This window comes from Carassius gibelio, chromosome B21 (genome assembly GCF_023724105.1).
Source record: "Carassius gibelio isolate Cgi1373 ecotype wild population from Czech Republic chromosome B21, carGib1.2-hapl.c, whole genome shotgun sequence".
Taxonomy (NCBI): Eukaryota; Metazoa; Chordata; class Actinopteri; order Cypriniformes; family Cyprinidae; genus Carassius; species Carassius gibelio.
This window is the reverse complement of record NC_068416.1, coordinates 26,418,258-26,479,205: the sequence shown is the minus strand read 5'-3', so window position 1 is coordinate 26,479,205 and position 60,948 is coordinate 26,418,258. Positions and strand designations below refer to the sequence as shown.

At 36.5% G+C, this 60,948-nt stretch overlaps 3 protein-coding genes across 4 annotated transcripts; 1 reads left to right on the top strand and 2 right to left on the bottom strand.

Moving 5' to 3' along the window:
- Positions 1-3,038: 3,038 nt before the first annotated feature.
- Positions 3,039-7,599, bottom strand: LOC127985514 (uncharacterized). The gene is made up of 6 exons (XM_052587535.1): positions 6,365-7,599; positions 4,983-6,179; positions 4,625-4,732; positions 4,077-4,217; positions 3,781-3,888; positions 3,039-3,568 (listed from the first exon to the last, which is right to left on the bottom strand). Exons 1-6 carry the CDS (start codon positions 6,384-6,386, stop codon positions 3,525-3,527), a joined length of 1,620 nt encoding a protein of 539 aa, XP_052443495.1. The 5' UTR covers positions 6,387-7,599; the 3' UTR covers positions 3,039-3,524.
- A 3,320-nt stretch (positions 7,600-10,919) lies between these two features.
- hmgcrb (3-hydroxy-3-methylglutaryl-CoA reductase b) lies at positions 10,920-22,517 on the top strand. Its single transcript, XM_052587532.1, has 19 exons — positions 10,920-11,032; positions 11,780-11,966; positions 12,169-12,280; positions 12,634-12,721; positions 12,803-12,887; positions 13,444-13,549; positions 13,651-13,757; positions 13,847-13,966; positions 14,388-14,512; positions 14,594-14,927; positions 15,504-15,698; positions 15,780-15,938; positions 16,744-16,901; positions 17,012-17,117; positions 17,685-17,855; positions 19,767-19,907; positions 20,102-20,260; positions 20,336-20,490; positions 21,673-22,517. The coding sequence occupies exons 2-19, from the start codon at positions 11,796-11,798 to the stop codon at positions 21,722-21,724; spliced, it is 2,544 nt and encodes an 847-aa protein (XP_052443492.1). The 5' UTR covers positions 10,920-11,032; positions 11,780-11,795; the 3' UTR covers positions 21,725-22,517.
- A 463-nt stretch (positions 22,518-22,980) lies between these two features.
- Positions 22,981-50,315, bottom strand: LOC127985513 (ceramide transfer protein). Of its 2 annotated transcripts, none has more exons than XM_052587533.1 (18): positions 50,207-50,315; positions 49,900-50,065; positions 48,544-48,678; positions 38,184-38,300; positions 33,421-33,528; positions 33,182-33,320; positions 32,812-32,895; positions 31,982-32,139; positions 30,684-30,776; positions 30,513-30,599; positions 29,504-29,596; positions 28,033-28,128; positions 27,817-27,949; positions 26,914-26,984; positions 26,691-26,819; positions 26,467-26,596; positions 26,210-26,344; positions 22,981-25,258 (listed from the first exon to the last, which is right to left on the bottom strand). In XM_052587533.1, exons 2-17 carry the CDS (start codon positions 50,041-50,043, stop codon positions 26,217-26,219), a joined length of 1,845 nt encoding a protein of 614 aa, XP_052443493.1. In that variant the 5' UTR covers positions 50,044-50,065; positions 50,207-50,315; the 3' UTR covers positions 22,981-25,258; positions 26,210-26,216. The 2 variants fall into 2 exon arrangements, with proteins under 2 accessions (XP_052443493.1, XP_052443494.1); XM_052587534.1 differs by having other exon boundaries at positions 22,981-25,209; positions 25,246-25,258; positions 49,900-50,301.
- Between the last annotated feature and the right edge of the window lie 10,633 nt (positions 50,316-60,948).

Sequence of the window (60,948 nt, the reverse complement as noted above, 5' to 3'; positions counted from 1 at the left end):
GTCTAAGAGTGTATAGGGGTGGCAAGGGCAAAACAACAACAACAAATAAAATTACCTTAAATAACCTTTTACATTACATATTTAAGGGTACGCAGGAAGCAAATATTTCTTGCCATTTCCTTTATTTGTGTAATTTGATATACAGCTTAATTTTACTAGTATTTCTATTACTTTTATTAAATAAATAAAAATCAAAATGAGCACTTTTACAGCTGCATTTTTAGGATTAACAGCAATAATAAGTTGAACAGCTTTCCTGTAGCTCAGTCATTAGGAAAAGAAGTTCGTAAGCTAACATGTTTATTGAAAATAAGCATAACTGTAACACAACAACAAACACGCAGGCAATATATTTAGATAATTTAATAATATGTAACTATTCTTAGGACACAATGATGACTAGAGGTTGTTTTGTTTTGTCTTTTTTTTTTGTGCTGGAAAAGGTTAAGGGGTGGGTGGATAAGCATTAATTTAAATAAGTAATAAAAACATTTTATATATGTAAATGCATATCCTTAGTATTAATTTGGCTATTTCTGAGAAGAATGCATGCTTCTATTAAATGATTGTTTAACTTTCTTTTTGATCAGTTCTTCGGTCTTGTCTCTGCACCTTCTCTTTACGTTAAAGCTGTGGGTTTTAGTTACTTTGTAAACAGAAATATATATTTTTTTAAATTAAAAATATAAAAACATTTATATAAAATATATACATAAAAAATTACTTTTCAGTTTCTAAGCTGTTTTACAGATAAATCACAGGACAGCATTGGCAAAGGTTTCTGTCCAAATGTGGGCATATCAATGCAGCACCATAGCACAGCTATTGGTAATATTTTCTTATTTCTTAGGCTCCACTTTTGACTGCCTTGATGTAGGCTACCTTCCTTTTGTAATGTGCACATGACAGATGTACCTAGACAAAACAAAAACTAGATATTGGACACACACCAGAACAAACACACAAACACATTTCTACTTACCGTTCAGGGGGAATGGGAGTTTTGGGGACCCCAGAGATCTGTTGTATTAACAGTAACTGGTAATGCAATATACATTATAAAAGTATCTACCCAAGAGTTACAAATAAAACAAAATTACATCTCATTTCTGCATTTCCAGCAAAATTACAAAATAGACAATTCTATGTTTTACAATATTGCCCTGGTCACACGGAGCAGATATTTATTCTGATGACTTTTGTGAAACTGATCACGCTGTAGCTTTATGAGTAGTCTAACAAAATGATTCCCTGTCCAAATTGTGATACAATGACAAATCAACATTTAAATTTCAACTTTTACAAAATGTAGTTTTTAATAATGTCTGAAAATATATCAGTGAATAACCTGATACAAGTAAACATGCTTTATGTCTAAAAGGTGCCATAGAATGGAAAACTGTATTTACCTTGGTACAGTTGAATAATTACTGAGTTCTGTACATGGAAATGACATACAGTGAGCCTCAAACACCATTGTTTCTACGTTCTTATGTAAATATCGTGCAAGCAAAAGACCACTGAAGGAAAGAGGCCAACAGAACACCACTGTGACGTTACAGTCCAAAAGACAAGTCCAAAAACGCTTATAACAGACGGATTTGGCAACACAGAGGCTACGTCAGGGCCCTCACTCACAACTGTCTCTCAAGCTTCATTCACATGGCCAGCGTCTCGTAGAGATCATGCTCATGCCACGGACTCTAAACATTCTTGCAAAATCTCTCAAAATTGGTATCTACTGATACCGGCTCAAACATATAAGGATAAATGCATAATCTCACCATGGGTCACTCTGGACACTGTTTGCTGTGTGAGCCACTGAAATGAGCCGCTTGGTCAAACAGCCAATCAGAGCACAGCTCAACATTATTATTCATGACCCTTCCAAATAAGGTAAAAACAGACCATTTCATTCTAGTGACAAATCCCTGGGCTGTAATTGGACATGTAAAACTGTTTCTGGAGAATTGTTGCTCTTACCTAAGCCACATTCTATTTAGACATCAGAGAGCAATTTAAAATGTTGTATCAATGCATTCTATGGCATCTTTAAGTTTTCACTCTGCAGCAAATGTTTATATGTAGGCCTATTTACAGTATATATATATATATATATATATATATATATATATATATATATATACAGCCATCTAGAGGTTACACCATGATATTGCAGATGATAAATGGTACATGATTTTGAGGTTAACGTTCAGTAAAATCCCCTTAAAATAATACAAATATTGAAGAAAAAATATTATTAAGCTAAAATCACAAAAGCCCAAATATTCATTCTCATATACTTCTGTCTTCATTAATTTGCATGTTCATCTATAAGTGTTTATAGGCTGTTTGATCCCAAAATCCCCTAACGTGTCTAAATAACATTTATACAACTATACATGATTTACCATCTGTAAAACTTTTAGAATATGGTAAACGTTTACCTTCTCTCCGAGTCTTTCTGATTTAAGATTATTCAGTAAACTCAGCTCCTTTTCTATCATCGTCAGTTTTTTATTTTCCAGCTTTTGCCCTTTCTTTGGCTTTTCTTAATAAACGTTTTGTTTGACAAAAGACTGTTTATAGAGTTCTGAGTATTTTATGTATCAGACAAGATTTGCTGTTAACAGGTTTTGAGTATTAAACTACTTCGGCCTGGCACTGCACTGTGGCCCTCGTTGTGCCGAATTTCACCCGCCGACCACGTGCACGCTCATGACTTAATGCATGGCACAGTTAGAAAATACCAGAAGCAGCAGAGAGATAGCATGCACTTTCAGAGCACATTTCAATGTTTTTTTTTTTTTTTTTACTTACCCAACGAATTCCCATATGATATAACAAGTTGTCATGTTTAGTAATGTCTATTTTGTACTTTTACTTTCTTAATCTTATTATAGGTGCTGTGTCTTAACTTTCTGTATTTTTATTTCACGTCATTGTTAATGCAGTTGTGTTTACAGCTGGTTTATTAAAAGAAAAAATGCATTACTGCGGTTTACAATCTGCAATAAAAATAGCAAGTTTACAATAGATTGAAACAAAAAAAAATTATTAGTGTTTAATAAATCTATGCCATTATTTATTTACACATAGCATGTTTATAGTACATTATCCTACAAAACTTTACAGGCTTTATAAAAAAGATCACATTATTGCTCAGTTTAGCTCAAAGTTTAAAACCTTCAAGGGAGTACTTTAGACACGGTTTCATATTTGACAATGATGTAAACAGATACACGGGCATGTGATCAGATGATACGATAAATCAAGGAATTAAAATTTTCATTTTGTGTTCAATATCCTCTATACCAGATTTTTTATGAAAAACCCAGATCAACAAACCTGTTACTAATACACATAAAACATTCGGAGAAAATATCAAAAACCATATCAAAATATTCTTACTAATACAGTTACTAAAGCACAAATATGCTATATACATATATATATGTCTCACAGAGCATGAAACACATGCACTGCTATCATGTGGGAGTACATGAAGCGTTTCCCATTACATGTCAACTCAGTTCTGAGGGATATTGGCACTTTTCACTCAAGAAAACTGAATGGAGAGAGAAAAAGAGAAAAAAAAATCACATACTTTTGCATAACTATAGTTTTATCAGAGTACAGGTCACTCAATTTAACTCTTTCTCCGCAAGCATTTTCTTTTTACTTGTCCCCCTCCCTCCAACACCCCCATGAAATGAGTAACAGGCCTAAAAACCTTTTATGTAATAAACATTTTATACGTTTCCATAAAATAATTCTTACCATTAAGTGAATCTACAGTAATTCCTTGCTGTTTTGGTCTCACAAGTTCCAGTCCTTCACACTCAAAGTATCCAGAGTTTTCTTGAGGTTTGAGTGTGTCTTCAGACACTACGATTGAAAAGAACATCATATTCAAAACTAAAAACTATTTGGAATCCAACTTTTAAGCCACAAAATGTCTGAATGCCATCATACAAAAAATGAAAGCAAATGTTATTCATTGTAAAGTAAGATGCACAAACACACTTAACAAGCAAAACAGCGAAAGGTTACTTGCTTGTATGTGAAATACTTACTGTCGGGTCGATGTTGAAGGCTGTTCTGTCTCACAGGTTTCAGTCCTTCACCTTGAAGTAATCTGCTGGTTTGTGAATCTGTTATTCTACTTTCCATCTCACATTCTCTTTCTCTCTGAGGTTTGACTTTGTTTTCGCACACTGAAAAAACACATGACATGTTGAGTTCAAATACAGGACTTTGAAGGATAAGCATTCTCAACAGCAGCCTGCGCTTGTGTGTGTTTTTTTTTTTTTAATAGAGCAACCAAATATCTTGTTATTTCTATGATCTGGTCATTTATAATTTTTAATTATGTATTTGTCATTTGATTTGCATAATTAGTAATTTAATCATTTTATTATTATTGTTAATTTATGTAATTCTATATTTCATTGCTCTTGTCATGCTTGGTTTAATAGTTTTATCATATGACTGTAGTTTCAAAGTGTGTGTCTAAGTAAATAAAAATGCTGACATCCATAACAAAGGAAGGTTTTATCAAAGAAGTTGACACAATGTAAGTCCAGGGGACCAGTTTTCTACAAATCCATGAAATAATACTTACTAAAATCTGGATCTAATTTCTTGCTGTCTTGCCTCATAAGTTTCAGTCCTTCAGACTCAAGTGATCCAGTGTCTTCTTCAGATTTGGGTTTGTCTTCAGATACTATGACTAAACAGAACATGTTATTCATAATTTAAAAAAACAAAATAAAAGTGAAAGGCCACGTATTGCAAAGAAAGGTGTCCACTTTACGAGCAAAACATTTGACAGAAAGAGGTTTGCAGGGTTTAAAATACTACTTTAGCAGATGTAGTACTGAAGATGAATTGTATTATATCAGAATTGTGTGTTTGTGGATGATGTTGACATGAATCTTGAATGTGACTGAATGTGGTCATTCCTTTGGTGAAACTCTTACCACAAGAGGGAGTAACATCTGTAGAGATGTGTTCAACATGTTGTGATCCAGAGGCCTGCAGCAGTTTTCTCTCTCTCTCATCCAGCTCCACTTCTCTTCTATCTGAAGTATTTTGTCTGTCATGCTCTTCTTGCGCAGGAGCCTGTAGGCCTTCTTCTTTTTGCTCTTGTAATCTGTTAGGCTCTAACTGTATTTTTGTGGGCAGGATCATCTCTCTCTCTCTCACGTTGAAAGCAGTCAGTTCTACATCTAACTTCCTCTTATAATACCTGAGGGCATACAGCTCCTCCTTCAGTTCATTTTTTGTCTTTTTGAGAACATCCATCTGTTGACTTAAATATTTCTCTCTGCTTTGGGAATAATCTAATTCCTTTTTTAACTGATTCGCTCCGGCTTTCTGAGCATCCAGTTCTTTACGCAGATCTTGTAGTTCTCTCATGTTTTCAGAATTCTGTTTTTCCATTTCTGTAACTTGTGTTCTCAGACTTTCCTCAGTTGTTTTCATTTCTGCCAGATTTCTTCTCAGTATACTCTCCCGCTCCTCATATTTAGCATCAAATTCTATCTTAAAGTAAGCTTCAGCTTTGACTAGCAAGTCAAAATCCTTTGTAAAAAACCTCCCCTTTCTCTGTTTTATCATTGTCTTAGTAGCGTCATGGAATAGCTTTAGAACATTTTCCTCATTGTTCTTTAAAATGTGGAACTTTTTCCTGCACTTTCTCACACATCGGTTGCTGTCTATATCACTGTACCTGTATTCATGCATAAATAAGACCATACTGTAGTCTAATGCCTCCTGGCCAAACACTTCACTGAGAGCTCGTAAAATGTAATGCTCTTTACCAGAGTTACGCACATCTCCAAGCACTAAAAGAAAAGCATGAGGCCCAGGAAAGACCAGTGAGTAACAAAACTCCATGTCTCTCTTCATAGATCTGACTCTGTTTCTGAAGGCCAGGTAAGTTTTCAAGTGTTCTAGCTCATAAGCAGGAGTTTTTACTACAGAGACATGTTGTCCGCTAACACACGCCTCTCTAAACTCACATGTCCCATATTTAGTGCCATCCATTCTATCTGCTGATCTAAGAATAATATCACAAGCTTCATTAATCAGAACCTCATCACTTCCAAACACAATGAATCTAAACCTTGTAATGGAGTCGGTGGATAGTTTTGCTGCATTTGAAAATGTTCCATCTGTTACAAAGAGAGTAAGACCAGGTAATGTTGTGATGCATTTGTGTCAGTAATCAGTGAACTGTGCAATATGTGGTGCCTTGATAGACTGATATCCAATAAATAGATTTCAGAAACTCAAAAGTCAAAATAAAATACAATAAAAAATACATGTGCAAAGTCACCAATCAAATTGAAAGTGTTACCTTTCTTCTGTCTCTGTGCCATGTTGAATGTAGAAAAGATGGTTATTAATAAATTAATATTAGTTCAATAAAAACAATAATACTGAATGAAAAAAAAAACTGAATGACCAAAATGAACACTCCATTCGGCTGATGTTAAGACAAAAGTAAGGAAAATTAAACCATGCACACACTGCAGACTGACCACAGGATGTGATGTGGTGTGAACAGACAGACGTCAAACCAAGAAAAGGGAAGCATCAAGAGAGTTTAACTTAACTGTACATCATTTTTCTGTTTTTATTCAATCATAATTCATGTGCTATGCCGTCTTCACAAAGAAATGTGACCATCTCAATGTCTTTAACGGCACAGGATGATGTTGTGAAGGATTAATTTCCCATTTTCTTTGCTTTGGTGTAATGGTGGAAATCATGTTAATCAAATGAAGTATGACTATTTCACATGCTTTTGCAACACTTCACTTCACTTTCGTAACATTGCACATCATCACTGCACATTGTTTCCTCACTCATCGCAATGTAAAACACTGTTGTGTCAAGAAAACTAATGATTTCATAGAAATTTTGAATCAAACTGAAAATTCTTGGCATATTAAAATAACCAGTGTTGGGCATGCTACTTTAAGGAACTGCTGGGTTTAATGAAAAGCTAATAATTTGAATGAAAAGCTATATAGCTATATATTTGTCATTTTAAAATAAAACACTTACCAAATGCCACCCTAAAAGAAAGCTTTGCCACCCCTGCTGCCACCCCAGTTTGCAGCAACGAATTAAAGGTTATGGCCAATTTGAAAATTTACAAGCCTGAATCTTTCTTGATTCGTGATCCCGCTCCGAACTCGCGAACTGATTCAAATGATTTGCGATCCCCAAACTGACTCAAATGATTCGCTATCCCGCTACGATCTCCCGAACTGATTCAAATGATTCGCGATCACCAAACTGACTCAAATGATTCGCGAACCCGCTCCGAACTTCCGAACTGATTCAAATGGTTTGCGATCCCCAAACTGACTCAAATGATTCGCGACCCAGCTTTGAACTCCCGAACTGACTCAAATGATTCGCCAACCCGCTCCGAACGCCCAAACTGATTCAAATGGTTTGCGATCCCCAAACTGACTCAAATGATTCGCGACCCAGCTTTGAACTCCCGAACTGACTCAAATGATTCGCCAACCCGCTCCGAACGCCCGAACTGATTCAAATGGTTTGCGATCCCCAAACTGACTCGAAAGATTCGCGAACCCGCTTTGAACTCCTGAACTGACTCAAATGATTCGCGAACCCGCCTTGAACTCCCGAACTGACTCAAATGATTCGCGAACCCGCTCCGAACGCCCGAACTGATTCAAATGGTTTGCGATCCCCAAACTGACTCGAAAGATTCGCGAACCCGCTTTGAACTCCTGAACTGACTCAAATGATTCGCGAACCCGCCTTGAACTCCCGAACTGACTCAAATGATTCGCGAACCCGCTCCGAACTCTCGAATTGATTCAAATGATTCGCGAAGCCGCTCCGAACTCTCGAACTGATTCAAATGATTCGCGATCCCCATAACTTACTCAAATGATTCGCAATCCCGCTACGAAATCCCGAACTGATTCAAATGATTCGCAATCCCCAAACTGACTCAAATGACTCGCGAATCCGCTTTGAACTCCCGAACTGACTCAAATGATACACGAAACCGCTCCGAACTCCCTAACTGATTCAAATTATTTGCGATCCCCAAACTCTAATAATTTACAAAGTATTAATATACTGTAATATTTTTGTTGCTGTTGTGGTTGTTGCTATAAAAACAGACTTAAGCCATCAATAGCCTTTAAAATAGCTTAAAATGCATTGTATAAAAAAAAATAATGAGGCAATAATGACTGGTTAATAATAACACTGTTAAAGTACATAATGTAGGCAAATACAAAATAAACAATTTATGTAGGCCTACATGTTATTACAAATGCCATGTAATTGCTGCTGTTACACTTACAGGATGATCAAATCCTTGTTTAGTCTACTTACCAAACATTTCATTCAAATATTCACTTAATCTTTCATTTCTGGACACCTTTTTGCTATAGATGACACAGGCTTTATAATTTCTTCAACAAAAAACATGCATATCACAACCCTTACAAAAATAAACCATGGTTTTATCATAGTAAAACTGCTTAATTTCCTTTTGCATGATTTCTGAATGCTTGAGACTATAAAATAAATTAGAGTCATAATAAAGTTATAGCCATAGGTAAATGTCGAGAGCTACAATTGTGATTTGTAAATAATACAATTTATTCATTTAGTTTTTTATTTGATTAAAGTTATTTTTTCACCCATATAGTAGTTTTTTTTTCCATCATCATATCTGAGGAAGGGGGGCACAACAATAAATCCTGCTTATGGGAACCCTGAAGGTGTTGTTATACACGTCTCTGGGAATGTGTGCTCTACTACACACACACACACACACACACACACACTGAAGCACGCGTGGTGTTTTCAGCTCTTCACTATATTGACACATGATGTATGCTACACATGTGCACGTCAGCATGCTATGAGAGGATTTCACCATTTCATTTGATAAAACTATCATCATTCATTCGTATCGTATACACAGACTGACAGAAATGGTCTTTATGACAACCTGTCAAAATAAAATTTCGGTATAACTTGAAGAAACTCAAACAGAAATATAGTACTATTGTACAGTAGAGTATGCTATACTTCAAGTATTAGCATACTTGATATGCTATACTTCCAATTCTCTAATAATAATAGTTAATTAAAAAACACAGAAACTCTGGTTACAACCCACCAAAATAAAAGTTTGGTCTAACTCAAAGAAATTCTGTAAGAAATTGCTTAGTAAAATACTTAAAAAAAGATATACTAAAACATTATTTTAAAGGAATATCACACAAATTTTCATAGAAGTTTTAATTTAAGTTTGCCAAAACAATACCACCATTGTTTTCAAAAACAATTTCTAAAAGTACATTTGTATTTGTGCCTATAATGTTTATTTATTTATTATTATTGTCAGCAAAACCTATGCTTCAGTGTTACGTCCATAGGGACATAAGTGATTTTGTCTTTTGATTTCATTAACCATTGGGTTTACTGTGTGTATGTGTGTAGATTGTGATCTTGTTTCTTTTACTCCTCCTACCTCTCTCTGCTTGGCAGGCAAATGAGTGCCACCTGACTCCTGTTTAGCTCATTAGCTGGAGTATAAAGGAACTTTCAATAGCTGCAGTCCAGTGTGAAAGGCTGAGGTGATCCATACTTGCAACTGCCATCTTGCAGTTCCAGTGTTGGGATTTTAAGCGCTTGTCTAAACTCTTGTCTACTTAAGTGTTTGTTGATTGCTTCAGCTATAGTGTTAAAGTGAAGTTATTGAGAGTTGCAGAGTGTCTGTCATTTTCAGTTTAACTGCTTAAGTGGAAGTGGAACATTTTTCTTGTAGGGAGGTGGATGTAATTTATTTTAGAAATTATCCTTTTTCTCCTGTGTTTGAGTTAGAGAGGAAGTCAGGGAAGTATCTCTGTCCTTTTCTTTTTGTTTGGTAGGTAAGTTAATACTGAAAACCATAGTCAGAGGAAACTTGTTTATTGTTTTGGCCTTTCCCCTCCTGAAGCCTTATATTTTTCCATTCTGTTAAATAAAATACCTCTGGTTGTTTGCTCAAACTGGTGTTACTGAGCTTTCTTGTGTATCTGCCCTGGAACTTGGAGACGGCAGTTCTCTCAGTCTCTCTCCACCGTTTATTTGTTACCCCCCTTTCACCCCTAGATCTCTGTTTTTAAAGGGGTACGTAACCTCAGGGACCATATTCATATAACATCTAAGGCTAAATCTAGCTCTTGACTGGTTGAGTTAGATGGTGATTAACACTAAACAGTAGAAAATCAGTTGAGTCTCCCCAGCTGGAAATGGCTGTTAAAATCTTGTGTTTCTTATAATAAATTGACATATTGGGAACACTGAACCTTTTATAATGCTCTTAATTACATGTTGATGCATACTGTATGCATTAGTGAGTGTGGTGGTATGGGATATGGTCACTTATTCCTTATATGTTTGTAATGTTTGATATAACTGTTTCAAATGCAAGACATGAATTGCATGAGATTAAGATTGTAAATGATAGCCTGTGTGCTTGTAGTGTGCACATATATTTATCATCAAACTGATAACTGTGACTAAATTACGTCTGCCATATGTTGCCACCCCTCAAAAATTCCTGCCCCCTTCTCGCCACCCCATCGATATTTTTCTAGATCCGCCCCTTCTGTCCGGTTATGTTCTTCTTTCATACTTTTCTTAGAATTTATACTGTTGACATGCTAAAATATTGCATCTAACTGCAGTTTTATTTCATTCAGTAATAATCATTTATCGTTAAATATATCAGAAATTAGCTGAAATGTATAATATTAGCTGAAATGTATAATATTAGAAATTAGTCTTAGTTTACCCTTAACATTAAATTAAGAAAACAACTTGATCTCATGAAGTTTTCGTTGCGCCCATTACATACACTACGATGACGTCACCGGCCTACTACAGCGAGCTATCGCGAGACCGTTGAGGGCGGATTACGTCAGTCACCGACCGTGTAACACGGACACTGATCGGAGGAGAACAGATGAGGGTATGTAAGAATATTACCGAAATTACCACTTACATTTTTAAGTTCATTCTTAAATCTCTCATCTTAGTCGATGTAATGAGTAATCTTGACATTTGTTGTTGTTATTGTTGTATATGAGGCTCAATGACAGCTGTGACTCCTTTAGCCTATGCTAAATTAGCTTAGCATGCTGTCAGCTCACCCCTTTTTGACTGAATAACTTATAACTTTTCGTTTTCTTTAATATGTTACAAAGCTAATATGATAATATTTATTTTACTGATGATCGCCTCGGTCACTATTACAGCTCAAATGATTACAAGTTTGATCATGCTAATGCTAGTGAAACATCCTAAGAGATTGTGCCATTCTCTTTTAAAATGAATGATAACGTTAGTAAGCTTTCTTTACTTTTCCTGAAGGAAGTGCTTTATTTAAGTTTAATTCCAGTAAAGGTTTCTCAAGAGACGAGATGAAACGTTTAAATACATTGAAAGTCATCACATGAAAAGTTTCATGAAGAGTGCAAAATAATAACTAACGTTAACTGAAATTTTATTTTTAAATGTTATTATTGATTAATATGTTTGAATAACATTATAAAGTATGGATTTAAAAGTTTGTACATTTTTTTTGAGGCGTTAATTATTTTACACATGTTGGGAATTAGGAAAGAACAGTAACATTTCTAGGTTTAATTAAACTCTAATTCTAAACTCTTGCAGTAATGTAGATGAGCAGGTAAGAGTGTGTGTGTTTTGTTGACAGGTGACCCTCTGAAGCCATGAAGATGCTGTCGTGTCTCTTCAGGCTCCATGGCCTGTTCGTCGCCTCTCATCCGTGGGAGGTCATCTTGGGAACGGTTGCTGTGACCATGTGTCTGATGTCCATGAACGCTTTCTCTACCACTGACCAGATCTGTGGCTGGAGCCATCAGTGTCCCAAAGTACAGGAGGTACACGCATCACATTTCAGATTATAACATCATTCACATGTCTCTTTATATATTTACAGGTTGAAATGTTTGCTGTAAACTGTATGTAGTTGAGAAGTATGATCTTTAAATGAAACATCATGTTTATACATTATAGCATTTTTATGTGTCATGTATTTTAAATTACATAAAATATTTACATGATTTTTTTGCACATTTTTAGAAAATTCTAAGCGGCGACATGAACATTTTAACCATCACGAGATGTGTAGCCATCATTTACATCTACTTCCAGTTCAGACACCTCCGTCAGCTCGGCTCCAAATACATACTGGGTGAGTTTCTTTCTCTGAAACTTATTTACTTTAGTAATCTGACATATTTCTGAGTGTAACCGCATATTTAAAGAGGAGAAAATGTTTGAAAATTGAATTTTAGAGCTTGATTAAATGGTGAAATGTGTTTCTATAGGACAGATGGTTGGAAAATACAGTACTTGATGAAGTAATACTATGAAGACCAACATATTTTTATTTTGAATAAACAATGCATTGATTCATTATTCACAGTTAAGGAGAAGAAACATGAATTTCGATGATGTGTTGAATTTAAATCTTAACAATCTTAACCATTCATTTTATAAAAAGTACTGTATTGTATTGTAATGTTGTGTGTGTCTTGTGTCCAGGAATCGCTGGTCTGTTCACCATCTTCTCCAGCTTTGTGTTCAGCACTGTGGTGGTTCAGTTTCTGGGCAAAGAGCTCACAGGACTGAAGTATGAATCTCATCCGTCTCTTATATTCATGTGCTGTGTGTCTTGAGTTTGTCTCTAAACGGTCTCGTCATGTTCCCGCAGTGAGGCGCTGCCGTTCTTCCTGCTGCTGATCGATCTGTCTAAAGCCTGCACACTGGCCAAGTTCGCTCTCAGCTCAAACTCACAGGTACAAAAATCTGATATTGCAGCAATAAACATAAAACAGCAGCATGAATATAGCATTTTGTTTTTCAAGTTTTTCTTTTTATTTTATTTGAGTTTGTAGCCGAGTCCCAGTTACTTTCTGCATGTTATAGTTTTTTTTTTTTTTTTTTTATTTTGTCAATTTAAATGATTTCTGTGAATCAGTTCAAAGTGGTCCATTTAAATTACTAGTTTCGATATAGTTAATACAAATTATTAATGTGTTGGCATCATCACTGAAGTGAACAATATAGAAAAAGGAAAAAAAAGCACAAAAAAAAATTATCCAAGTGGATATTGCGGTTACTAAGTAACTATTATAATCGGGATAATTATAGTTTACTAAAACAAAAACATTAAATTATTTAAAAAATAAATCTTTATTTCTTAACTTCATTTAGGTTAACTTTATGTACTAAAATAATATTAATATATATTATTTAAAATATATGGACACATATAAAAAAAAACTAATAAAAATAACTAAAAACATTAAAAAAGGAATATAAAACAGAAAACTAATTCATGTAACTGCACAGGAGGAGGTCAGAGAGAATATCGCTAAAGGCATGGCCATCCTGGGTCCCACGTTCACGCTGGACGCAGTGGTGGAGTGTCTGGTCATCGGTGTGGGAACTATGTCTGGTAAGATGAAGCAATTAATAATGACTGGAAAAGTCACTGGAACACTTAAAAATGTGATGCTAATCTTGCGTTCACTGTAACTACTTCCTGTGTGATTGCAGGTGTGCGTCAGCTGGAGATCATGTGCTGTTTCGGCTGCATGTCGGTTCTGGCCAATTACTTTGTGTTCATGACCTTCTTCCCCGCCTGTGTGTCGCTGGTGTTAGAGGTCAGTGTGTTTGTACGATGTTCTGTATAACATATAAACCCAGATGTGAGTGAGCATTGACCCCAGTCGCTCTCTCTTGTCTCGTCCAGCTGTCCCGTGAGAGTCGTGAGGGTCGGCCCATCTGGCAGCTCAGCCACTTCGCTCGTGTTCTGGAGGAAGAAGAGGGAAACAAACCAAACCCCGTCACTCAGAAAGTCAAAATGATCATGGTGCGTTTAGGAAACACCAGGCTTACAGTAATGTTCAAACATTTGGGGTCCGTACATTTTTTAATTAATGCTTTTAGTCATCAAGGACACATTAAATTAATCAAAAGTGACAGTAAAAACATTATAATGTAAAAAAAAAAAACCCTGTTTAAATAAATTGTTCATCAAAGAATCACGGTTTTCAACATTGGTAATAATCAGAAACATTTCTTGAGCAGCAAATCAGAATGATTTCTGAAGATCATGTGAAACTAAAGACTGAAAATTCAGCTTTGATCACTTCAATATATTACATTTTAACAGATATTCACATAAAAAGTTATTTTGAGTGGCAAAAAAAAAGCACAAGATGACTTTTAATTAAACAAATGCAGCCTTACTGATGTCCACTTGACTCCGTTCTGATTTTGGTTTGTTTCAGTCGTTGGGTCTGGCTCTGGTTCACGCTCGCAGTCGACTCGTGACCGAATCTCCCACGCACAACATGAGCAGTTCAGACGTGGTTCTGCCCGCGCCGAACATGGAGTCCGACAGAACCATGTCCAGGTGCGAGCTGAGAAACATGACACCGTCGAGAATGAAAACTCCTCTATTCAATCATTAATAATAATCTCTTCTTTCTCTCAGTGTGGATCTGGAGCAGGTCATCACGCTCTCTCTCGCTCTGTTATTGGCAGCCAAGTATGTGTTTTTCGAGCAGGCCGAAACAGAATCCTCCCTGTCTATTAAATCCCATGTGGCCACGCCCCACTGCTCCCTGACCAATAGGAGAGGAGGGGAGGAGTGCTGTCAGAGGGATTTGACCCTGCCCAAAGCCCTGATGGGGGTCACTACATATAAAAGTGAAAGAGAGCCACCCGATCTGTCAGATGGAAACTGTGAAGAGGAAGAATTGGATGGGCCCCAGTCTCACCAGCGCCGCCCTGTGGACGAATGTCTGATGATCCTTAAAGACCCCAAAGTAATTCATCAGTCACATGTTATTCAGTTTATTCATTGTTTGTTTTGTTTTCTAATGTTTATAAATTCATTTGTTTTTCAATTAATTTTTTCTTTCAATGTTTTTTTATTTTTATTTCCTTTACATTAAATTTTTTTTTGTGCATTGTTTTTTGATCTAGCTTTTTTTCCACTATTTCAGTTTTTTCTGAAGCTTTTTCACCTGTTCTTTCTTTTTGTTTCTTTGTATTTTTATTTTGGTTTCCGATTTATTTCCTTCTATTTGTTTATTTTTGTATTTATAAAATTTTTTTTTTTACTTTGATTAGTTTTTTGCACATTCATTTTTTAAAATTTAGTTTATTATATCTGCTTTTATCTGTTGTTCGTTCACAGTTTTTTTCCTTTTTTTGTTTATTCATTTTTTTGTTTCTAATGTTTAATTTATTTGTTCTTCCATTTTTTTTCTTTTCATCCATATTTTTTCTGTAGATGATTCATAATTTTTTTGTCTTGTGATTCTTAAAGACCGTTCTGTTATCAATCAGTAATTAACTAAACTTCATGTGCCTTACTTGATCTCTTTCTCTTCTTTCAGAGAGGAGCTCGTTGCCTGACTGACGCTGAGGTGATGGCATTAGTGGAGTGCAGGGGCATTCTGGGATACCGTCTGGAAGCAGTGATGGAGAGTCCAGAGAGGGGCGTGGCCATACGCAGAGAAATGCTGTCAGTCAAACTCCCGGAGGCGTCTGCGCTGGAGAAGCTGCCCTACAGACACTACGACTACTCTCAGGTGCTGCTCTGGAGATCCAGACTCACATGTGTGATCACGTCACCGCTGGATCGATGTTTAATGCTGTTTCCTCCTCCTCAGGTGTTTGGCACCAACTGTGAGAATGTGATTGGCTATGTACCTGTGCCAGTGGGCGTGGCCGGACCACTCCTATTGGACGGGAAAGAATTCCATGTCCCCATGGCAACAACAGAAGGCTGTTTAGTGGCCAGCACTAACCGCGGATGCAGAGCCGTCACAGTGAGTCATGTGGTCATTTTATATCATTAAGTATATATATGAGTAAAAATAGGGAATAAATAAATGAATGAATGACATTCTACTACTATTCAACTTCTATTTCTGTTCTTTCTTTTGCTCGGTCATTTGTTCTTCTTTTGGCTGATGAATTATTTTGTTAATTAGTTAATTAGTTTTGATTTATGTTGTTTATTAATTTGTTTGCTTGTTCAGGCTTTCTTAATTTTGGTTTCTGGTGAATATTAATTTTTTTTTTATCCTCTTTCTTTTGTTGAACTTTTTCATTTTGTTTTATTTACTTTTACACGTTTGGTTTTTTTTCATGCTGTTTTTTGTCCTCTTGTTTTTTTCCTTTTTTATTTTTTCTTTGTTATTATTTTATTGTTTCTTTTTATATTCATGTGTTCATTTGTTCTTTCATTTGTTCTCTCTTTCACTTTCATTTCAGTTTCTTACTTTTATCCATTTATTGATTATTTTTTCCTTTGTTCATTCAATTTATTTTGCACATTTATTTTGTTTTTGTTTTTCTCTTTTGATTTGGTCTTTGTTTGATCTTCTCTTCATTCTGTTTAAATTTTTACTTGCTTGTTTGTTGATTCATTCTTCTGGTCTTTTTTTCAGTTTGATGATTTGTTTCTTTGTCTTTCTGCTTATTTTTTAAATTCCAAATTTTTAGAACATTCATTGTATTTCTGTCTTTCTTTTGTTGACATATTATTTGGCACAGTCATTGATTGGGTTTGGTTCTGTCTTGTGTTAAGTGTCTCCTCACTCAGCGCTGTGTGTGTGTGTGTGTGTGTAGTTGTCGGGGGGCGTGAGCAGTCGTGTTCTGGCGGATGGAATGACTCGAGGGCCGGTGGTTCAGATGCCGTCGGCGTGTCGTGCAGCGGAGGTCAAAGGTTGGCTGGAGACTCCAGAAGGGTTCAGTGCCGTCAAACAGGCCTTTGATCACACCAGCAGGTCAGAGGGCAAAGGTCACCTACAGAATGAACCCTATATAGCACTGCTGTGGGATAGTTTCCAGTGCCCAGGTTAACTTCAGCTCTGAAATAGCTGTGTGTGTTTCTCAGGTTTGCCCGTCTGGACCGGCTGCAGGTCAGTTTGGCCGGGAGGAACCTGTACATCCGCTTCCAGTCTCAGACCGGAGACGCCATGGGCATGAACATGCTGTCAAAGGTGTGTGAGATGAACCAGAGCTCCAGTGTCTCTCATATTACTGCAGATTTATGGGTCACAGAGGAGCTGACCTTTACTCCAGCCCGGACTTTAATAGATGTTCCTGCTCTATTTTAAATGCACTATTATATTAAAATACATACCTTTACCAATATAAGAGCGGAGACGCATTCATAAGAAAACATATTTCTATAAACACAATCCAATTAATTGTCAGCCTTCAATTAATTTTTCTTAAGTGATGTATAATATTGTCCATAAATATTTTTTTTCCCTCATATCTAACAAGACAATAAAAATACGAATATATTATATATAAATATTATATTTATTATATATTATATATATATATATATATATATATATATATATATATATATATTCCTATTATAATAATAATAATTACAGTTATATAGATAATAACTATAAATAATTTTCTAAATGCGTAACGAGTTTACAAATGTTCTGTATTTATTATATTTTATTTTTACATATCGAAACTATAATAACAGTTGCTTCTGTTGTGTGACATGAAGGTACAGTGTTGGTGTTTTTTGGTGTGTGTAGGGAACCGAACAGGCTCTGAGCAGACTTCAAGAGCGCTATCCTGACATGCGTCTGCTAGCCGTTAGCGGGAACTACTGCACCGATAAAAAATCAGCCGCTGTCAACTGGATCCACGGGAGAGGAAAGTCCACCGTGTGTGAAGCCGTCATCCCAGCACGAGTCGTCAGAGAGGTCAGACATCAGTTTACTAAAGCCGCGTTTCCACCGCAGGAACTTTACCCAGGAACTAGGGACTTGGTCCGGTACTTGGTGTGTTTCCACCGCAGGAACCAGGAACTAAATAAAAGTTCCGGGTAAAAAAATGCCCCCCAGAAAGTCCCTGCTGGCGAGGTGGTACTTTTTTAAAGTTCCGGAACTTTCGGGGGCGGGACTTTGGCGCTAAACAAGCTGATTGGTTGAGTTCACGCAGCATTGGTTGATTTCAACCACCATTTATTCGGATCAACATTTTCAAAATATTACTGTTATTGTGTCATGAAATGTAATTTTAAAAGTATTTCAGGCGAGAATGTAGTTGTTTGAAACTCAAATCTGTTGTTTATTTATAAAGACAGCGCCTATTTAAAAATGTGTTTCGCCGATCTCGTAGATGATGAGCTCCACTCGATCAGCGGGAGCTCAGTCCTCATGTATCCGCAGAGAGCAGCCTCTCCTAGGATAGACCTTCTGATATGCGCCGCTGGCTCTGATGTGTCTTTAGTGGTTAAAACATAACATATAATTCAGCTGCGGGGTAAATCTAACAGGTTTTCTTTGGTCTGTATTCAATTTATCTATATGTAAAAATGAAAATAAAAAGGCAAGTCTATATAATATTTCTTTCTTTGTAATGGCTGTACGTTACACTTATCCCTGAACTAAGTACATTTCTGCAGCTTTTATTATGTTTAAATGAAAATGAAAGGAGGCAGTGGTATTTTATATCCTATTTCGTTTTATTGTAAATATACTGAGGGGAAAATTGCAGTAGCCAAAGCGATCTGAGTTCACGCAGCATTGGTTGAGTTCAACCACCATTTATTTGGATAATTTTCAAATATTACTGTTATTGTGTCATGAAATGTAATTTTAAAAGTATTTCAGGCGAGAATGTAGTTGTTTAAAACTCAAATCTATGGTTTATTTATAAAGACAGCGCCTATTTAAAAATGTGTTTCGCCGATCTCGTAGACGGTGAGCTCCACTCGATCAGCGGGAGCTCAGTCCTCATGTATCCGCAGAGAGCAGCCTCTCCTGGGATAGACCTTCTGATATGCGCCTCTGGCTCTGATGTGTCTTTAGTGGTTAAACATAAAATATAATTCAGCTGCGGGGTAAATCTAACAGGTTTTCTTTGGTCTGTATTCAATTTATCTATATGTTAAAATTAAAATAAAAAAGGCAAATTTATATAATATTTCGTTTCATTGTAATGGCTGCATACACATTTCCCTGAACTAAGTACATTTCTGCAGTTGTTATTATGCTTAAATGAAAACGAAAGGAGGCAGTGGTATTTGATATCATATTTCGTTTTATTGTAAATATACAGTAGGGAAAATTGCAGTAGCCAAGACGAGCTGACTGAAGTAATCAAGTATCATATATATATATATATATATATATATATATATATATATATATATATATATATATAGTATATAGTTACGCTGCTGTTTATAGATTTACCGGACTTGCGTAGTTGCAGACATCACACTCCCCAGTCGAATGCACAAAGTCTGAACCAACTACCGAGGATGCACGTCCAAAATCAGTACTTTTTTTTTTTTTTTTTAATCAGCGGTACTTTGTATTGAGAAACGCGCGCAGACCTACGTCACCAGTCTATTTGCCTAATCTACCCGGTACTTTACACCGCGGTGGAAACGCAGAAAGCAACAGGTCTGGGGGGGAAAAAGTTCCTGGGAAAAAAAGTTCCTGGTAAAAATGTTCCGGGTAATTTCGGTGGAAACGCGGCATAAGGGAAATATAGCTACTGCTCCTCTAGGGGGCATCAGAGAGCCAAACATCTCAGGTGTATCCTTCTGAATATGCTGAACACATGAAATGCCAAACTTTAGCATCAGTGGACTGTGCTTGCAGGTGTTGAAGAGCAGCACAGCGGCTCTGGTGGAGCTGAACATCAGTAAGAATCTGGTGGGGTCAGCGATGGCGGGAAGCATCGGGGGTTTCAACGCTCATGCAGCAAACGTGGTAACAGCCATTTACATCGCCTGCGGACAGGTGCGTGAGAACTACAGCTGTTAACACCACATGTGCTTTATTACTACACATATTCCTCATGCGCAGTTTAGCTTGTTATGCATTGTGAATATTAGAATATATAATAATGTATGCATTTATAAACTTATATTAGTTACATATTTAGTATCAGTTATTATATGATTGCTATATAAGTAGTTAATATGTTTGTGTAGGATCCGGCGCAGACGGTGGGCAGCAGTAACTGTATTACTCTGATGGAGAGTTTCGGGACGGATGGAGAGGATCTGTACGTGTCCTGCACCATGCCTTCATTAGAGCTGGGAACTGTGGGAGGAGGAACCGGGCTGCCTGCACAACACGCCTGTTTACAGGTAACACACACACACACACACGGACAGCACACCAGCTGTAGATGAGCTAAACGCCCTGCTCTGTGTGTTGATCAGATGTTGGGAGTCCACGGCTCCAGCGATCAGTGTCCCGGTGAGAACTCGAGGACGCTGGCGAGGATCGTCTGTGCCACGGTTCTGGCCGGAGAGCTGTCTCTGATGGCCGCTCTCTCCGCCGGACACCTGGTCAAGAGTCACATGACTCACAACAGGTACAGCACACACCTGCATCATGATGTGAGCGCTGACATAAGCATACAAAAACCTTTCCTTTCCATAAACACAGATGACTTCAAATTTTCTTTTATATTCTACATATTTGCAATAAATATTATTCGCAATTAGTCTTCTCAGAAACAAAGTAGGAGATAGTGGGGTGGGATCGGGGAAAGTCCTCGAGTCGGGATTCTAACTTGGGACGCATGTAGTGCAATGATGCTGTATGTAATATAAACACACACACACACACACACACACACACACACACACACACACACACACACATATATATATATATATATATATATATATATATATATATATAAAGGGCTGTCAGTTTAACACGTCAACTGAATTAGTAATGGAAAAAATAACGCTATTTTAAATAGTTCATGCTCTGGCTCCGCCCCCAGACCTTTACATCATCTTACATTTCATACAGTTGACTGCTGACAAAAATGATGCATAGAAATAACTCCATAAATGCAGTTTTTTCCTAAATTAAGACATTGGGGCAAAAAAAGCCCCTGTATAAGTTTTTGTGTCATATTTATTTTATATCATATATAACATCACACGATCAGCGAGAGCAAGATCACACAAGGTTTAAATGTGATTTTATACAACATTTCAGTTGATAAGTTGATCTTATGTTATATTTTAAACACAATATTATGTTTTTGCTAATTTTTTTTGTAGTTTTAATACCTTTATAGCGTCCCAGAGCAACACAGCAGTGTTTAGTTTCTGAATAAATCTGCATTTGAACGAATCGTGTGAACGAATGATTCAAAGGTCCTTCCAGAAAATGAGTCATTTACTTCATTCCTGAATGAATCAACCGTTTGAACGAATCAAATGAAGACCTTTACCGCCACATGCTGGCAGATTTTGTTTCTTATTTAGAAATTTTAAAAGCTTCATAATTTAAAAAGCCTCATGTCGTGTCAAACCTTTCTTTTGTGCACATTATAGAATACATTTATTTATTAATATATAGTTTACATTACTTATTGCATTTAACCAGTTGTTTATTTCCCAAATTGTCTAGTAATATTAACATTGTAACATTTATAGCATTAGGATATTTATTAATATTTATATCACGGTATAAGTTTACATTTATATTGTTTTTTGTGTTGTTTTTTGATTCTAAAGTGTTTTTACTCTAACAGGTCAAAAGTCAATCTTCGACAGACTGAACCGCAGCCGAATGAAGCTTCCTGAGGAACAGAGAACTCTGGGAAACGGAGTCTGTGTGGTTTCTGGTGATTTAACTCTGATGTCTGAAGAAGTTCTCTTCTGTGAAGCAGCTGGAAAGACTAATGCGTGACGTTTGAGCTGTGCCTCTGTTTTGTGAGACGACTACAACAGTAAATGAGCGAGATGCTGCTGCGTTTGTGACTCGATTGCTGCTCGTTTCACTCAGTCTGTGTGCGTCTGTGTCTTGCACTAAAAGCCAAAACCGTTACTTGCTCCAGATTTGTCAAAACCTGGTACAAACTGAAAAAGTTTCTTTTGCTTGATAGGTAAAACTGCAGAAAAGGGGACGTGAAAACAGGCTCTTTTGCACACAGGTGGAACATTTCTAGACTAAATCATGATCTCAGATCAGAGTTTGATGGGGATTTTGCAGTTTGGGTCTTCAGTCTCTGAATGAATGTATTTAAATCATGTTTAATTAATCACACCAAACTCACTGTGACAAACTCCACTGATGGACCTTATAAACCAGGTGCTACTGTACTTTAATAAGTCATTTGAGTTTATAGTCTTGAGTGTGAATGTTGTGTGTGTAACTGAAGAACATGCGTTTGTTGCCGCTGTATGAATTGATGACTTTTTGTCAACAAAAGCATAGCAAATCGTTTCACTTTCTGACCATAGAAAGTGCTGATGAAGCCATATCTGTGTCTTGCTTTGTCTCGCTAAACCACTGATCAGATGAGCATATTTTTAAATTATCACCATATTTTTGTTAACTGTTTTAAAAAAAATTAAACCGGACAAATGAACATGAGTATTTGCTTTGTGTACAATAGTTTTTTTTTTTTTTAAATGATCAGTTTTTATTGGGTGGCTTGTCAGGGCTGAATGTTTTAATGATACAAAGACCTTTCAAAAGATAAAAGAAAAAGAGGTTTGTTTAACCCATGAGAACTGTAAAACCTGCAGTTGAATTAAAGTGTGCATGCAGAATGGGGCGGGGCTACAAGTATAGCTCCGCCCACGGCACATTTCATTGGTTAGTGGCAAAGTTGTCAATAAGACTGTAAATGACCACTTAAATGTTTAACAACAAATAAAGTATTACAAATAATCAAGACTATTATAAATCAATCAATAATTTACACTTTACAACAATATCAGAATCAAACACTGAGGTTGCATGTGAAAAATCCCATATTTGAGAGTTTTAAAACTCCTTAATGAAAGAGAATATGGATCCAAACAAGCAGAACGAATGACACAAGAGTCAGAGGTGCAGAAAGATGTCAATCATTTTATTCCTCTCGCCCTCTATTCACAGTACGTTCATTCTGACACCTTTAGTGTGACGACATTATTATGTACACGAACCATCTGAACCCCAACCACATTACATTCAGTGCAAACGCAACTAATGACACACAAGACTGTATGAGACGGCCGCACACACAAGCAGAACGCCTCTCCTGATTGGCCGATTCCACCGATAAACCCTCCAATCAGCAAACGCTCTACTCGCTAGGTGTGTGTTAGTTAGAGCGACAGGGTCTGCCTCCGGTGGATTCGTACATTCGGGATCAGCGAGTGTCTGGAATGTTAAAGTTGTACGAGTGTGGCGTTTTAGAAATCGTCAATACTCGGTTCTACTCGTCGTCCACTAAGGTGTCTTTAACAGTCTATCATGGGAACAGTTTGACCAATGAAAATGTTTAGCAAAAAATGTAAAGCTTTTGCCGTTTTTGCGAAAAATCATTTTCTTGCTCAATTTTTTTTTTTTGGTCTCGTTTTCCAGTATAAATATCTAAAGATTCATAAATCATAAATTTATAGGAGAGCATTTTCTGAAATATTTATCAAAATTAAGTGAATTTATGCTTAAAAACATCTAATTCAAATGTAAAACAAGATTTTTTTTATTATTATTGTTTTGAGCATGCACACATTTTTTCAAGCTATTTTACTACAGTAGATGCTAAATATATGCAAACATTTTCTGAAAAATGTATGTAAATAAAGTGAATTAAAACAGTAATATTTGGCAGTGGGCTAAAAAATACATTTATTTTAAAGAGAAAAATATTTATTTTTAACCCGACTGAAAGATTATTTTTTTAGTTAATAAACTCGAATGTATTTTAATTAATTTTTCAGAAAACAAGACTGATATCTAACGATCATCAAGAAATTGTATTTTATACTGTAAATGCAAACCTTTTCAGAAAAATGGCTCAAAATGAAGTGAAATCATTCATAAATCAAGAAAAATATCAGTCAGTGGGCTTAAAATATTTAAGTTAAAGTCGAAACAAAAAGATCTGAAGATTTGTTTTCTTATTTTAGGAATAAAATAATATACCCCACTGACTCTTGATTTAAGCATACTTCTTTAAGAAAACGACTTAATATCTTAATTCTGCTTCTCGAGTAAATGTATTCAAGAATCTGTAGATATTTTTACTGGAAAAATGAGACAAAAATTGGCCAATTTGTGCCTTGTAAGATTGTTTATTAATGCGTGACATTTAGTTTTTCACTTAAGAAGAATACATTTAATCAAGAAAAAATAAATAAATGCAACTAATTCACCCGATCTACATCTACGTATCATCTACGCCCCTAATTTGAACCGCTTCTCCCTATTGGACAGTGAATTTGATTGGCGTCAGGGCTCCTCCAATTAGAGGCAGCTCTTCTGACGACTCAGTCTGATTGTATAATCAGGTTTAAATAATAACTTGAGGTAAGAAATCAATATGAAATGATCTTCGTATGCACACTACAGGACGCCAGGTTGGTTTCTGGCTGTAGTTTTGGGGCGGTAAGATCAGCAAGATGAATAATGAGGCACTTTTCTAGTCGGTACACTCCTCTCAGTCTCACACACACACTAAGGCATATGGAGTCGCATTAGTCAGGTAAGAAGCAATAATGAAATTATATACAAATAATCGGCGCGCAAAGTTTTTCTGACATATTAAAAAATCTCTTCCGGTCCCGATCGATCTGGAATTGTGCTACAGTCTATCAGCTGCCGAGACACAGAACTAAATCAAGAGAGAAATGAAGCGTCTCCTCGTCAGCAGCAGATGCTGCGCTTCATTCAAGAGACGGCCAACATGGAGACGAAAGGCAGCTTCATAGAGTTCACTCACAAACATGCCTTTGATTTCCCCAAACAACAATTACACGAGGACAACGAGAGCAAAGCTGAAGACTAAAACCGAGCCGGTCTCACGTGTTCAGCTTCAAAACTCTCCGGTATATATAAACTCTTCCCATCTCGCTTACTTACATACATACATACATATATATTCATATCAATATAGATCTCTGGCAGAAGACATGGGACAGACATTGGCGTGTGGCATCTCTAGTCCTCTGTCTGTGTGAGCTAGTGTGGTGCTACAGAAGGGCATCAAGCGTCTGTGGATGGGCGGGGCTTCCTGTGGAGAAGGGACGCCATGAGTCTTCTGAGTCACTAGAGGGCGCTGAAACTAGAGGAGAGAGCGGGAACTGGAGGTGCTCCGGCACACCCACAGCAGAACTGGGGAACTGCAAACAATCACAAATAAAGAATTTCATATTAGTTCTATCAAACCTTTACAATTAATCCAGAACGCATTTTTAATGAGCCAACCAGTCCAAAACCAGTCATAAGTGTCCATTTTTCTAAATTTTCTGGATAAATAATATTTAATTGATACATAGTTTGTTATGACAAGACAATATTTGATCGAGATATAACTATTTGAAAATCTGGAATCTGAGGGTGCAAAAAAATCTAAATACTGAGAAAATTACCTTTAAAGTTGTCCAAATTAAGTTCTTAGCAATGCATATTACTAATGATGACAATTTTTTGATATTTATAAAATATCTTCATGGAACATGATCTTTACTTGATATTCTAATGATTTTGGCATTAAAGAAAAATGTATCATTTTGACCCATACAATGTATTGTTGGCTATTGCTACAAATATTGCTCCAGGGTCACATAAGTATAACAATTAATAGAAATAAATAGTAAAAAGAACAATAATATAATATGATTAATAATGTTAAAATAATAATACAAATAATATTATTATTAAATAGAGTACCATAACTAGTAAAATACATAATTATAAAATACCAATAATATAAAAAAAAGAATAATAATATATTATTAAATACACAATAACATAATTAATGAAAATGCATAACAACAGTAAAGAAATAACAAAAAATATCTATAGTGAAAATAATAATATATAATTAAATTCTTTATAACCATAATAGTAAAATAATAATAAAATACCAATAGTAATGACTTTTTTATATATATATCAAATAGTATAATAATACATTTATAAAAAAAAAAAAACAATAACAACAATAATATAATCTAAAGTAAATAATACAAATATATTTTTATATAAGCTTAAATAACAACAAAGTTAAAAGTCTGTCTCTGGCTGACATGTTTCTCTCTCTCTGTATCATCAGATGTAGTTTGGGTCACCTGGTGCTCAGAAGAGGATGGGCTTCCCAGCTGTTTTCTCCTGGACGTAGGAAGTGAAGCGCTTGAGGAATTTGGGATATTCTCTCTTGGCGACGGCCCTCAGGACAGACGCAGGAGCCCAGCCGCCAGGATTCACTGCAGACACAACAATCAGACTTATTTACAGATTCCTGCATTATTAAACAGTCATGTTTTTCTTTATCTCAGGTGATTTAATAGCTATTTCATGAAGACTGTAGGTGAGAGGTTTCTCGAACCGTTGGCCACGTATGTGATTTTGCACAGGATGTTGTCTCTGCTGATCTCTTTGTCTCCCTCTGGTGGACTGACCAGCGTCTGGCAGATCATCCCAATGTTGATTTTAGCACGAACGCATCTGTTGTTCGGCTACACCAGGACAAAAACAACAAAACCGTGAGCCATAAACATATACAAGTCAGAATTGAGCCACAAAAGCCATGAATGCATTAAATGAACTCACCTGGGCATTCTCATGCTCGACTGAGAAGTTACAGACGAGCCATGTGTCGGGATCGTTCTCGTTGTTGGCTATGATCTTACGAATGGCAGACAGGTACAAGACGTCTCTCTGGGACGCTGGCCACACTCTCTAAACACGAACCAAAACACAAAACACTCGGTCACAATCAATGAATCCAATCACAGCGAGGACGAGGCTTGGAGAGAGCGTGAGCTCCTCGCACCTTATGAGTCTGGTAGATGATGATGGCGTTATCAGACAGCGTCTCCACGATGTTGAAGTTTTCCACAGTAGCTGGAGACAGAGACAGAAACAAGAGCTGATAACGCTGAAGTCAACAGGAGTAATTCTACCCATGATGCACCACTATCGATTGCACCAGTGATCATTAGGAGGTACAGCTGAATTATACGGACTGTGAAAGCATGGTGCCTTCACAGGGTCACTGAATGTGCTCCATGATTAATGATATACGTTTAAGCACCAAAATAAATAAAAGCTAAAACTGAAATGAAACTACACTAACCTAAATATAAACAAACACACAATTACTAAAAACTATAATAGTACAGAAATAATAAAAATAACACAATCACTACTCAAACGGCCTCTGCAGAAAATGCAGCTTTGCATTACTGGAATAAATTACATTTTAAAATCTATTAGAGAAGAAAGCATTTATTTTAGTTTTAACTGCATTTTAATCATATAAATGCAGCGTTGCTGAACAGAAAAGACTTAATTCAAAGACTTAAATTTTTTAAATATTACAGTAACAGTAGTGTGTGTGAGGATAACATGACTAATATTAACATAACGTCTATATACTTATCTTATTATACCTGATTAATACAGGATATGGTGAACATCAATATAATATATACTTCTGAGATTTAATTTAGTTTAACGTACATATCATTCATATTCAATTGGTAAATAACAAGAATAGACATTATTTTTGTAAACATCACATTTTCTAAAAATGACTAAGAACAGTTGCTGAGCTGCTGTTGAAATGTTTAGTGTTGAAAAGCTCTCACTGATTCAGTGCTGATCATGTTTTTAAGCTTTAATGTGTATGTGTGTGTGTGTGTGTGTGTGTGTGTGTGGGGGTATTTATACTCACTCTCCCAATCGTTACGAACATCCGTGTCCCAGAAGTAGTGGCAGAGCTCGTGACCTGTGACCCCTTTGACACAGTGTGTGGCCTTCAGAGGGTCCAGCACGATGCCGTTCTCCTCCACCTCGCGCCGGTACACCTGAGAGAGACGAACACACACGCTCAAGCACACACATCAGGTCAAACTAACACACACACACACACACATCAGATCCATCTCACCTTCATCTCTCCCTCCTCCACCACCAGCTGCCAGTTAGCGTCTCCACCCACGTCCTGCAGCGAGTAGGTCATGTGATTCTGAACCATCTCCTCCACCTGTCCAAAACACAGCAGAACAACAAGGTCAGAGGTCACGCCTTCTCAATCTAGATCTAGATCAATAACAATGAAAGTCAGCATTACACAATACCGACTACACATGACAAACGTCTGCTCTTCTGTAATGTTGATTACTTCTGTACTTCAAAAAGAAAACTACTCCCCTCCTGAAACACCACCACACACACTTTTCTGAAGCAAATATCTCAAAGCTTGCAGGCTGCTTGTCATATCATATGCATTAATCAGCATTAAACTACTGGTTTTACAAGCAGCCATTTAATCAGCACTTTATTTACATGATACAAACACCTACAGATGAATGAATAATTAGACCAGGAACACGAATTAAAGCAAATGAGCTGCATTTTGATTTCAAGGTGACCTGAAGAGAATTCCTAGAAGGTATGAAACATGCAAATTATCAAATTAAAAAGCAATAGAAGCCATTATTAGCTGCAGATTTAAAAGGCACACAAAAAGCGAACCGGGGCAGACTGTGTGGTTTTAAACCGTGTGTGTTTGTCCATCGTGCAGACTTGCCAATAAAATGACTGGCTGTGTTTTAAAACCTTGACTGACAGCAGATTTGGGCATTAGCACAGCATCAAAACACATTAAGATAATGCCCAAAAATACTGACAAAGTAGGAAGCTGAGATTATTTTATTTAATATATTTGTTTGACATTTTAAAAAAGCTGAAAATATTTGCATTTGTATTAAATTTATGTATTAGCAGATTTTTTTTTCCCCAAAACAACATATTGTGGTAAATCTGCAAAGAAAAAAATCTAACTTAAGACCATTTTAAAATATTTTTTTGATGATGCCCAAAATGTTTATTATATACCAAATAAGCATCAAAGGTTATATTCATGGAGAATTTTACAAAAACAAGTCTTAATTACAATATCTCAATCAGTTGCGTACAATATTTTAACAATATTATTTTGCACAAACAAAATAAATATCTATATAATTATATACAATTGATATGTAATAAAAGTTTTTTTTTTTTATAAAAATAAAAATGTTTCCTTGTATCTTTTAATGCAGGACACTTGCATTAAGCAAGAAGTTGCGTTGACTAGTAGGTCAGATGCATCTCATGCTATAACAGTTCTGGATGAGTGTGCTAGAGGGCGCTGTTACCTCAGCACTGAATCTGTGCTCATGCAGAGAAGGAGTGAAGGCTACAGCAGAAGAAGAGGGAGAGGAAGGACGAGAGGGGGGCTACACGGGTGAGGATGAAGAGAGAAACGCAGCTTCATCAGGAGAAAAACCCCCAGAGAGAACAAGACAGAAACACAGAGCACCACAGGGACACAGGAAGAGGTCAACAGACCATCAGGAAGAGAAGAATGAGCTGACCTTCTCAGCGAAGCGGTGAGAGCCCACGCTGGAGAAGACGTCTCCTGAAGGCACTGAACTGCTCCTCTGTATCCGGCTCTTCTCACACTGAGACTAGAAAAACACACATACAATAATCAAAAAGAGTAAAACTGAATATTCAGCTCAAAATAATTTAGAAAGGACTGGATTTTCTCCACTGGCTTTCGGTTGGATGGTCAAATGTTAATGTGTTATTGGTTTATAATTATTTATTTTCCTTAGAATAAAGTGCAATGATGAATCCTGCTCAATATAAGAGTGTGGATGCATTAAAAATAATAAACAGACTATAAACGTTTCATTTTTATATATATATGCTTTACATTTAATAAACACTCATTCAATTTCCATTTATGCATTTAGCAGATGCTTTTATTCATAGCATCAAAACATGAGGTTTATGAGTTTTTAAACTAAAAAAAAGGTATATAGATATGCATATAAATAGATTCTAATGCTAATTAATATATAAAATATACATACTAATATATCAATATATACAAATTATAGGTTAGTTGATCTTGGATATTGCTGATACAATACTACTTTCAAAGAAAGGCAATAAAAAGTTTACCAAAAAAATGTGTATATTAAATGTGTTAATATCCAGGAAAATACAAATATAAATTGTGTTTAGCGTGGTATTTTTAATTATAAACAAGCTCTAAATAAGCCTGGGGAACATGCAACAGCATCACAATATTTTATTTAATAATATCAGAAAACTATTGAACGTGTGTGTGTTGTTAAATTTGAATAATTGAATGAAAATAGAAAATACCAACTTAATTAGTTCAACTAGGACGTTTAAGTCATTTTTATAAACGTGCCTAAGAAAAAACATTACTGGTGTGCATCTTTAGACAAAACAACGGCACAGACATGTTTAAAGATCAGTCAGTGCGAGTTTCTTAGATTTATATTTTAGTCTAGGTCTAGGTTCAAGCCTTGTCTGTGAAACCAGGGTTAAATGTCAGTATTTTCACACCTGTTCTTCTATTTTGTCCTGTCGGTCCAGAGCGGCCTCCACAGCGTCGAAGAACTCGTCTTCATTGATCAGACTGTTTGGACCCTCCTGATGGACAGAACAAGATCAACATCTCCAGACAAACACAGCTCTGTCTACTTCACCAAATACAGCGGCGTAAACCGAACCCACCTCGTAATCAGGTCCTCCAAAGTGAGACTTCATCTTCAGCTCGGACAGGGCTGATTTATACGCCTCCTCCACCCTCCTCCTCTTCTCCATCTCCTGTAGAAAGCAAGAGAGTGACTAAACACTGATGTTTAGATCTGGTCTCTGTGTGATCTGGTCTCGGTGCTGGACTGTTCAGACAGAAGCAAAACTCCTGTGTTCTGGCTCTAAATTGAATGTTTCAGTATTGTGCTGAATGCTGCTGACTGAGACACATGGACAGATGAATTCAGCTCCAGCTCTGTATCACACGCTCCACATTCACACACAAACCCATTAAACTGCTGGAGGAAGGTCTTCGCTGGTAAAGATACTGCAGCACTTATTCATTCACTGCTTTCCTTTTTTTTCTGATGTCAGATAAGATTTTTATCTAGAAATGACCAGCACTTGCAGAATTTGCAATAGTGGCACTGGAAGAATATTGATTTAAATAAAATATTATTTCACTATATGACTAGCAGTAGTACAGGAGAGCTATATGCACATTATGATTTTATTAAAGAGTCCTGTAACACTGGTGTCATGCAAAATGTTCTGACTTCTTATATACTTTTTTTTCTAGTTTCTTCCAGTGTCATTTTAGTATTGCATTATGAAGAATTTTGATATTTTTATTGATATTTTTCATTTTGATTTTAGTTTTTATGTATTATTTGTACAGTATTAATTTTGTATTTTTATTTATTTAGTTTTAGTAATTTTTATATTTCTATAATTTTTGTAATTTTTATATTTCTATAATTTTCAGTTTCAATAATTTCAGCTTCAATTTTAGTCTAACTTTTGTTTACATATTCATCCAATATTTATATTTACATTTTTTTCAGCTTGATTTCAGTTTGCACAAACGGGTCGATTAGTTGCACCAGTATGTGATGCTTGTGTGGACTAGCCATGGGTCATTTGACTTCATTTTTTTCTATGTCAGTGGGTGACACTTTTTTTTTTTTCATGAAAAAAAAAAGTTTTTTAAATTTGACAATACAAGAATGTAAAAAAGTGAATAGTCGTCGGTTCTGTTAAGTAGTAGTCATGGAAAACCCTCCTCGGCTCACTAATGTATCATATTTGTTCACATACAGCATCAATACAAAAATATTTCTGTCAACGTTATAAAAACCTGCCATGAATTGACACCAGATCTCATTCACGCATGACTTAACTCTGCATCTTTATTTTTAGCTTCACACTACAATAAATGTGTTTTATTTTCACAGTCAGGGAAACATTAGGCTCTGTCTGACGCCTGAGCTTCGTACCTTATCCAGTCTCTTCTGCCAGCTGTCCTCTCTCTTCACCATCAGGTCGATGCAGTGAGAAAGCGTGGCCAGGATCCCCACCGTGGTCGCCTTGAACGTGATGGCCTCTCCTTTAAAATCGATCCCATTAATGCCTTTATGACTCAAACACTGGAAAACTGATGGAGAGAGAGAACAAACCCAGTCACACTCCAAACACAAAGACATTCATTAGCCAGACAGTGTTACACAGACTCCAAATCAGGCACGATGCAATAAAACATCAGCCTTACATCAAATCTCTGTTTTCTGGGGATTTATTCCAACCAGCAGCTGAATATGTATTTTAAAGCATTTTTAATATTTACTATTCTACATGCATTATATATATTTTTTATATGCATTATCTATGTTTAAATCTTTAAACACACACACACACACACACACACATAAATATATAGTTTAGTTTTCAATAAAGACAAAACAAACTTGTCATGTTTGGTTTGGACACAGTGCAAAACATCTCACGTTCTTTGTTATATCATACAAAAATAGAAATGAATAGTATCCCAAATGCACAACCCAAAGACATCTCCTCAAACACAGCTCCACTGGAGACATGCTGACTTTATGTTATAGATGTCACACAATTCATTACAACAGGCTCAAATGACCGGAGTAAACGAAGGGACAAACTGCGCCCCAGAACTGTCTCCTCGAGCCGAATCAGAGAGGAACTCATTGAGCGTGAAAAAACCCGCTGAAGTTTCCCACATGCAGAAATCAGTTTGTATATGATTCAAATCCATGCGATTACCCCGGCTACATGAGAAATCAGTCAAGACACTCACGTTTTTCCTTGCTGTTGTTGTTGTTATGCAGGAATTCTCCATCGGAGCGAGTGTTAGGGAAACCGTCTTCATCGTCCTCCACGACTGAGCAGAGAAAACACACACAGACACGATCAGTGTGAACTCATGGCCCTGTGGTTGGTGGTGCTCAGATCGGCCCACTCACATACTGAGACTGGACACATACTGTAGTACACAACGCAGAGAGAGAGGACTAGGACGAACAAAAGAGGCAGTTGATCATTTGTGTGAATCAACAGGCCATTGTGCTGAAACAAGAGCGACGGCACCCATGCAGAGGAATCTGGACATCGCGGTCTGTCAGCATTTTCGATATCCTCGTCTCTCCCACACACAGCAGTCTACTCACTCTTGTCTCTCTGGAGCTCGTCTCTGGTCACGGCGTCAGAGCAGCCGTCGAAGTATTTCTGCAGCGTGTCCACCTGTCTGCAGAGGATGTCTCGAAACGTCTCCATCTCCGCCAGCTTCTCCCGCAGACTGTGACCCTTCTGTGGGTCATGAACACAAACTATGAGTTCAGAGTAGAGAGGGATGAATTATTACCTTATTGACATCGCTCGATGATGGAGGTTTTCTCTGTGTCCTCACCTTAAAGGAGGAGGTGGAGGTGGCGGAGTATCCGCTGGTGGCTGATGTGAGGGACAGCATGGAGCCGTGTCTCCTCAAACTGGACTCGGAGCCATAACCGGACTCGGCCTAAACACAGAGAGAGAGAGAGAGAGAGAGAGAGAGAGAGAGAGAGAGAGACAGAGAGAGAGAGAGAGAGAGAGAGAGAGAGAGAGAGAGAGATAAGAGGTTAATGTGATATCCACAAGCGCTTTGTCACGAAAGCTTCAAAAGTCTGCCACAACGCAATAAAACATCAAGTCATAAATCAAATCTCTTCCATGTTTTAATAATAATAATAATAATAATAATAATAAATAAATAAATAAATAATGTATTATATTTTGTAATAAAATAATCAATATAAAAGAAAAAAAATGTTTTATATTCAAGTTAGAAACCGATATTTAATATCTATATAGGAAGTGTGGACTGCATATTCACATTGTCATTTACACAGTCAAACATGACACTTTAGAAAACAACAAACTGGTGTGTGTGCGCTGAACAATTTCCACTTCATCTTCAGGATACGTCACTCACTCACACACACACACACACACACACACACACACACACACACACAGTCACTTTCCATGAACTCAGAGCTTTCCTGTGGCTCGTTTCATGAGTAACAGCCTCTGAAAATAGTTTCTGAGTTTCTTTAGCAGCGTAAACACATACAATGACTGTATCCCCACGAGGCGTCTGAGCAGAGCAGGACGGCACAAGCCCAGGTTACTGGATCTTTCCTCATCATGAACAGATCTGACCTCTGTACCACGCTAATAAACTCACTCATTACAGTCAATCTGAAAGAGGGAAAGAAATACGATCTGAATCAACGACTTCCCTTGTGATGTTCCGCATACTGAAACGAATCCAGTGGATCGGAGTTCAGTCTGAACACACACACACACACACACACACACACACACACACACACACACCGAACACAAAGCCCAGAGAGAAAAGGAACACACACATACCTGCACAAACAAACCTTTCCTGTAGATAAGAGCCACCTGTAAACACATGGCTTTACAGTCAAAACAATCTAGTATTATTAAATAAATGTACAACTGTAAGAGCAGATAAGATTCATAACAACGGAAAATCAATATCTCAGTTCATCTACCACAAAAGTTAACCTAAAACACAGATGAATTCATCCTAGAGTACTATTTGCTGTATGCTACATAGTATACATTACTTTCAAAACCAATATGTAAAACAATACGTTTTTGTTTTGGAGAAACGTCTATAAAAAATAAGGTCTTTTTGCTAAATATATAGACTGCATTACAAATTCATAAAACTTTTTTTTTTTCTATTTAACCGATAATGTATGTTTAGATAAGTCATGAAAACAAGGTTTTATTACAGACACTGTTAAATGCTTTTTGAATAACAAATTGGAGTATGAACTTCCTATTTTATTATTAAAAAGTTGCTTATGTGCATTTTAAATGTTTGTGCAGCTAAATGTATATTTGAATGTTTATAACTAAGAGGGCTGCATGATAAATCTCATGTGATTGTCATGCACATCTCGTCAGTAGTAGTACTTTACTACTTCTGTGATTAGTAGTAAATTTCCATCACATGCGTTCAGACGGAGTGACACTTAACAGAAAAAGTCAATAGTATACTGAACATACACACTGTCTTTAGTAAGGAAATAAATCTTGTCCAGCACTAGATGGCAACAGTGAGCGCGTGTACAGTTGAGTGGACACAATCTGAGGTAACTATAGGATAGACACAGAGAAGAAGCATTCAGTGTCTCAACCAAAGACAGGCCAGTCCTGCATTCACTCCAGCCAATCAAGAGCACTCTTACTGTCACTATAGCACTGATAACACCTCCACTGACCAATCAGAAAACAATAACAACGTCTGCATCTTTGTTACACAATCTATAGCCTCAGAGACTGTTGCGCAGAAGATAAACTTCAGGATAATAACATCCATTAATCCCCTCTCTCTCTATCACACACACACACACACACACACACACACACACACACACACACACAATCAATAAACCTAATCAAGGGATTGCAAAAGACAGCAGGAGAGGAAAAATGAGAAGGCATTATAATCAGTGTCATGTTTAATTCAGCAGCAGTTTTATTAAAATATATTGTGTGCAGTATTATTTTAGCATTAATATACTGATATAGTTTTTGTTAATATTTTGAACAGGGTTATTATAGTTGACTAAAACTTAAACTGGAGCAAAAAATAAAATAAAAATAAAATAAAACATCTTTATCACTTGTAAATAATAATAAACTCTTTATTTCAGCTAATTGCCAAGGCAACATTTCTCATTTTAATTAAGTTCAACTTGATAACTACATTTTTTTTTTTATATAAATCTAAAAATAAGAAACTGGTTCTAAATATTAATATTAATACTATAATGCTATCTGAATTATACTAAAATAACACACATCTTCAATTAGCTATTTTTATATTTTCTGTTTATATTTTAATTTTTTACATTTTCATTAATATATATATATATATATATATAAGTTTTACATATTTTAGTACTAACTTAATATTTATTTTATTTATTTATTTTTAAATATATTTTAATATAAAATATTTAAAAATGTATTTTATTTCAAGTGACAGCAATATTTTCTCCTGTAATGGTTTTAGTTTTAATTAGCATAATAACCCTAGTGAGGACTGAGCCAGGGCTGATGTTTTAAAGCCATGGACTCTGCACAAAAGAGATTATAGGAGATGAAATCAAGCACATCTTTTAGATACACAAGCGCACGTCTCATTTCCAGTAGCTCTATTGGGAGTGTGTGCTGTTGTCACAGTGAGCGTGAAAGGCTTAACACAATACAGCTCTGATTAGATGGACAGATTACACACAGATCTGAACAGCTCCACCCATACAGGTCCATGTCATATCCTCACGCAACTCAGATTTGTTATTAAAGCTGCAAACACACTGTTATTATGTATTATATCTGCAGTCAGATTCCTGCAGCACAGGAAATATCCAGTGAAAAATCCACCTGTAAAGTCATATAATGGGGTCTGAATTGAAAGCAATCATTGCTGAAGTTGGTCTGTGTGACTCAGGACTATTCCCTTTGTACCCTAATGAGATGATAGACAGGAGGAAAGTGTCCTTGGGAAGAAGGTCAGCAGTGATTCAGACCGAGAAGAGCTGTATGTGTGTGTGAGTCACTTTCAGAGAGGGGTCATCCTCGAGGCATGAGAAGAATGAATGGATGGGGAACTGTGTGTGTGTGTGTGTGTGTGTGTGTGTGAAACCCCCTCCTCCTCTCTTGGGCGGCAGAAATCAGAAGCACATGTGGATCAGGGCGTGTCCTCATGATACGAACACTTGTGCACACTCAGCAAACAGACGCTGAAAGAGGCAGAGCAACACACACACCTCACACACACACACTCACACACTCACACACACACACACACACACACTGGAATATACAGCTAAAATTAAATAAAGTATTTTTTATGAAATTATAAAATGATTTATTTAAAATCACTAATTCATAATTTTTTAATTAATAAAAATAAAGGAATTAATAATATGTTCACTTAAAAGTAATACATTAAATATTTAAAAATGAATTATTACACTTGATTATTTATTTGTATATAAATATTTAAATATTTATTAGTTTATACTTGTTTTATTTTTAGGTTATTTAAAATAAATCAACAAATAAAATAAAACATTCATGTACTTCATTTTTACCTTTATGAATTACTTCAGTGAAGGTTTTATTTTCTTATTTATTTATTAGTAAATTTGTAAATTAATGAAAATAAATTAATAATAAAATATATAAACTCATTTAATTGTTTTTAAAATATTAAACACTTATTTATCAAGCATAATTAATCATATAATTATGCATTCAAATATATTTATTTTATATATATTATATATATCACTTTTATATTAAAGGATTAAAGAGAGAGAGAGAGTCTAAAGTCCTTCAATAAGTCCTTATCTCAAGTTTTTCATCACTCAGTAGCTCATATCATGATTCATATCCTATCGTTTCCCCTCATCAGCCTGTGATTGTTTTTGTTTTTCCACACTTGTAGAGTTTGATTTCTACCGCAGAAGTTTTCGGTCCTCACCCCACCCCCTGCACTGTCTCTATCTGCCCACATCCTTTCTCTCTAGGGGTATTTACTACAGATATGCCACTGGTACCTTCACTCATGCACATTGCGTGCTCACCATTCATTGTTTTTATTTGCGTTTCCATAGAATTGTGTGTTTGTGACCTAAACTGACTTCCTGTCTGTGTGTGTGTGTGTGTGTGTGTGTGTGTGTGTGTGTGTCACTCACTCCGATGATGCAGACAGACTGAATCCCACTCATAGTCTCACACACAGTCAGTCTTTTATTTCTGATTTCTCATCTCGAGATGTTATGTTATTTAGTTTTATGACTCAGCAAGCAGCTTCGAGACGGGTGACTAACCCACTCCGAGTTTACTATTTGAGTAACAAGGTAAACAAGACAGCAATGTCTTACTGTTATGTCCAACTTCTGATTAATTCACCCAAATTGCCACATAAAAACACCAGAACAAAAGCGTTGGTTGTTTAACATATCAATCAGATTGCATGGACATAAGCGGTTCTCAGGAAGAAACCAGACTTTATACTGATAGTCAATAGTCTGGCTGCGTGAGAGAAGAGCATGCTGGGTAGAGACAGACACTCACCCTGTGTTGCTCGATGGACTCGATCCATTGGTTGCGGTGCTCTGGGTCCTGAGCACGTAGATACCACACGCTATCATTGACGCTGATGTCCAACCGGCACTCGTCAAACTCATGAGGCTACGGAGACAGAGAGAGAAGAACATCAAACATCATTACCAATCACCATCATACTTGTACATTCATAAACAAGGTGCTCCGAGTGAGGGAGGGATCCAAGAATCCAAACCAGAACAACCACAAGCAAGAGAAAAGAGAGAGCCTTGACCCACACAGCCAGCTGGGAAATGTGAGATATTTCCCTCTGAGTGTGTGAGTGTGTGTTGGGTATTATTGCCAGATGTTGATCTCTGTAGACCTCACACTGCTTATGAAAAGCAGATGAGGAGTCAAACACTCCTCTCCTTCAGTCTGATATACTGCACTCCTCTAGACCAGTGTTTCTTTTCTTTTGCCTCCCACTATCAGAGAACACAGCAGTATTTCTCATTATATATTATTACACACACACACACACACACACACACACAGGTTTGTTTTTGTGAAAAGTGGGGACATCCTATAGGCGTAATGGTTTTTATACTGTACAAATTGTACAGTATATTCTATGGCCCTTAAATCTGTCCTGATGTGTCACAAAAATGTGCCCACTCTAAATATGTTATTAATTCTATATTTATGTATTAAATGTTATATTTATTTAAAAAATGTAATTATATTTAATTTCTGTATTTATAAATTCAATTAAATATATTCAATTAAATAATCTCTCTCTCTCTCTCTCTCTCTCTCTCTCTCTCTCTCTCTCTCTCTCTCTCTCTCTCTCTCTCTCTCTCTCTCTCTCTATATATATATATATATATATATTTTTTTTATATATATATATATATATATATATATATATATATATATATATATATATATATATATATATATATATATATATATATATATATATAATAATAATAAATATGGATTTATTTCTATTCATTTCTCTCTCTCCGTATATATATATATATATATATATATATATATATATATATATATATATATATAGATTTTATTTTATTTATTTGTTATTTTAAATTTTAAATATTATTTATTATAAATTCAATTATTGATACATATTTTTTCCATTATTACAGTTTATTTAAAACCATATCATCCAACCTAGATAGCAATTTTCCTAATTTCTAATTTAAAAAGGAGTGACCTGAAGTTTAGTGAGCGAGTCATTTGAACGATTCGGAGAACAGATTCAGACAGATCTGACACAACCACTTTAGGGAAGTCACAGTTTATGTTTGTTGTTACATGCAACCACCGAAGAAAAAGAAGAAAAAGTGGCTTTATATTTTGTTTTCACTCACAGGAAATGACACAACTTACATGAGTTATAACCCAAGTCCTTACTGAGATGCATATCAGACTACATCAACAGAGAGAGAGCATTAGAGTCGGGCGCTCGTTCAGAGCCTGACGCTGATCACAATATGAAGAGGACGACACACCAGGACTGAACCGGCTTTAAAGAGACTAAGCTGCATGTGTTTGAGGGACAGAGAATAATCAGTCACATCTGAGCGAGGATGATGATCACTTATCAAACAGGCTTTACACAGAAACAGCATCTTCCCACTACAAACCCAGAGCTCAGGGGAAACTGAGAGAAAACTAAGACTCGTTCACAGTGTGAGACTCGTAACCAAGAAGAGTTATGCTGCCTTATAAGATGCACACTACTTGATCCCAGAATGCACTGCGACGAGTTCAGTCGGTCGGATCTGTTCTGCATTTACAAATGACAGTGTTTGAAGAACGGCTGTTATGATGTTGAAAATGTCAGTTTAGATTTAGGAGTGCTTATATTTGTGCACGAAACCCAGAATGGACGACGCAGGAGCATTCAAATGCATGTATGGGAAAAGCATTGAGCGGGATTCTGGGAACGGAAAATCGAGACACGGTGGGCAATGCAGGGGACCCCGAGAGGGTCACAGCGGGTTCTGAGAAGAGACACTAAAATACACAAAAGGGTCATCACTATGGGACTGAGTGAACCTGCGAGACATCAATCACACAGCAGTGTACACAAACATCACAACACCAACACACAGATGTTAAACAGGACTGCTATCTGTTGATTCCTGTCTGCTTCCATCTCAGATAGTGCTGCATTGTGGGTAAACATGCTTTAGCGGAGCTGGAAAACATAACATGACCACACACCTTGGATCAGCTCATGAGGACACGAGTAAAAGGAGTATATAATGAGCAATATTATATAGTATTTTTAGCACCTATTTTAATATTAATATCCATTTTATACCATCTAAACATGTATCTATGCTTTGACAATATTGTATGTAAATACTGCATGCCATCTGAAAAATTTTAATCAAGATACAGAAAGAGCAGGTACAGAGCTCTTGCTTCCTCGGTGCATTATTGGAAATCTTTAGTCGTGAACTGAACTTCAAACACTCTGGGTGGATGCATTTATTCCCTTTACAAAGATCAGCTTCCCAGCATGCACACACACACACACACACACACACAGGCCTACGTGTGCAAAGTCACAACAGCACAAGGAGACAGACAGTGAGGGAGCCTGTGAAATTTACAGCATTGTGTCAACAACTAAATGAAATGTCACATATACAGAATCCCAGTACAATAATCAAAACATCATGTGCTGCAACATAAGAAAGATGCATGACTGTGTCCAGAGAGTAAAACACAGTGTGCAGATATACACAGCTATTTGGGTTTTGTACAGCTACAGCAAGAAAATATACAGATGCATTCAAAGTAAAAGACAACTAAATCTGATTCTACATTTCAGTTATACAAGTCAGACAGACCTATAATTTGTAATCCATATGTGTATGTACATAATAACCTAACTTCAAGCTAGCAAAAAAAGAAAATGGAAGTACAAGCGATGCTGAAATGCATTTATTTACAGTCAGTCATTAAATGCTCAATTTTAATTTCACAAATCAAATGGACTAAAAGCTCTCTGTTGCTCAATTAAATGTATTTTATAGGCTGGTGACCACAGTTTTACAACATCTTAAATTATTCAATGTGTCACAGAGCAAAAGTGAAAACATCACGATGTGCTTTACGTTCACGGGATTAATTATCTGCAAACGGTTTTCAGGAGTTTTAACATTTTGGCCAGAAGAGACAGTTTATGAGAGATTTGTTTCTTACATCTACACAGTTTTGGCTTGTCGGGACATTAACTGATGGACTGGAGTGCTGTGGATTATTGTGATGTTTTTAGCAGCTGTTTGGACTCTCATTCTGACGGCACCCATTCACTGCAGAGCATCCATTGATGAGCAAGTGATGCAATGCTACGTTTTTCCAAATCACCAGCAAAAACTAACCTGCAGATAATGATATCAGGAGCTGGTTAGAGATAAACGTTAAGGCTCACAGATAATGGGTAAATTGTTGTTTACGGAGCAATTCAGTCTTGGATCTGTGTTTTGGGAAATCAGAAACACAGGAAGCTGGGACTTCAGCTTGCCTTGAACAAAGGAAACAAACGCCACGCTGACCCACAGATTAGGACACAGGATGCAAAGGAAGAGACACATGTCATCTGTCACTGACAGGTTAAAGTGCATAGATGCGATGTGATTTAAATATCCAGACAGAGTCCTGCTTACAGCAGATCTTGGAGGAAGGAAGTAGACGACAGGAGAGATGAGCAGAGGGACTTTCAGACTCGACCCCGGGTCACCAAACAGGAATTCATCAGCAGGAGGGCACAAGGGAGCACACTTCCTGCTTCAGACAACAGGACAGCCGTACACCTCTCTTTTCCTTCTATTTCAGATCTACACAGCCTCTTTTGTCCCCTCGTTCCACCCTTTTAAAAATATCCCAGATCATTCCCTCCCACATCCCCGTGTCTCCACGCTCCTCGCACCTCCTCCTCCTCATTTCAGCATCGGTTTTCTTTACAGGACGTTTCAGGGTTCACTGGCTGTTTGATCCGTAATGGAGCCCGTTTGACACCTTCACACACAGATTCACTCAAACCCATTTAAACAAAAGCCCTCTGAAAGCCGAGGCGCTCGACAGCTCCCGCAGAAATGGGCTGATCGAACTTTCCAGCAGCTCTGCAACGACTGCCTCAAGATTTAAAGAGACAAAGCACAACGAAACACGGTGTTCACCAGCCATACTACTCGAACATGTTTAGTGATGTTATTAGAGATAGTTTACACTAAACTGGAAATGTTCTAAACCTCCTTTCTTTAAAGAATTAAAAGTTTCATTACATGGAAAACTGAAAATTGTTTGATGCAATGCCCTTATAAACAAGTTTATGTTGGGGAAACCTCTTGTTGTGAAATAGATCATATTACCAAACATAGGAGTGTTATTAAAAGAGGTGATGCAACCAATACAGTGCGGTTACATTTTAAATGTAGTTATCCTATGTCCTCTTTTTAGTTGGACTGTAACATAAAATTCCCAGTAATAGGAAGTGATATTGACCAAAAATTTGCATTTCATACTGGGATAAATGAAGTCGTAAAACCATAAAAACATATGTAATTACAGCAAATAAATGTGAAAACACAATTAAAAATGTGTTTGCAGAAATGTATTTCAATTAGTTTAGCTCTGATGAAGGCCTGTGTGCTGAAACATGTTTGCCAAATAAAGAAGAGATTTCTTCCAGCTTCAAGATTCTTTCATTTCTCTCCTCCACAAGTGCTCCTGGGTCTGTTTATGTATTTTATGAAAATGCCAAGGATGCTCGTTTCCATACAATACAAGTTGGCAAGTCAAGCTTCAGAAAGGACACAAAAAAAATAAATAATCCAAAATAATTCAAGTCTTATAAAGCTATACCTTAAGAGATCAAGCACTTCTATAAAATGGTGTGAAATATTTGTGCCACTAGCATTACTAAATGCAACTGCAAAAAAATATAATGATTGTTTTCAAACCAGTTTTCCAAAGATTGACTGCTGAGAGGTTTTGGTGTGTTATGGTTTGTGGTACGAGGCCGCAGCAGGTCACAGCACAGCCATGACTTCAGATGACGACTCCAGCTCAGAGTTTACCATGTGACAGAAGGTGAGGACATGCACACAATGGATGAGAACGAGAACAAGCTGCTTGATAGCGATCCTCTGGGGTTTAGCACAGTGCACTAATCGAAAATGCAAATCCACACACACACACACACGCACAGTCAATGACATTTTAAAATGCACTTGACTTTCTCTCTTTGGCAGCTGTTACTACAAACACAGTTGCCTTTATCAAATATTCAGCAGGCCAATTCAAGTGTGTGCATGCGTGGTGGAAGCATTAGGCTTTGCTGTTAAATTATATTTATAAACTTATAAGAATTACCCTACTTTTTAAAAAGAGGCAGGTGTGCAAATAAGCACAGATTTAGCCCATCTTTTTAGAAACAAATGCATGCGTGGATAGTTTTAGAAATGAATCCACACTCTGGAAAAACAGTTATGAAGACATTATGTCATTTCTGAATTTAGTTTGCACACAAACCTTGACCTCAGTTTAATGAAAATTAAAGTTTTCCAGGCTATGCATGCAGCTATGGTCTGCGATGACAAGAAGTTCCAAAGCTGTCGTTTTATTTGACCAGAGAGCAGCTTCATTTAATGTCTGAAAGGCTTTTACACACCGTTTATTGAACCCAGGTAACCTCTGCCGAAATAAAAGATGTGCCTCCATAAAAACAACCTCTGCTCTTCATCTCTCTCTCTCAGTCTAGCTGTAAACAGTTGCAAACTGATGACGAATGACTCCTATGCTGTTGCGGAGTAAACATGCATTTGCTGTTCAATCACAAAACAAACTACTGTGCTAATTTAGTGAGACATCTATGTGTAAATGATTTACAACAAAAAAGGGGGCATGCAAAGGTTGTGAAGACCATGTAATAATTGTCCCGTTTTGTGGCACCAGAGCGTAAGGCTACATGCAGATCAAGTCTGTTGTGTTTACAGAGGACTCAGTAACTCATCTGGTAACGGTTTTGATCAGTTTCTCTTGTGGTTTAGGTTTGGACAGATGAAACTGGTTCTGGACTGAGAGCAAACTAAATGATATTCAGGCCAAACCCACATAAATGATCTCATAAACCATAAGAGAATACACACAGGACCTGCAGGGTTTGCACACCAAAAAAAAAATCTTCAACAGGAAGTATCTAAATATGATCCATTTTATCTTTAATAAAACCAGCGAAAAGAAACCAAAAACATAAGGTCAAAACAATAGAGTAACTCGATACACACTGTTTCCACATTCAAATCACCTTTACAGTTTCTGCTTTTCCACCATTGTCTCTTCATGTTCTCCTTTACTTCACTCAACCACCTCCAACGGCTCTTTATACTTGCTCTTTAAATATTTTAACTGGCCCAACTACAAAAAAAAATATTAGTCACCCTAAGTCTGGAAAAAATAAAAGCACAAGAACATGATCAAAAATGGTAAGAATGGTGTAAACCCAGGCACTGCCCTTTCCTCTACTGCATTTATCTTCTTCCTCTTCAGTAAACTCAGCTCTATTAAAAACTTTTCCTGTCCTGACATGAGCCAAGCACTGCACTTTAGCAATTTCCAATGACCCGCCCTGCACCAGAATAACCTGTACCTGTGTGTACCTGTCCTTCCCCAAATCCCTGACAAACAGAGAGACTGAGAGAGAGAGCTTCCCCTGTTCTCCTGTCAGATCACCACACAGTCCAGGTCTGGTGTAGCTCAGAGAAAGATTGCATGTTTACGGGCCACACTTTTGGAGAGCGAGAGGGCGAGAGAATTCCAGCTCACGTGAGGGGAAAACTTGGCAGGCGAAAGCACACGGTTCAGGTTCAATGCACTGTGAGCGCTGAAAGCTGTGTGGCCGCTGTATTGATGGTTTTTTATTGGGCTGAATACAGTCGTTGAGAACAGATCCAACTCAAAACACTATGAACCCGAAACACAGAAAAAGCACCTAAAATACAGAATTGTAGGGAAATGTCCAGAGGTTTGCAGTGGTTTTTTGTAGTTGTTGCACGTTGCTATATAGTTGCTTATTAGCTCAAGTCCAAATGTATTTAGTGTTTTTTGGTGTCTCCTCAACTAGAGGCCCTTGGCTGAAAAGGCTATGGCAATATCTTTATTACTTCCCAAGTAAGAGGCAAAAAACTCCTTTTCCTATTTTTCAACGGTCACCATTGGCATATAATACATCACAGACTACTCAAGTCAACAGATTTCACTTACACACTTACCAATCTCGGTGTAAAAATAAAATAATGATGCTGCCATTTGCCAGTCATTTGCTCCCCTGTTTTTTGGCTCCAAATCTCAGCTGAAAATTGTCATTTTGTCATTTGTCTTTCTTTAGAATTTTTTTTGGGATCTGTTAAGGTTGCATCAGTGTATTTCTGACTGACTGAAGTAATTGGTTAAATTTAAGTATTTTACCTGAAAGACAACTCCGATATATTTAATAAGGTAATTATAAAAACTGAAATTTTAAATTGGTTTTAACAATGTTACCCCCTCATGGAGCAAAGTTAATTTCTGGTTACAAGTTTGTTCAAATCACTAACCCCAAGTATGCGTAATAGGAAAAGTATTGTTTGAATTTCAAAACAGCATGTTGGGTTCGTTAAGTGTTGCTGACAGACCGATTAAGTAAGAATAAGTGTCTGTGAAACTGTTTTTGTCATCACACTGATTGATCTTTCACAAACTGTCTCCATCTCCTGAGGTCTGACATTCACAAATCTGATTCAACAGCCTGAGCGTCTCACAAAAAGCACAATTAACACGGTTTCCAGCTTGTGTGCTGATCTGAGCACTGAACCAGAGAGACCCAGTTTTAGAAAGACACACAATGAGGCATTCTGGGTTTGAATCAGGCCTTGTCGTGGACGGTGTAATCCTGTTGTGTCTGCAAGGGTTAAGCCAGTCTGATTTTAGGGTGGTCCCGTTTGTGTGTGGTTTAAGTATGTGTGAGTCATGTGAGGACAGCGTAATCGCAGGCAGGAAGAGCGGAATGACACAATAACCTGTTTTTGTGAGGATTTACGAGGACGGATTGCTGCCATGTGTGTGCTGAATCAGTTTGAATTAAGCTGCTTCGTATTCCAGAATAGAAAGAGAAAGAGAAATATGTTAAGATGCACTATAAATAATTAAAAAACTGTCTGTTTTTGTCCTCTTTTTGAGATTACACAGAAAGGCCAAAACTCATCCAGTGCAAAATGAACAGTAACCACATGCCAAAGAGAGTAGAAAGAAAACAATTTAAACACAGTGATAAATTTATGAGGAACTGGAACATTATCCAACCATGAAAGTCTAACTCTCACTGATGCAAGCAACACATGACTCAATGCAAAGATTTACAAACTGTCGAAAAACTAGGAATATTCCTCGCATTAAGCCAAATATAATATTTTGAACAAAACTCACAAAATGTACAAAATCTGAACAGATAGATGTGAGAAATGGCTTATATTTGCACACACTGACCTGCAGTGGTTAACACTAATATGCAAGGAAAAAACAACTAAATAATCCAAAGAAATTCATAAAATAAATAGTGAACCGGCTTTAACAAAAAAAAGCTGACAGAGAATATTTTTATCTGATAAATTCTGCCAATTCACAGACCTTTGGCAGGTGCTAAAGTTAATTTTAATCATTAAACCTCACCTTTTTTCTACCACAAGCTTGACTTTAATTACCAAAGTTAACATTTATGATTAGCCATAAATGTTGGAGTTCAACAAAAACACAGCTGAAAAAAGAAACACTCTCGAGTCTTGAAACAAAGGAGCCATTTTTCTCTCGCTCAAAGCCAAAATGCAAAGCATCAAATTAGAATGTGGAACACACAGCAGCGACCTGCAGCTTTAAACATCAACTACCTGAGCGCAGGCCGTGCACAATCACAAACCTACAAAACCATATCATTTCAGACTTCAATCCCTCTATTTACTCCGTACATTGTCTTACATCTCAGAAATTGCTTGTTTGTTCCTTTCCCTCGATCTTCAGTAAGGGTTTTGGTTTAATCATTGAAGGACTAATGGTAACAGGGTCACCATAAGGACTCGTACCTCTCCAGTGGTCTCCATAACAACACAACCTTCGCCCTGTTTCCTCATTTTCAGCGGTGACGCAAGATAATACGATCGGAGCGTGTGCATAGACTGCTGCAGCACATGTCGAAATCTGTGTGTGATCATGAGTTAACCTTTAACGCAATGCAGGGAATTCTCATTTCATTCCGTTTGTTTAGGGCAATATCTGATCATAGGCAATCAACCCCAAATCTGAGCAGTACGCATTCATTACATGAGCTCCTATAGATACTGTATACATTCAGCAGTATTTGCCACTACTCAGTTTGAGTAACACATGAAGGAAATGTCACAGAGGCTCACAGCTTCTGCAGGTGCGTGTGTGTGATTTTAGGGGAAATAGGCCACAGTCTGTCTGCGCCTGGCCAGGATCGTGTCTGTCCTCCATCAATCTCTTTTCTCCTCTCCTCTGCCCTAAAAAGAGCTCTCAGCACATCCACTGCCTCGATAATCAGACCAAATCTAATTTCTAGAGATGCAGCAATACCGACCCAGCTTTAAAAAAGGAACATTTGTAAGAAAATTCTGCTATAATACCTATTAAACAACCATTATGGGAATGCTATTTTGAATGTTCTCTGAACCATAAGTATTAGCATTTGTAAAAAGTCAGACGAACATCCAACTAAAATGTATTAAAAAAAAAAGCGATGTATAAATTATGTTTTTTGTGCTAACGTTTTCCTAAAGTTGTTAAATACCAGATATCTTCACAATTTTATTGACATTATCGGAGGAATGCTTGTTTATAACTCTGAGAGAACCTTAATCATTCAATAAATATCCAATAAACAATATGACGGCCCAAAACAATCAGTTTCAATAATGCATTCAACTCACTGAATTATGCAAAAACAGGATTACTGATGTGAAATCACATGCATTGCGTCTAATCAGGTACTAATACATTATAATGCACAATAAAAAAATATGCTTAGTAATCCTGAAGTTGGCATACAAGAATTAGAAAAAGGAGGCATTATATTATCCGCCTAATCAAATTGATAATAAAAGAAGTCTATATTGTCAGTAAAACATCATGCATCCCATGAAAATCCATTCAACTACAGTTCTGAAGCTCGCAGCATGACAATGTCCGATCTGAAGCAATTCAAGCTTTCGTTTTGAATGCACAGCATCATTCTAATTTTGGCTCAGATCTGAAATTCCCACGGCTGTCTGGGAGGATCTTTCCCCGGGATACTTACTGTGATGACAGCCTTGCTGAGGCAGAGGGAACCGCGGCAGCCGTACTCGCGCTCGTCCTGGGATTTGTAGTAACTCAAGGTGTTGTTCTTCAGCACGACCCAGCGGTCCTGCCATCCGTGAATGTAGTTAGTCCACTGTAGAGAAACAAAACTGTTTTAAGAAAACAAGAAGCTGTATTTAAGAGTGAGCGCACAGCCATACTGATGACTTGTGACGATAAACATATGATGCACAGTTCAATAAAACAACTGATTGTGTTCTCGAATACATAGATAAATATACTTCAAATGGGAGAGGATTTAAGACATCGCATGTGGAATAATACACTAATCTCTTATGGAATATGCTCCTCTCATCACAAAAACAGACGATCAGCTGTCTGAGTCATGAGGAGAGGTTTTCTCCTTTAATCCCATCAGGAAGAAAAGACCAGCAGATGAACTTTAGTAACCCCGACTAACTCTAGCTTCTGCCCTGAACCTGTTGCACCCCTTCTGAATTATAGATGCACAAAGAAAGATATCCATGCATCACATATTAAGTATTTATCATAAAATATCAAAAAACAGTCTTGGTTAACATATCCTTGGGGCTTGCCGTCTAAAGAGCAGCATATGGTCACCATGCACTGGAAATCACCATAGAAAACATCATCGTAATGCGAGCAATCCAGTAATAAGGTTAAATAAGTAAGCTTTCCATTGATATATGGTTTATTAGGGAAGCAATAATATTGGACCGAGATACAGCTATTCGAAAATCTGCAAAAAAAAAAAATCTAAATATTGAGAAAATCGCCTTTTAAGTTGTCCAAATGAAGTTCTTAGCAATGCATATTATTAATCAAACATGACGTTTTGATATATCTACGATAGGAAATTTACTAAATATCTGCACTTGCATAAAAGAAAAATCGATCATTATGCCCCATACAGTGTATTGTTGGCTATTGCTACAAATATACACGTGACTGGTTTTGTGCTCCAGGGTCACATCTATTATTTGAACTGTTAAGCATTTGTAGTATTTGTTGTACTGTGTTTGATTTGTGCTTAATTTAAGAAAACACATGCGACTGGGCAGTAATGAACACATCAGAATTAAAACATTGATCATATTATGGTAATAGGTGATGTAAAAATAGTTTAATTGTCATACAAATAATGTCACCATGCAAAATATCTGAACTAAAATCGGCATAATTAGGGTTTGCGATTATTTAGACATTTTCTCGACAAGCTCCGTGATATTAATCTAATCGCCTGCCGTTTGTTTACATCGGATCAGGTGGAAACAAAAACACACAAACACACGCTTTCCCGATTCGGGAGGTATTATTCGGGATCGTAACCCACCTTACTGAGCACCCCTCCGAATTCCGCCACCCCTCCATGCGGACCGGGTCCCGGTTCGACGTCCAGATCCTCGTCGGAACCGGAGGAGTTCCAGCTCTGGCTGTCCGGTAGGAGCCTGCCGTTTGGAAGCGGGCTGGAATTCATAACGAATCCAACAAACGCTCCGCTCAGAGGGAAAAGCGACAAAAACAGGAAAAAGAACGCGGAAGTAATATCAGCGGCGATTGTCCGTTAGAAGGACTCGCATCGATCACGGTGATGTTTATCCCGAAAATCCCGAAAATAAGCGATAGATGTGTAAGCAAACCTTCCTTGTGTTGATTTCACGAGCGTCTGTGTGAGGCTGCGCAATGCGAGCGCGAGAGACACCCGCCCCCTCGCGCTCTCTCTCTCCCTCGCGCGCTCTCAAAAAAAAAAAAGCCCTCTATATCAACATCAGCTGCCAAAAGAGATTCTACTCACTCACAACAACAAATATTCTCGAATGACTCGGTGAAAAAAAAAAAAAGGAAATTAAAAACAAATATTTATTAATTCCGCATTCAATTTATGAAGGCGGCTTACGCCAACGTCATTCTCCCCCGCGTAGTTTCTCCTTCAGCTCTAGGGGCGCTGGCTAGTGTATGACGTCAGCGAAAGCCTCGCTTTCCTTATATGGAAACTTTCGCCCCGCCCTTCTGTAGAAATTATTGACAGTTTGAAAGAATTTTACAGTAGGCTAGATAAAGAAACACCTTTAAAATGCACCGAGCTTTTGGGTTTTGGCAGCATTTGGGTGAATACTGATAACACTCTGAATAATTAATGTAGAAAATTAATTATTCATCACTACGTGGTTATATTGGTGTGAGTGCCGTTTGTTTTTTAACAAATATTGATTGGTTAAGTGTTAAATAGCTCTGAGTAATCATCATGGAAAGGTTGCCATATAAATATCACGTGACTGCAGCCTATTTTTTTTTTTTTTAATCTAATTGCATGTTCAGTCTATATTTCTTTCTTACATTTCCACTCAGAAAAATGTGTCTTATACTTGCAGAACCTAAAATCTATGATGTTGTGGTTTGTTTTCAAGCCTTTGCTATGGAGTTGCTAAGGTGTCCTGAGGTTGTAGTGACTTTATATGCGGTTAAGTGTGTTGTTTGGTTGCTAGGATGTTTACTCAAATCACTAACTCTAATGTGAGGAATAATGAAAGTGTGAAAGTGATGCTTGACTTAGTAGTAAACGTTACAAATGAAGAAATCTAAACTTAGTTTGCTAAATAAGTTAGATCATTTAGGAACCACATAATATGATTTTTGGCATCGTTTTAGACTGACCTGATTTCTGTGAGGTGGGGTTTTAAAAGAAATGTGCCAATATGAATGCAGGGGTATTTATCAAATGCACACAGATTGGTGGAAAAGCATTGCATGAGTGGCAGAATTCCTTTGTGCAGATTCATGTAACTGATAGACAGAAAAGTGTGACCTGTTTCCACTTCCTGTTGACCTCTGGCAGAGAGCGTGCACATGTGACTCATCACTCATAAACATGAGCTCCAAATCGGCAGCACAAACACAATTGTTCTTTAATTTCAAAAACTGAAACCTGCAATTTTAAAAAACATATATGTGGAAAATATTCACTTCAAGGTTGTGGTCACGATGAATTAAAGAAGATGATGTATAAGAAAGTGCTTATACTCACACACTATTTTTGTAAAGTTGCATGTGGCCTAATAATGGATGCACAGATAGTGTGCATCTTGCAAACGGCTGCTGAATGTCTTTATAAAATCGTTGTGATCAGTGCTCGGTATCTCTCATTCATAGCAGTTGTGCCATTAGCTGTGAATCACTCCCCTGTGACTGAAGCTCAGAAATTTAGGTCACTTTACTCTACTGAGCTCTGCTAACTGGAGAAAGAGGGCTCTGTGATATAATGCTATAGACCACAATCCCACCTCATTAGATTTGCCATCAAGGTTACGCATGCATATCAAAAGCAAAGCATTAGTGCCCCACCATAAACGTTCCTGACACGTTCCATTGGTTTCCACACATTTTGTCTGACAGGTCTGAATCACTGTGGCTGTGCTGAAGAAGAAAGAGAGATGGATGGATGTTTTAGATGGATGAAAGGGAATCTGCATCACTATGGAGGTTTGGTGATTTGAACATAAGCTAAAATAAAGATGTGGGCAGGTAAATGCATGGATAGATAGGCATTTTAGCAGACTAATTATGTTATAGCTGATGTGATAGAGATATATATATATATATATATATCAGTAGAAATTTTCTTTGAAAATATATATGAAATATAAATATGAATAAATATACATTTATAAAAATATATAGGAAAACACATGATCAATTATAATATATTATGTATGAAAAACAGTAGTATATATAACATAATGTTAATAAATAAAAGCAGCATATATGATAGGTAAAAATTGATAGCCTGAATGCACTGTAAGTCGCTTTGGATAAAAGCGTCTGCTAATTGCATACATTTAACTTAATTTAATTTTTAATTTATATATGTGTGTGTGTGTATATATATATATATATATATATATATATATATATATATATATATAAAATCAATACTACATGCGTATTAATAAATGTATGTAAATACATACATGAAAAGTCATACATACTATACTGATAAAATTACACTAATATTATATTAATAAATATAAATATAAAAATGTTATATGTAACAAATTTTAATTAAAAAGAAAATTGATAATGAGATTTTTAAAGTTTTTATTTTTGTAAGTTGGCAGTTCTTTAGCAGAATAAACTGCTGTTTTGTCAGAATCTTTCAGTCCTTTATTATTTAAGACAGACTGTAAAAGTGCCATTCATTTAGTCTTGATCTCTTTTTGTCTTTCTCTCTGTGTTTCTTCACCTCTCACACAGTGAAAACACAAGATGCACATCATCTCACTGTCTTACTCATGGGATTGAAGGATGCATGTGAACATGACTCACACACTGTTGGCATTGAAGGGAACATGATCTTGTTAGTCATGATTATAGCAACGGTTCTTACAGCACAGGCGCACCCACATTGTCCTAACCTCTGCAAATTCACTTCCTGACTTTGTGATTAACATTTCGATAGCTGTTAATATCTGTTGAACTCTTTTTCAGACCTCCAATGACAAGCTTTCCAGCATAGGCATCATATAGATTACTAATACAGATCAATGGCTCAGTATCATTCTCACATATCCTTCCTAAAGCGCTTCTCATGTCTTTCTGGGAAGTTCCTAAACATTTTTTGTCGTTTCCCAGTACAAATATCTAAACAGTCCTGTTTTCAGAGACAGAATATATATATATTTAAGTGACTTTTGCTTAAAACAAGAAAAAAAAATAGGGTAAGAAAATTCTCTTATGATATTTGTTTTCATTTTAAGCAAAAACCAAATAGTTTTGAGATATTTTTCAGGAAATTTTAATTAAAAAAAATAAGATTGTGTAATGTTTTTGAAAGAAGTCTCCTCTGATCATCAAGGCTGCATTTATTTGGTGAAACATACAGTAAAAACAGTAATATTGTGAAATATTTTGTACAATTGAAACAGCTGTTTTCTATGTGAATATATTTTATATTGTAATTTATTTCTGTGATGCGCAGCTGTATTTTTAGCATCATTCCTCCAGTCTTCAGTGTCACATGATCTTCAGAAATCATGCTAATATGCTAATTATTTATTAGTGATGGAAAAAAAAATAGGCAAAGTAAAATTAAACAAAATGAAATTAAAACTTTAATTCAGAAAGGATGCATTAAATTAATTAAAAGGTGACAATTAAGAAATGTATAATGTTACAAAAATAACTTTCTATTCCTCAAATAATCCAGAATCGAAATGTGTCATGGTTTCCACAATAACAAGACTTAATCTGCTAAATAATTTTGCATCTCAGATAAATGTATCTGATTTAAGATTGTTTTATATGTGTACTGGTAAACAAGACAAAATATTAGTAAAACAATCAATCAATTTAAAAAAATGGGCTTCCTTTCGATTCATGAGTTTCATTTGATTTGAACTGTCCAAAACACACAGGAACTATTTATCCTCAAAATGGCATGACTTGTAAAATCACCCTATTTATTTGTTAAATGCATAGTGCATGTTATATATTATGAACGATTCATCCATGAAGGTTTAGACACAGATTTGTCTTGCCGTGAATCAGATTTTCCTGACGTTTGAAGTTCTTGGCCTCAGCTGAAATATAATTGATTCCAACCCTTTCTTCTCCGATAGATACTCAAGGGAAATTCACGAAGGTACACTTTCATTTCCTGTAAAAAGGCTTTTTATGGTATTCCACACTGTTCGGTCAGGGCTGTGTGGAGCTTGCGGCCGTGTCATGTGTTTGACTCTGGATGAGAGCCTGGTTCGGTCATGAGACCCATGAAGGAGACCACGAGACCTCCATTAGTCCACAGGACTCCTCCTCTTCCCCTACACGCTCCAGATTAGCGGCGTTCCTCGGAAAGCCAGGCACAAACGGGAATTAGACACATGTTTCTCGATTCTGCCGAGCTGAACGGGTCGTTTGGCATGGCATCCAGTTGAGATTGGTTTAATTCGGTTTAGCTTGGATTATATAGCATGTGACTGATGATAATATTACATAACCACAAGCCTGCGGAGCTTGTGAGGAAGATGTGCTTTACTATGAGATGACGGAGACGTGTGAAGTGCTTTAGGTCTGTTTGCACTGGCTAGTTAAGACCATCATGTGAGATCAAATACTTCAGAGACACACACACACACACAAAAGCAAGTTATACAGTTTTTACAGTGATCAAAGAAAATGTATTTTTTGTCACCGTTCTGTTTTGAAATGATTTTCTTTCTTTCTTTCTTTTGTGCTGACGTTTAATAAAATAGATATACTACCAGTCAAATGTTTGGAATAATTAATAATGGAATTAATTTGGAATAATTTCAAGTTTTATAGTGTCTTCTGCTCACCAAGGCTGCATTTATTTGATCGCCGTTACAATGAAACTGTAATATTGTGAAATATTTTAACAATTTAAATTGTCTGTTTACTATTTATACATCTTAAAATCTAATTTATTTCTGTGATGTACAGCTGTATTTTCAGCATCATTCCTCCAGTCTTCAGAGTCACATGATCTTCAGAAATCATTCTAATATACTGATTTGCTGCTCAAGAAACATTTATTTTTAATATCAATGTTGAAAACTGTTTTTGTTGCTTATTATTTGGTGTAAACTGAGATATACCATTCAAATGTTTGGGGTAAGTAATATTTAAAAAATATATAAATGATTACTTTTATTCAGGATGCATTAAATTGATCAAAAGTGACATTAAAGACACGTATAATGTTCCAAAAGATTTCTGTTTCAAATAAATGTTTGAACTTTCTGTTCATCAAAAACTCCTGAAAAATAAAATAAGTCACAGTTTCCACAGAAATATTGTGCAACACAACTGTTTTCATCAGTGATAATAATCAGAAATGTTTTCTGTGCAGTAAATCAGCATATCAGAATGATTTCTGAAGATCACGTGACACTGAAAACTTGATGATGTAATGATGCTGAAAATACAGCTGCGATTCAAAGAAATAAATTACATTATAAAATATGTTCACATAGAAAACAGGTATTTTAAATAGTAATAATATTTAATATATTTTACATATAAATGTTCTTTAGACTTCTTTCAAAAACATAAAGAAACTCTTAATTATTCCAGACTTGTAGCTCCACCAGAAGACTTAAAAGGTCCAGCAGTGAGTGTTTTTAATGGAGGCAGGTGTGAGGTTCTGTTCTAGAATAATCTTGCCCTCTGTTCTTGTATTGCAGTCATGGAATGTCAGTGTCAGACTTCCAGAATATTCCAGCACTTCCCGCCCGGGGAATCAAAGGGTCATCCAGAGTTCTAGAATGCCGGAGAAATCCCAGACTAGACCGGATCGTTCTGTGGTTTTGTTGGCTAATATCTGTACTAAGACAAAGTCACAGACTCCTGTTTGGCAGATTAGCGCCAAGGCTAATGCTAATCTGAGAGATTGTGTTGACGGGGCTTTACTGATCAGCGGTGTGAATTCAGTTCTGTGTGAATTCTCACAGTGATACTAAGTTATCAGTCTGTATGCACACAACAATATGGGTTTATAACTGATTTAGCTATGAAAAGGCTATAAAAAATCAGCGGCACTGCCTTTTCCTCTTTCTTTGCACAATAAGGGACTCAAATTTTGCATAATCAGAAACAAAAGTGCTGTTACTGCAAAATGGGAAAGCAATGATCTTGGGCTTGTCGAAGTGAAATAGCTGCTTTGACTCATCCAAGTTTATTTTTGTGTTAAGCTAATGCTACGTGGAATAAATTATGCATGGTGACTCAATGGACGCGAATCATTCACTAGATTTCAGTGCGTGTAACTGTGTTTAACTGTGTAATCACGGATGCTGTTTAATTAAATGGGCGTTTGGCTATAAAGGTTTATCTTCCATAACTTTACAGTCCGCAGTAAAAGCACATCAAGTTCAAAGAGTTGCTACCACTCTGTGTGTGTGTGTGTGTGTGTTTGTGTGCATGTGCGTGCACACGTGTGTGGTATATTGTTCACATGTGTGTTTACAATGTTTTTTATTGCATTCTTTAATTATTTTATTTTAATTTAATTATTATTTATTTTATTTATTTTTCCATTAATGATTTAGTTTTTGTTTTGAACACACCTCACACATTACCATTCATTTAAATATAATTTATAATTGCCATTAATTAATTTACTTAATAAAAACCAATTGAAACATTAAAAATACAATAAATCAAGTTTGTAATTATTTTTATATATTTTTTTTCTGCTCTACATGCTATTTTAATCATTAATAATTTATTTAATATATAATGTAATTATATCACTAAAAATAAAAGTAAAGAAAATCACATTTATTTATTTTAAATTATTTTTATTTTATATTTTATTTTATTTTCATTTGTCATGAATTGAGTGGAATGAAAACATTTGTTACTTGCAACCAACTTTACAACCAGCCAGCTGATCCCAATCTCGTGTCTGACCCCCCCCCCCCCCAACACACACACACACACACACACACACGCACACACACACACACACACACACACACACACAGAGGGCTGCCACAGCATGTTAAATCCACGCACTGACTCCCCTCAGGCTGAACGGCTGGCTTGGTGAAACATTCTCTCTCAGTCATTCAAAGTTAATTCACTTTGTTATTTTCTGTGCGTGTGTGTGTTTTCCCACTCAAATTCTCTCGGCCCAGTGAGTCACCCATCTTAAACGGGAGAAATTCCGACCCCACCCTAAATGATTCCTGATGCTGGGGGTTCAGGGGTCCCATCTCACATCCGCCTCCTACTGGAGATGAAGAGTACTACACTGACTTCACATTCACTTTTGGAAGGGCCACTAAAATCATTCCTAGTACATGTTCATATAACGGAAAGCAGTTGTTTTACTGGAAATAGAGTAGCATACTTATACATTAAAACAGTAGTAATTATTTCAGATAGCTATTTATTAGATTGCATTGTTGAATACAGTACCTCTGGTTGTACGCTGCACATTTGGCAAATGAGGCGGGTTTGTCATGCAGAAAATTTGCTTTCTGTGCACATTGTACATACTGCATTCTGCAAAAGGCAGAGTTAGATGGGAGGCAGTGTAATTATATTGATATAAAAGCGGTAGAAGTCTATCTGAGTGCTGTTCAGCAGATGTAGCGGTTACATTATCACTGACAGAAGTAGATTCTGACAGATTCAGCAGGATCTCTGGGGAAGCGTCTGTGTGTGTGTGTGTGTGTGTGTGTTCTCGTAACCTATTTCAGCACACAGACTGTTCCCTTACTCAAATGAATGAAAAGCACTAGAGACTGTGACGTGTTATTTATCCCATGAGAGATGCTGCAGGAATGGTAAAGAGAGGGCGAGTAGAAATGCATGTCTGGGTGGAACTGACACCTTCCTGTAATCCACGAGGCATCTGTAGCACTTTTACACATTTATAGATGATATGCAGTGCCTGACTGTTGCCTATGTGCTTTTTAATGACACAAAAATGAACACACACACACACACACACACACACACACACACATTTTAATTAAATTAATAAAAAAGAAAGAAAAATTAATTAAAAAAATTACAGATATATATAAAGCATATTTATATATATATAGCAGATATATATAAAAAAATATATTATTAAACCACAAAATATAAAATGTAAAAAAATGACAATTATTGTATATATATATATATATATATATATATATATATATATATATAAAATAACATTTCTAGAAAATTTGAGTTGCTAGAAAAATTTCCCAAATGAACTTGAAATACTGAAGCAGAAAGAAAGACTCATATTTTCTTTATTAGCTGTATTAATTAAACAAAAAAATATATATAAAGAAAGGCTCAAATTTTCTTAATTTCATTTATTAATTAAACAATAATTTTTTTAAATATACTTTCAAAAATAAAGTTATTTTATTGGCATCAGTGGTTCCACGAGGAACATTTAACATACATGGAATCTGTAGATAAAGGTTCTTTATAATTTGAAATGGTTCCTCTGTGGCATGCAAACTCCTTTTATTCAACCAGGATATAATACACTGAGAGATCAGACATGTCACGGTCTTTACAGAACCAAGTTTTCTTTACTGCTGTCTGTGCAGTAAACACTGAGCTCTCTCTCTCTCTCTCTCTGTTCTGTTTGTAAAGGCACTGATCTCTGTCTGCAGGCATCTTGTTGCTCACTGAATCAAAGCAGCATGTGATTCTGCACCTGGTCAGAGTCCAGTGAAGACGATTTCAGTTTCAAAGCTCAGGAGAGTTAACAAGGTTTCATTTAAGCATCTTTGTCGCAGATGTTTCCCCTGAAACAGACCCAGATTGTCATTCCGTTTAAAGGTATAGAGTAATAATAATGTAGAGCAGCTCAGATCATTTAAAGAGAAATGTTTGAGTTTATGAATGGGTGCCGTCAGAATGAGAGTCAAAACAGCTGATAAAAACATCACAATAATCCTCCAGTCCATCAGTTAACATCTAGAGAAGACAAAAGTTGTGTGTTTGTAAGAAACAAATCCATCATCAAGACTCTTGGTGTAGATTACTTGTTGTGATGGGGTTTTTTTTTTCAGATGTTTAGACTCTCATTCTGACGGCACCCATTCACTGCAGAGCATCCATTGGTGAGACACTGATGCAATGCTGCATTTCTCCAAATCTGATGAAAAAACCCATCTCCATTTTGGATGACCTGAGGGCGAGATTTTCTTTTTTGGCAAACTATTTCTTTAATCTCAAAGTCGTGTAGAAGAAATGATGAAGATATTAAATAAATATCATTTGATGATTTGTCTTTTCTATGGTCAGAAGCATTTTCCCTGTGTATTTGCACTCTGACAGACAGCAAATAACACAGAGCGATCACATTTGCCTTTCCCAGGACTGTGTGTCACTGTGTCTGGGAGAAACCGTGACCCCAATTTTCTCTGTATGCGTCTGAAAGTGAGTTTTGTGTCAATATCTTGTGTCAAGAGTCTTTGCACACACAGTGGCCCCAAAACATATTTTGACAATTGAGTCACACTTAAAAATGTCTGGATGTCATTGAATTAGTTCACAAAAAAATCAAAGCAAGTGTCAGTGATTAATTTGTATGGTTTGGATTGATAACTTATAAATAGTGTTGAGAAGGAAGACAGTATTACTCTATGTGACTTACTGTTTGTGGTTACTGGATCATTATTTACCTATTTTAGTATTGTTTATTTACTAATACATAATTTATTTTGAATCAATTATAATATTATTTATAAATTATAAAAAAAATGTAAATACAGTATATATATATATATATATATATATATATATATATATATATATATATATATATATATATATATATATATATATATATATATATATATTAATACACGCTTAGAAAAAAGGGTTCATTGGGGTTCTATACCATAGGGTTCTTTACTCAACTCCAAAGAACCTTTTATGCTAAAAAGGTTCTATAATGACTAGAAAGAACCCTTTTGGCACAAATGTTCTTTAGGCTATTATTCATTCATATATTACATTATTCTGCAACATTTTGTATTTGTAATTAAGTTATTGTTTGTGTCACTTAATATCACATTTTAATCATGCAGATTTTTGGAGAAAACTAACTGACTCAAATGATTTGCGAACCCGCTACAAACTCCCGAACTGATTCAAATAATTCACGAACCCGGCCGCTCTGAACTCTCGAACTAATTCAAATGATCCCGGAAGCCGCTCTGTACACCCAGACTGACTCAAATGATTCGCCAACCTGCTTCAAACTTCCAAACTGACTCAAATGATTCGCGAACCAGCTCCGAACTCCCAAACTGACTCAAATGATTCATGCTCCGAACTCCCAAACTGACTCAAAGGATTCGAGAACCCGCTTTGAACTCCCGAACTGACTCAAATGATTCGCGAACCCGCTCCGAACTCCCGAACTGATTCAAATGATTCGCGATCCCCAAACTGACACAAATGATTCGCGATCCCGCTCCGAACTCCCGAAATGACTCAAATGATTCGCGAACCCACAGCGACCTCTAGAATTGATTCAAATGATTCGCGATCCCGCTCCCGAACTCTCAAACTTACTCAAATGATTCGCGATCCCGTTCCGAACTCCCGAAATGACTCAAATGATTCGCGAACCCACACCGACCTCTCGAACTGATTAAAATGATTCCCGCTCCGAACTCCCAAACTGACTCAAAGGATTCGAGAACCCGCTTTGAACTCCAGAACTGACTCAAATGATTCGCGAACCCGCTCCGAACTCCCAAACTGACTCAAATGATTCGCGATCCCCAAACTGTGTGTATTGTTCATTGTAAGCATGCTTCAGAATCTCAGCAGAAGTACTTTGATTTTGGATGCTGCTCTGCTCACATACTAATTAATGATTAATGTTTAAAAG

Bases quoted from the DNA above. Each gene is read 5' to 3' on its own strand.
- LOC127985514 (XM_052587535.1), bottom strand. From the start codon at position 6,386: ATGGCACAGAGACAGAAGAAAG. The intron at 6,180-6,364 runs GTAACACTTTCA...TCTTTGTAACAG, and splicing joins GGCACAGAGACAGAAGAAAG to ATGGAACATTTTCAAATGCA. The intron at 3,889-4,076 runs GTAAGTATTTCA...TTTCAATCGTAG, and splicing joins CCTTCAACATCGACCCGACA to TGTCTGAAGACACACTCAAA.
- LOC127985513 (XM_052587533.1), bottom strand. From the start codon at position 50,043: ATGAATTCCAGCCCGCTTCCAAACGGCAGGCTCCTACCGGACAGCCAG. The intron at 28,129-29,503 runs GTCAGCTCATTC...TGTTTTGGACAG, and splicing joins CTCACCGCTTCGCTGAGAAG to GTGGAGGAGATGGTTCAGAA. The intron at 27,950-28,032 runs GTGAGATGGATC...CGTCTCTCTCAG, and splicing joins TGGAGGAGGGAGAGATGAAG to GTGTACCGGCGCGAGGTGGA.
- hmgcrb (XM_052587532.1), top strand. From the start codon at position 11,796: ATGAAGATGCTGTCGTGTCTCTTCAGGCTCCATGGCCTGTTCGTCGCC. The intron at 13,550-13,650 runs GTAAGATGAAGC...GTGTGATTGCAG, and splicing joins CGGTGTGGGAACTATGTCTG to GTGTGCGTCAGCTGGAGATC. The intron at 20,491-21,672 runs GTACAGCACACA...TTACTCTAACAG, and splicing joins AGTCACATGACTCACAACAG to GTCAAAAGTCAATCTTCGAC.